Source organism: Asterias amurensis, chromosome 6, assembly GCF_032118995.1.
Source record: "Asterias amurensis chromosome 6, ASM3211899v1".
Lineage (NCBI taxonomy): Eukaryota > Metazoa > Echinodermata > Asteroidea > Forcipulatida > Asteriidae > Asterias > Asterias amurensis.
In genome coordinates this window covers 1,769,739-1,821,912 of record NC_092653.1, presented here as the reverse complement: position 1 = coordinate 1,821,912, position 52,174 = coordinate 1,769,739, and the positions used below count along the sequence as shown (strand labels likewise).

General features: G+C 39.4%; 2 protein-coding genes and 1 long non-coding RNA gene across 4 annotated transcripts; 2 read left to right on the top strand and 1 right to left on the bottom strand.

Annotated features, from left to right (window-relative positions):
• Positions 1 to 4,691: 4,691 nt before the first annotated feature.
• LOC139939111 (patched domain-containing protein 3-like) lies at positions 4,692 to 10,473 on the bottom strand. Its single transcript, XM_071934849.1, has 2 exons — positions 9,238 to 10,473; positions 4,692 to 7,756 (listed from the first exon to the last, which is right to left on the bottom strand). Exons 1-2 carry the CDS (start codon positions 10,241 to 10,243, stop codon positions 5,916 to 5,918), a joined length of 2,847 nt encoding a protein of 948 aa, XP_071790950.1. The 5' UTR covers positions 10,244 to 10,473; the 3' UTR covers positions 4,692 to 5,915.
• Positions 10,474 to 12,776: 2,303 nt separating this feature from the next.
• LOC139939155 (uncharacterized) lies at positions 12,777 to 47,714 on the top strand. 2 transcript variants are annotated; one of them, XM_071934918.1, is made up of 5 exons: positions 12,777 to 12,979; positions 32,937 to 33,247; positions 33,365 to 34,839; positions 34,935 to 35,028; positions 35,276 to 47,714. In XM_071934918.1, exons 2-5 carry the CDS (start codon positions 32,971 to 32,973, stop codon positions 40,846 to 40,848), a joined length of 7,419 nt encoding a protein of 2,472 aa, XP_071791019.1. In that variant the 5' UTR covers positions 12,777 to 12,979; positions 32,937 to 32,970; the 3' UTR covers positions 40,849 to 47,714. The 2 variants fall into 2 exon arrangements, with proteins under 2 accessions (XP_071791019.1, XP_071791020.1); XM_071934919.1 differs by lacking the exon at positions 12,777 to 12,979 and having other exon boundaries at positions 31,651 to 33,247.
• On the top strand, positions 20,603 to 25,449 carry LOC139939015 (uncharacterized). The gene is made up of 4 exons (XR_011786252.1): positions 20,603 to 21,702; positions 22,785 to 22,845; positions 23,424 to 23,589; positions 25,105 to 25,449. It is a non-coding gene; the product is annotated as an uncharacterized lncRNA (long non-coding RNA).
• Positions 47,715 to 52,174: the final 4,460 nt, after the last annotated feature.

The window sequence follows — 52,174 nt, the reverse complement described above, 5'->3', positions numbered from 1 at the left end:
ATTGTTACCGCCCCCTACCATCGACATCACGTCGGGAATTCAAACATATCGTCGGCAAAAAGAGTCTGGTTCCTAACTACACGCGCCTAGGTAACAGGCCACACAATGCACACGTCTCTATATGCACACAGCCAGGGGACCCGACGGCTCGGGTTCCCGACATGACGTCACATGAAGGCTCCCTTTTAGAGGCGGGGTGGGTTCCCCTAATCTCTTAAAAACCACTTTAAAAATACTTGCGCATTAAATTAAAAAAATATTTTAGGTTTAAAAAATCATGTTTAATCGTTAAAAGTTTTTTAAAAAACACTGCAGCCACCCTTTAATGTCAGTCTGTGCTTTGACATTCCTCTTTTCGCTTAGCACAAAGTTGCATGCTTGTAAATACTGTTTTTGGACTTTTTCGGAGTAGTTCTACTAGGCTTTCGTGCTGTGTGTTATACGGGCCTTTGTTAATTAACGTTCTGCGTATACGGTTCTTGAATAACCTATGTGACATTTTTGGTGTGGAATACAATTAATATCAACTCCCCACTCCAAAAATCGGTTTACAGGCCTGTGAACATGTAAACTCATTTTCCTAACAAAAACCTTAAAAATATCCCGCACAATAAAAGGTCACATTGTATTTGAGATGACGCCAAAATGACAGGTTAATAAAAGCATGATCACACAACACGGAAGTCTGGTGAGAACTATAGGCTTACTGTGAACAAAATAATAACGCCTCCACTGCCAAGCTTGTCTATTCTTTTCTTTCCTTCCCTTTTCCACAATGGGGCCCAGACGAGGGAAACTTTGATAAGCATATCACATATCCAAATGGGTAAATAACTACTCTCTAAATGTAAAAAAGTGGAAAACACCACTCTTTACAATTCGAGTTGTCCCTCATTATGGCTCTTTAAAAAAGAGTGGTGGTAATTTCACTCCAGGACAGAATGCAAAATCACAAAAAAAAAGATGCAAACTTCAATCTAAAAGAGTGGAGGACCACTTGAAAAAGAGTTGTCCCTCATATGGCTCTTTAAAGAGTGCCTTTTCACTCTTTTGCATTTAGAAAGAGATTTACCCGAGTGGAATTTAAAATGAGATATAAAATAGTTAAACTTGGTTAACTTGCACAATATTATTATATATAAAAACAAAACAATTGGCATACAAGATGGTAAAGGGACATAGTTCTGGTGTATTGTATTTAATAAAAAAATGATCACATATCAGATTTAACAATGGAAAGGTTTAAACAAAGAAATGTGTACTTTCCCTTGAAGTTTGATTGCTTAATGTTGCCATGATTAAAATCCTCTAAAAAGATTTTTTTTTTTTCAAAGTTTTTGTAGGTAACTTCTCTACTCTCTTAATGTAAAAGAGTGAAAATTTCACTCTATTGTTCGAGTGGTGTCAATTTCGCTCTTTTGAGAGTGAAAGTCAATCTGTGTCACTCTTACTGAATGAAATTGGAGCGAACTTCACTCTAAATGGAGTTGAAAGTACCCGTCTTTCACTCTAAAAAGTTTTTATGTTCAAAGATAAAGATTTGAACTAATCTAACTTTTCGAAAACAATGATGTGTTTTCCTTGGCTCAACTTATTGGATCAATTAAAAATTAAAAAAGCAAAATATTGATTAAAATTGCAAGCCATTTCGTTGGCTAAATAATCGACATTTTAGCCTCTATGTTAAAATAGCATGATGCTCTGAGTAATATTAGCCATAAAATTATGCAAAATTACCTAAAATTGATATTTTGTAACGCAAGCCTGATGTATGTCGTGTAATCCCCCAAATCGCCAATTCACCATCCTCAATTAAAATTCAAACTTTAGTATAGAAACATTATTTATTTAAATTCTAAATCTGAGGTCTCGAAATCAAATTCGTTGAAAATTACTTCTTTCTCGAAAACTACGTGACTTCAGAGGGAGTCGTTTCTTTACAACCTCTCCCCATTACTCGTTACCAAATGAGGTTTTATGCTAACCATTATTTTGAGTAATTAACAATAGTGTCCACTGCCTTTAAATCTATATACAGACACACAAAAAGGTTTTTAAATAAATGTGACTTATATGCATAAACTGTGAATAATTCTGGCTAATGAGGAAAGTACTTTTCTGTAACGCTCAGTACAACATTTTGGAATGTGAAAAACAGATGCCAAAGCTGCTCTGAGTTGCATATTACATATTAATTAAGTTCTGCACAGCGGTAATGAGTGACAACATTTTTGTTGAACAACGAAGATTATTACCAAACTTAAAGGAACCGATTATGGCGTCTGGATTCTAAAGTGGGTACATGGTTGTACCCGCAAGTTATTATTACTAGGTGTTTCTAGTTTACTAGGTATTTCAAATAATACTTATCGTTATTCTTACACTATACAAGTTGATAAGGTGAGTTTGTAGTTTTCCATATTGCCCATGCTGGACAATTTCCCCCAAAGTCAGATCATCAACGTATTTCCATCGCCTACAGCAGTCTATTGAATCATCGTTGACAAGAACAAGAATGTATTAGGACCAATTGAGCTCCTTGAGGAACGCCACAAGAAATTTGGTCGACGAACAATGACCCATTAGTTAAAGGCAGTGGACAATATTGGTAATTACTCAAAATAATTATTGGCATAAAACCTTTCTTGGTAACGAGTATTGGGGAGAGGTTAATGGTATAAACCATTGTGAGAAACGACTCCCTCTGAAGTGCCATAGTTTTCGAGAAAGAAGCAATTTTCCACGAATTTGATTTCGAGACCTCAGATTTAGAACTTGAGGTCTCGAAATCAACCATCTTAGTGCACGCAACTTTGTGTGACAAGGGATATTTTTCTTTTATTATTATCTCGCAACTTCGATGACCGATTGAGCTCAATTTTTCACAGGTTTGTTATTTTATGTATATGTTGAGATACACCAACTGTGAAGGCTAGTTTTTGACAATTACCAATAGTGTCCACTGCCTTTAAGTGATGTGTGTGCAACCACTGAGAAAGCTGCAGATGATGGGAACTATAATGGATTGTCTGACTCTGGGATTCAATAGTTTCTAAATAACAACTGTGTGGTTATTACGGTCAAAGGCCTTAGTAAAATAAATTGTGCAAAGTTGGGCATGATGGCCGGGTTTATCCAGTCCTTCAATAATAAAATGTAACTTTTCAACAAGATAGTGTGTAGTGGAACAGTCCTTAATGTCTCCATGTGTTTTAGCATCAAATGTTTTAAACTAAAAGTGTCTTCCATTTAGCTTTATAGGTTGTTCTAAAAAAATAATCATGCTACCGCCTGGGCCCAATTTCATAGAGCTGCTAAGCACAATTTGCTAAGCATGAAATGTCTTCCTTTGTAAAAACAGGATTACCGAATTAGTTGCACATTGCTTGTTACTGTTATTCAGCTGTTGTTTGCTTATCCTGAAAATCACGTGGGAATTTGGTTGGTATCCTGTTTTTACCAAGGCAAAAAGTTCATGCTAAGCAAATTTGGGGCTTAGCAGCTCTATAAAATTGGGCCCAGGTAAGTTCAGAGCGGGGTGCTAGCGTAAAAGAGCCTTGGGCAATGCTAATGTCAGGTAAGACTGCTATTGTCATTGCGGACCGCAGGATTTGACAAGAAAAAACTGTAAGCACATTCCATTTGATTCAAAGAAAGAAGTTCAATAACTGCAAACATTAATAAATTCATTTTTCCAAAGCAACTTATGCTATGACCTCATTAAACGCACTGGTTTTATGTACAAAAAATGTATAGATGCTTTTGAAAACCCATCGGCGCTTCCGATGAACCCTACCTTTCACATTCACTCGAAAAAAATAGTTATCCCTTTACTACCTTGAAAACTATCAGTTTAAAGATATAATAATAATAACAATATCGAAGTATGTATGTGATTAGCCTTGCTCAAGGCAGTCGAATTATTCACTCCGAAAAAAGACCGCCGCTGTATAAAAACCCACCCGTATTCACTGTGCGTAAAACCCACCCGTATTCACTGTGCGTAACATCGCACGACACGATTGCCCCCGTACACTATCTGCATGCGGAGGCCGTCAGGCCGACAGCCTTGTAGGATCTGTGTTGAAGCACTGACCTCATTACTATAATAAGCGAAGAGTTCCCACGGTCAGCTCATTACCATAATGCCCGCGAAAGACGAGACATGTTTACCTCACACACCACCATCACGGACGCATGATAGGGTCCCAAAGGTCGTGATAAGGGAAGTGCGTGATTGGACGTCAAAATGAATAATTCATTTGCCTCACATCCTGTGTTGTCTGATAGGTCTGACGAACGATATACATATTCATGAGCTGCATACTAGCATATCCTAGAGCCCCCCCAATTTCGTCCACTATTGGAATTTTTTCAATACAACACATTAAAACGGGAAGATACAGATCCGACAAGGCTGTCGGCCTGACGGCCTCCGCATGCGGTTAGTGGTGTACGAGTGCGATGACTTGTGTGAACAGTATTCGTGCGATGTGACAGTGTGTATACGGGTGGGTCATTCGGTGTGATCGCACACACCATGCACAGAGTATACGGCGGGTGGGTTTACAGCTGCGTCTGTTCGGAGCGAATAATGCGACTGCCTTGAGCAAGGCTAGTATGTGATGAATAAATATATATATATATATATATATATATATATATATTTTTTTTTTTTGGGGGGGGGGGGGGTGGCTAATCATCCTTACTCACAGCTAGCTAAGAGCTGAATTGCGAAGGACGCGGCTACAACGTGTTCGAGAAGCTGGCATGCAAGGGCGCCTTTGGCTGCCAGCCAAATCAACCCATTATAACCACGGAGCACGGCCAGAGATCGAAAGTTTTTGATTTGTTTCTCCCGAGGGAGAGCAACCGGATGGTTTGGGAAACCCTCATGGCACATCAGAGAACCAACGCACAACTCAACTCACATATGGCCCTGGCCGGGAATCGAACCGGGGTCACCTGTGTGAGAGGCGAGTGCTTTGCGCAAAAGCCAACCATGCCACATTATAAGGGTTTACAAGGTGCTACGGTGCATTAAAGTCACCTGGGGTATAATTTGCTTTTCTTCAAACATTAGAGTATGTTAATGAACAATCAAATTGAATTTTTTGAGTAATTGTTTGTAACGATTTATATGTCTAAAAAATAGATAAAGTTGTTTGGGGGTGACTCCGCCTACCCCTTTTGTGACGTCAATCGAGGCAGACTTTGCCTCGATCGAACATTGAACACACGTACGTGCAAGTACATACAAGTCGTAGTCGTGAGTTTGTACGTTTCGAAAAAATGTTTATTTCTTGCAGTTTTTCCTGCAATGTCGACCACGTGTATTGCTGCTGATGTATTGCTGCTTGAGGCAGCAAATTTGTTAATAAAATGGAAACTAAATTTGTAGAACCTTAGTTAACTGTTTATTCATATTCTACTCATCAAAACACATATTTTAGTGACACAAATTTTATCTTGACAAAATACCACTTCCAGGTGACTTTAAGCAGCCACAGACAGAAACACCGGGCTAACCCCTTCTCTTTTCGATAAATGCACTGGGTTCTGTTCTTTTTCATGGCTTACACAACACAACGGCTTCACGTCCCATCCGAAAGACGAAGCAATGGTTAGAAGTCTTGCTTAAGGACACAATGTGTCATGGCTGTGGATTCGAAACCCACACTCTGCTGATCAGAAACACCAGAGTTTGAATACGGTGTTCTTAACCGCTCGGCCACGACACTTCCACGGTTTAAGTTTGAGTTGTTAAGGCATCAGTTTGCATCCTCTGCTATTTTAAAGAGTTCATTACAGAAATATTTTTTCGAACAAAATAACGTTTACAGTAATTTCGGGTGTTCCTTTTTTTGGTGGTGGGGGGGGGCTGGGCGTTGGAAGTCTATGAGAAACCGCCTTACTCAATACGCTGACATGGGCCTAGCTCTAGAGATGTGCAATGATCCGACAGACGCCAAACCTCGTAAGTAGTCTTGATATGATGGAGGCCTTGGGGACAACGGGGTGGTGGGCATCGTCTTGTGGTTGCTGATGGAAAAGGGTGCAGAGAGCGGTCTGGGTGCGACGTGGAAGGACACGGTGGCCAGCCTCGGTTGACGGTCGACTGGAACCACAACCATTGCAGTACCTTTCGCGTCGTTCGTTGGGGGACTCATCTTCATGTTGATTTCGGACGTAGACACTTTCCTGCAAACTTTCACGGGAATTGTGAGCCGGAGGAAAACGGGGAGGAAAACAAGTCCATGCAAGGCACCGATGAAGATAACAAGAAACATCGTCTTGAAGAAGGTTCTGAAGATGTACGAATCTGTGAAGGCGAGGACTACGACGCCGAGTATGGTAGAGAGGGAACCCTGTACGATGGGCATGCCGACGGAGTACAGAGCATGGATGATGTTGTCCTCACGTGAACCTTTGTCCGCTGTGACGTAGGCGTAGCTGATGTGTGCTGAGAAATCCACACTGAACCCTATGCAGATAATGAGGTTCGTCATGGCGATGGAATCGAGGTTGACTTGCCAAAAGGTCATGTACCCAACCACTCCTGTAACGATAGAGGCTACAGCCAGAGTAACGATGAAAGGACAGATTGGGTTCGGGATCATGAGTAAAGCTATAATAAACATAGCTCCGACCGCGATGCCTAAGTTTTGAAGCGTGTTTGGCAAGATTGATATGTATTGATCATAGAAGATGAAGGCTGGATGGTAGACTATTGCAGGTAGCTCTGAATCCTTTGCAATTTGTCTCAGCTCAGTCGTCATGAATCTTTCTTTTTCGGTGGTGTTCAGGGCTTTCGTTGTGACAAAGAATCTCGAGGCCTTAATGTTGGTGCCGTTATCGCAGAAAACAATATCAAGGGAGTACTGTTTATAGGCTGGATGTTTGAGGAAATCGTCTCGGAGTATGTTGATGAACTGGGCCTGGTTTGGTTCTTTGAAGTTGGTAGAGTTCAGGAAATCAAGATAGTCCCGTAGCCATGAAGCAGACAGATTGTGGTCTCTACTGAACGTATACTCGTTGTCTTCCATCTTTGTTAAAGTCTGTTCCATGATGTCTTGTACTTTTGGATTCCAGACGTCTCTTCTCTCGGTGAACACCAATGCAACCTGCGGACCATACTGCTTAAAGTAGGCACTTTCCATATCTAGGAAGTCAGCTGCGTATGAGTTATCTCGGGCGAGGTTGCGCAGACTCAGACCTTCTTGTACCTGAGTACATCCATAGATGGCAGCAGCCAAGTAGCCAACGTACACCACTGAAATGAGTAATGTCATCCACCATCTTGTGGTGAAGGGACCGTAATGCTTCTTGAAGAATATCATCAATGCATGATCGTTGAATTCCCCATCTTGGCCGGCTGGAGGTTGCGACCCACCTGCGCAGAATATCTTGTACGCTGTAGATTCGGTCTCCTCCTTAGGTTTGACTTTAAGACATGACATGCAGTGTCTGTTCGCCGCCTCACGTCTACCAAATAGAGCCATGCAGGCACCGAAGAAAGTAATCTGGTATACGTAGTCAAAGATGACAGCCACGCCGGTATACATGCAGAATATACGCACCGATCTGAAGTACGTTATAGCGCCAATACCTAAAGCCAAGGCATCAGTGATGGATGTGATGGTTATCGACATGGCAGCCTCGGAGAAGGCATAGCGCATGCGCTCTTCCACGGGCAGTCTGACGTCAGTCTGTCGCCAGGCAGCAACCATGATGAACATGTCGTCGACTCCAATACCTGTAGATATTGAGAGAAAAAAATCACGATGTTGCGTATATATTTTGTCTTAGCCTGCAGCGAAGGGCCCGTTTGGTCACAACACTCCCGTAGTACATTGTCAGCTAGTGTTTTTCCCCACAAAGTTTAGACCTCGTATTAAAGTTACTGAGGTTTGAGCGAGCTCACGCGCCGTGGATTTTGCGTTGTGCGCGGCGTGAAGTTGGGCTGTGAAGGGGGAGATCGCGAAGTTGTCCGATTCATAACCACACTTTTCTTGCACAAACACATGACATCGTGTGAACATTCTCTTGTAATTCCCTACAAGTGGAACTGTTACTGGCATTGTTCAGCCACCGGTAAGGTCTCATGTTACAAACTCCGGAATATTCTTAAATGATTTCGAAAGTTAGTCTTTTTTGAGCCAAAAATTACAACAGTTATCATGTCTTTTTAAAGCACGTTTATATGCAGTACGCCGTGTTTGTTTACCTCTAATACCCACTAAAGGTCATACGTGACGCACGGAGCGCAATCGGTCTAAGCTGTATCTCGTTTGTAGCCCCATAGCAAAAAAGAAAGAAAAGGTTTTTGTCACGCACTTTACCCTGCCAGCAATGATTTTTCATTGTGTGCACATTCTTTGTATTGTTGATTTGTCTTGCTACTTTATATTCTACCGTTGATTTGAGGAACTTAGGGAACTTCTTTACTGACGCCCAGTAGATATTTTCCTAGTTCGGGATGGGAGACTTTTCATGTCCAAAAACAACTGGGAGTAAATCGACAGCGACCATTTTGTTTGCTTAGCGAATGGACGGTAGTTCTCGTATTGGTAAGAAACGAAATTGTGAAGATCAAAGATTTACACCAAACTTAAACGGCCTAATGATGATGATAGTATAAAACATCCCTTGAAATATTTCTCTAGTTTCGCGGTTGGAGTTTATCGCTCAGTGAGCGTTTTATTCATTTGTTTTGCACCGATGTCATGCAAAATGTGTAATCGTTTTTTCACTATTTTCTCGTGACCGAGTTGGCTGATCGCTCTCAAACTTCTCCAGGTTTGTCAGTTTATGTATGTGATGGATTACATGAAGTGCTTACACTGCCAGCAAATGCTTTGAAGCAAAAACAATTCTGTGGTGTTCCTTTAACTTCACTGCCGTGGAGTGAGTTCTTCATTTATTGGTCTAAACATTTCGACATTGCGACTCGCCATCGTCAGGAGACTTCTTATTTTAGGTTGTATTATTGTTTACAAGGGTCAAACTTCTGGCAATCCCGGCCCTTTCTCCACCCCCCCCCCCCCTTCCTGGCCCGTTCAAATTTCGGTCCTCGTTGCGCAGTCTGCACTCCAGCTGTGGTATACGACATTAAGCGCGGGAACGAGAGGAAGGGTGGGTATGTTTAGTTTCACATGGCCCAAACATTTTGGCCGGCCTTTAATTGGGTTTTTAAAACAAGATCAATTTAAGATTGAATAAATATTGTTTGCTTACCAATAATAAGAAAAGGTGCCGATCCCACCACATTGATGTAAGGTACTCCGATGTAACCCATCAGACCGAACGATGAGAGCACAGCTAGGCCGGCAGATATCACCCCACACCCGGCCAACCAAGGCTTGCTCCGTACCCAGTCCAACATCACACAGGAACAAATGCTGAAGGTAATCAACAGCGTAAAAGTGATACTAAAGTCTTTGATGACATTGGAGCTGGCTTTATCTAACTCTGTCTCAAGAGTACTGGATACCTGGCGAGTGACTCTTATCTCGGTTGAATTGAAGGCTTCAACAACTTGAAGAAACTCGTCCTCCCATAGAGCACTTCGTTGGTCGTCCATGATGTCTTGATGCCGTAAGATGTAAGACAACTGCATGACCTCTGCTGAAAGAACTTCATCCGATAAATTAGATTTGAACTTCACTCCTCCCAGCTCTCCACCAGAAAATACAGTTTTTTTGTTTGAATTGTAGACAGGATAAGTCAGATTGATCGCCTGTAACATGCTTGAGTTGTAATCGTATACAGACAGTATTGCATTTTCATTACAAGTATTGTTCCATTTGACACAGAGATCAACAAAACAAAATGTATCCACCGAATCGTTGTGTAGCATCGTCCCATGAAGATTAAGAATTTCTTCATGAAGATTAAGAATTTCTTCAAAGACAGTCTCCGTCAGAACGTTTCCACCATCTTGTCCTTGTATGATTACTTTCCCCGATCGACCAAGCCTTGTCAGACGAGTCACTAAGGTGTCGTTGTCGCCATGTTGTGTAAAAAGCTCTTCCACTGTTTTCCGGTCTGTTTTCGCCTGCCCATTCTCCGGTGTGTATAAATTCTCTACGCTCTGCTCACTTGTAATGAACGAAATTCCATTACCGAGTACTCCAGCCAGCAACATCGGTGATAATAGGAACCACAACGGGTGCCTGGCGATGAAACCGCCATAGTTGAAGAAGAATTTCTTAATATTCTTCTCGATGCAATCGAATCTCATGTTGTTGTTGCTGTTGTTGTTGTTTTGGTTGTGCTTGTTTTTTTTTTTTTTTTTTTTTTTTTTTGGGGGGGGGGGGGGTCGAAAACTTGAATTTGATAGCCAAGACCTTGCTGGATCTTTCCTCGTTCACAACACACAAATGTAGTTTTATTGTTTTGACAGTTATGATGAGATATGCAACAACGATTGTTTTTTTCTCTAGTTAGCAACAACGATCACTTCATCGTTTTGGAAACCGCTGTTTGTCTGGGAAAACCAATCCAATGTTCATGCATAATATATTAACGATACACTCCTGTATTGGTTAATAATTGATGAATAAAATGTTCACTCAGGTACGCCTGCCAATGAAACTGATCCAAGCCGTACCAAGCCCTGGTTAATGTATGTGAAGGGTGGGAGTTCAACGCTTAGACGTTAGATTAATGTCTGGTGATTATTTTGTCAGTCAAATTTTGAGTCATGTGCTAACAACGAAGTGCTTGTTATTTTCGAAACACATTATGTAAAGGAAATCACAAGCACTTTTTAACGGTTTTGTGGTTGTTTCCTTAACACATTAATACAACAAACTAAAAACCACAACACAAAACAAGCAAACAAAACCGAAAACCGAAAACAAACAAGCATTCAACACACAAACAAAATACCCAATTCAAAAACACAAACAAACAAATAAATAAATACCACAACAAACAAAAAGTCAAGAACAACATTATTGGTTGATGTTTGGTCGTGTTTTTTTAAATGGCCCCATGAACCAGCACGGTATCGAGTGCACTACAGAAAAACGCAAGTGAAAACAATCTTTGAGAAAAAAAAACAGTAACGAACACAGTGCCATTAGGTATTTCAACTGAGCAAAAAACGTGTGTATGGAAACTTAAATAAATCCAGAGAGGTTATATAAGGATAACACGGCAATTTTGTTTTTTAACCGACTTGAGATTTTTAAAGAAACATGAACCAGTTCTTGAACCTAGCGGAAGGATAATGTACAAATAACGATCGTCACAACTATAGAGATGCTGCTTTACATATGTAGGGCGATTAAACATGGAGACTAATATAACATTTTTGAGCGGAAAAAACATCGTTTGGTAAACTACATGATATTAAAACACCGAAGAAATGCAAACCTTGAATTCCGAAAAAAATCTTATATTTCAAACAAACTCTTGAACCGAACGAACGAACGAACGAACGAACGAACGTCAGTGCCCCAGGTGGGCACAAAAAGTTGCCAATATTTCAATAGCGCAGCGCGATCGGTTGATTGCGCAGATTGACCGATCGCGCCCAACAAATCCACACGTGACGCGTTTATAAGCAACTGTTTGAATGTCTTGTTATTTGCTTCTCTTGTGCGCAAAATGTCGGACTTTCCCTTTGTTATTCCCGATTTTGTTTATTCAAGCACTATAGCCAATCATTGTCAATCTAGGTAAAACATTAACTGAACTTGGCGCACATCCAACATTGATCGCGCACAATGGTGGACATGGCTCCTTAAAAAATATAGGAATTAATTTCAGAAGCAGCGGGAAATGTACTGACAGGTTTGGAAACTTGTACTGCATGGCTTAGAAATCCATGGCTCTGTTTGTTGGAGTTCCATTTCATCATTAAGTAAAACATGATCAATTGTTGTGTACATTTTGACTTATTTTGTAGAATCTTGTGTTTGTTTCAAACTATCATTGCGCATGTATCTTGCTTTAAGACTGCTCCCAGTACACTGTGAAATAAATATTATAACTACGATTGAATCAAAATGGCGCAGTTGACTGTCATATTGGCTAGGAAATAGTAGTAGAAATTTTGAAAAGTTATGCTAATTTAAAATGACTATCATCACTAGAAAGACGTATAAACATAAGTGAAACCTATGAGGTAATCGGAAAATGTTAGCCTAAACCTTTGTTTCGTACATGCCACGGTCAAATCACATACTATGAAATGACTATAGGCTGTTGGATGTGCTAGACAGACACAAATTTTGCTGCACTGGGCCCGGCAGACACCAGTTCTCCCCTCACGGCCCCACCTGAAACCAAATTGAAATGACCAATAACAATATTCTTAAACCCAGGGGGTGGGTGTGTCTGGCGTGCCCAATGCAGCCATTTTGATTAATACTGGTATTAAGAATATTGTTAGTGGTCATTTCAACTTGGTTTCAGGTGGTTCCTTTGATGTTTAACCCGGGGGAGGGGAGTTGTCTGCCGGCCAAATGCAGCAAAACTTTCATCTGCGCAGTTGATACTTCACATTGTATTAGGAATATTGTTATTGGTAATTTCAACTTGGTTTCATGCCAGGTTGTTCCTCTGATGTTTAACCCGGGGGAGGGTAAGTGTCTGCCGAGGCCCAATGCAGCAAAACCTTTGTCTGGCGGCGGTATGTTGACTAAAATATACGAACTCTGCCCTGACAAACAACAAGTACATGTTCGTACTGCAAGCCAGTTATTGGAAATACCCAAGTTTTTTTTGTTTTTTTTGTTTTTTTTTTTTTCGGGGGGGGGGGGGGATTCCACACTGTCAGACTGAGATTAAACGATATGTAAATGAGACAGATGTGTGTGTCCAATACCAAAATGCCGGTTTGGTCACGTGATTCATTTGATGTTAGCTGGGAAAAGCTGAAGTTTCGATGACGAAGCCAGAAAGGTTTCAGACAACCATGGCCTCAGAGGTATGTCCAAACATTGAGCAATAAACTTCTGAACTTGAGGTAAGATTTTCATTTCTTTTTTTAGGACTGTTTATCAAGGCTACTACGGGTACCAAAAATGAAATGTTAAAATACAAATGTTTATATCTCCAGACCTACAGTGTTATTGACTGCCGTTTTTTCCTTTCAATTAAAGTTTGAGTAATTATGTGATACAATCAATGCTTAGCAAAACTTTTGCAGGATAGCAATGGACGACACGATGTAATTGTGGTGCTTTTAAATTACACTCATTTGTTCCTCAATTTGTCGAGCTTTGTCTCCCTGAGAGAAGGTTGCAAAGTTAATGTTTTTTCTTTATTATTTCCAGGAATTTAGGGAATGTGCTAATGTTTTTTATTGTAAATGAGGAATGTTAGAGTGATTGCGGGCGAAATCAGTACAATTTTATTCAGAACAAACATTGATCTTCCGAGAGAAGGCAGCAATTTTAAGAGAGATAGAGCTGAGGCCCGCGATGTGAGTCTGTAGCAGACAGACCAGTAGCAGAAGGCTATCTTTGGGTGAATTGGGTGAAAACTATCCGTATATTTTCTAAGTTTGGCAAAATTCAGTACCAAATACCAGCCTACAATCAATGTCCAACGGTCTTTGAAGACCCATTCGTTTGCAACGGTTATTATTTGATATGTTTAGATGGCCGTAAAGACCGAGTGAAATAACCACCACTGTTTTTAAAGAGCCATATGAGGGTCAACTCTTTTTCAAGTGGTCTTCCACTCTTTTAGATTGAAGTTTGCATATTTTTTTAGTGATTTTTCACTCTGTCTTGGAGTGAAACTCCTTTAAAAGAGTGAAATAACCACCACTGTTTTTAAAGAGCCTTATGAGGGACAACCACTGTTTTTAAAGAGCCTTATGAGGGACAACTTCTCGAAATGTAAAGAGTGGTGCTTTTCACTCTATTACATTAAGAGAGTAAACGTACTGAATAAGTACATTGGATTACCGTTCACTTGGGATTACCATTCAAAATAATCTCAAATGGGACCAATCAGTTCAACAGATTGTCAGTATGGCTTCTCGACGACTTTACATACTAAGTAAATTAGAGAAAAATCAAGTTCAAGCCAATGACCTCATTGTTATTTATAAACTATACATTCGTCCATTACTCGAATTCCGTGTTGCTGTTTGGTCATCGGGAATCACTGAAATACAAGCTCATAATATTGAAAAAGTTCAAAAAAGGGCTTTGCGTATTATTGCTTATCCGAATATTTTGTCTTATCTAGATCACTTGAATTTTTTTTAGACTTGTATCATTGAACGAAAGGCGTAAACACCTAGTTCTGAAATTTGCCAAGTCACTGCTCACTTCTGATAATCATCGCGCCCACCTCCTCCCCCAGAACGTAAATCTAATTATTTGTCAGAGCATACTTTAAGAAACACCAGGCAGTTGGAACACCTTCAGACAAAAACTCAGAGATACAAAAACTCGCCAGTCCCCTCAATGCTCCAGATGCTTAAAGTCACCTGGAAGTGGTATTTTTTCAAAATAAAACTTTTGTCACTAATATATGTGTTTTGATGAGTGGAATGTGAATAAACAGTTAACTAAGGTTTTAAAAAATCAGTTCTTATGTTATTTACAAATTTAAGAGTAGACCCCGACCCGAGAGGGCGCTGTTCGTGACGTCAATCGAGGCAGACTTTGCCTGTAATGCGTAGAGTAAACACAATTACAAAGTACATGTACGGACCAGGTCGTGAGTTTGTACGTTTAAAAAAAAAATGTTTTTTTTTTCTTTTTCCGGCAATGCCGACCAGGTGTATTGCTGCTGAATGCAGAAAAACACTTTTTGAAATGTACCAACTCACGACTTGGACGTACATGTACTTTGCACGTGTGTTTACTATACGCATTGCAGTAAAAGTCTGCCACAATTGACGTCACAAAAGGGGTAGGCGGAGTCAGCCCCCAAACAACTTTATATATTTTTTAAACATATAAATCGTGACAAACAATTACTAAAAAAAAATTGTTTTAATGTTCGTAAGCATATAGTCTTATGTTTGAAAGAAAAAAATTCTATTTCCAAGTGACTTTAACTCAATCAGTTCATAACAGCTCCATATATTTTTTTTTTTTTTTTTTTGCTCCTGTTGTGTCCAAATCCCCTTGCCTACAGAATGTTGCTGTTTTGTTTAAAATTCCCTTTTGTTTTGTTTTAATTTTGTGTCCACAAATCGCCACCCCTCCTGTCTATGGCTGTTTTCCCAATTCCTGTTTGTCTGTTTTACCCTAGTAATATTTTTTAATATTATTGTATTAACATATCTACATGTACATATATGTTTGATGTAATTTTATGGTTAACGAAGTCTGTGAATTTTTTATTTGGTGTTGTATTTTTACATGAAAATAAACCAATTTTGATCTGAAAAAATTGAATTGAATTGTGCACATACACGATAAAAGCGGGATTCTTATGTCGTGGTGGCACTACGCTTCCGCATGTGGCACAGATAATATGTACGCTGTGTGAAAAAAATCCCCAGCCCATAACCACAAGCCCGGTAAGGGGCCTTGTCGAAATTCCCCAGCCGTTCTTCTGCCGAAAGTATGCAGCCATTCCGGCAAGTCTGTGTTGTCAAGGAGTGCAGACAGTCTGCAGACAGAACGGTCATGTGCGGCCAAGCGCAGCACAGTTAATAAGGTGCACTGGGTTGGCACTATTGTTGGAGTGTCAATAGGCTAATGAATAAACATGAGGCACTGAATATCTGTGACCAGTCTATTCAACAAAAAGTAATCTTCAGTTGTTCTGAATCTGTTGATCTTTCCTTTAGAACCTTTGTGCAATGGTGCAGTTGATACATTTCCTTTTAGAACACGATAAAGGATCTAGGGATGTCAATAAACTTTTCAGAAATGCCGGCAAATACACAGAGATGGATGTACTACGAGGCCAATGATTAAGTTTCCCCTTCTACCTAGGGTTCTAGCCAGGCATTAAATAGCGTGTCGGGTCGACAAGTTATAACCAAATTCCGACACGCTTTTGATCATGCATGTTTTTTCTTTGCTTTTATAAATTTAAAAGAAAAACTTCTGTTGTGTTTTTCTGTAATCTATTTTTTATTTTTTTTTTTCAAATCCAAAACATTTTCGCGACGCACTAGCTTACCATCTCGCTCTCATAACATGCAGCGTCGAAAAAGCATTCAAAAAATTACGGGATAGTTATCATCAGCAGGCAGCATGAACTTCACGCACGCGTGGTATGATAGCGGAGAATTCACACGCGTTTTCAATCATATCATTTAGGTATCAATCTTATCTCTACTATCACATAAACCGTCGCACTCAAGATTTGCCTATAATGACGTCAGTGTAGGCAACCTTACCGCATGCATTTATACAGGTGCTTTCCCGCAGATTTTATAAGGCTTTATGACTTTCACGTGTGTTGGGGCATGCAGCGGCAAACATTTGCTGGTGTGCTACTTTTTCACCCCGGAATTCAGTGCTTGCATCCCTATGGTATTTTAATAAACTGCAGTTTATAAAATGATGCTTTTTCCTCGAAAGTTGGAGAATAGTCTCATCTGTAAAATAGCATACATGTAGCTAGCTAAGCAAATATCGACGTCGTTCGTCTAGGTCCAATAACTGGTTCATGTTGTTTCTTTTGAAATATCAAGTCGGTTTAAAACAAAATGTTGTTCTCTCCTTTATTAAAACCACCGGAATTTATTTTTTCATACACACGTTTTGCCCAGTGGAAATAGTTAATGGCACTGTCTTTCGTTTATATACATGTATATATATATATTGTTTATTTTTGTTTTCTCTTCAAATATCATTTAAAACTTGCCTTTGACCTGTGTCCTAATTTATAAGTTGTAATGTTATTGTTATCAATTCAGCCATATTTACAAACATTAAAAAAAAATGATAACAGCGTTATGCAAACATACAATACTAGTAGGGTCATATCTTTGGATTCTGTGACCATTTTTTTGCTACCTTTTTTTCTCGATGGATTTGACTTCAGGAACCATTTAAAGGGAAAATTAGCTCCTATGAACGTCTGAAATGTGATGGGAACTTTTTTTACAGCACTATATTCAAAATGGCCGCCGACGCCATCTTGAAAAACATAAAATGTAATAGCTCTGGCACCAGATGACCTAAACGGACAAATGAGATGTCCTTTTCCACTATATATGGCATGACAAATACACTGGAATGGTAATTGTAAGGTTTGAGGACCATCTTGACCTCTAAATCCAATATGGCCGCCGACGCCATCTTGAAAAACATAAATTGTAACAGCTCTGGCACCAGATAACCTAGACGGACAAATGAGATGTCCTTTTCCACTATATCTGGCATGACAAATACACTGGAGTGGTAATTGTAAGGTTTGGGGACCATCTTGACCTCTAAATCCAATATGGCCGCCGAACGCCATCTTGAAAAGAGAAATTGTAATAGCTCTGGCACCAGATGACTTAGACGGACAAATGAGATGTCCTTTTCCACTATATCTGACATGACAAATACACTGGAGTGGTAATTTCATTGTTTGGGGCCATCTTGACTTCTTAATCCAATATGGCCGCCGTAGCCGTCTTGAAAATTATGAGTTGCAATAGCTTTAGCCATAAAAAGAATTACAATGAAATGTAGGATGTCGATTTCCACTATTCATGGCATTTCAATTCCACTGGAATGGTAATTGTAGAGTTTGGGATCATCTGACCTCCAAATTTAAGATGGCCGTCGTCGCCATCTTGAAAATATGAAATTTGAAAGCTCTGTCGCAAGAAGAGCTTTAAGAACAAATAGGGTGTCATTTTCCACTAATTCTTGCCTTACAAACTAATTTTAAATGTTTTTCATAGTTCTGGAACCATCCTTACCTCTTAAATCAAGATTCACATATCAGCTTCACTATCACCAGCTGAATCACTGTATGAACTGTGGCTTACAGACTCACTTTCAGAACGGAGCACAATGTAGATGGACATGGCCATGTCTGCCTCTGCATAGGCACAATTAAGCTGTGGCATCAGACTGCATGTAGACAGATTCTTGGTTTATGATAGTCCTGCCTACTACAGTAGATGATCCCAGTAATGGTTTACTATGCTGTTCCCAGGAATGCTTCTTGAAGGAAAACTTGTCTCAGATTTGCTCAGGAGAGCATGGAAGTCTTTACATGAAGGACATTTATCTTCTGATTTCTTGATCGTATGAATCATTGACGCAAATAATTCGCTGAGCATGCTTGTGTCTTGCTAGAACAGAGTGCACCAGCTTTTCTGCCTAATCACCCCAAGTGAACTTGGTACAGTCTCCATTCTCTCTGTCTTCAGTGGTAGGAGTGGTCAAGCGCCATATGAGGCCCATATCGATAAAACAAAATGTAGATGTGTATGCATCAGGCTCTGGATAGTCAAAAGTAAGATTTTGCTGGAGCTTGCTTTTCTGTGTGTTACACATGGTTCCATTGACGTGGAAGATTGCAAGGCACTCAGTAACACGGTGATGCAGGGTGTCTTCTAGGTTTAAGGCACCACTCCTTTCGACCAGCCAAAGAACTTAGTCCAAAGCGTTACACTCCATTTCCTCCATCCTCTCTTCAATTCTTGATTTGAAAAGTTCTGATGCTTGCTATGAGGAATTCGGTCACTTTAAAGACTTGTTTTTTAGTACAATCTCTCATCCAAGAACTTATTCACTTTGCTTTTGCCATCCTCCTCTGCCGATAACAAGCCGGCAACAAGAACTTCAGAGGCTGGAATTCTTGACTGTAGGAATCAAAGTGCTCCCACACGATTCGTGATTCACATTCTGAAAGGAGTTGCTTTTCAGTGTTCGGAGTTGCCAGCCATCCAGACGTTAGCTTAGAGCTCTTTTTCACTGCACTGTTGGCTCTATCAAAATGTTAAAGGCGACACATGAATATGGCTTTCCAATCATTGAGTGCGCCCACATACCGCTTTCCTTGATTGCAGCCTGGTCTGAGGAAGGGTATCAAGTTCTGCCGTAAAATCGGGAGGATGCCAACCATACATGTCGTTGTCATAGATTCACATCCATGGAAGCTCGAGGTTGAGTTAGACCTGAACTCTGTCCAGTTGCTCGTTCTGATGGCATGGATATTTTGAGTCAGAGTCTCCACCATTCCATGAAGGAAATCCAGTATTGTGCTTGTTTGGGAACCCTCAAAGTCCTTGAAGAGAGTATTGTCAACTAGGTCATTTAGATCATCAATGTACTCCGTCGTTCATCATGTGAATCTGAAAGTTCTCAAGCACATCTATGATGCCAGATCCCTTAAATCTGTAGAATAATATAGTGTAGATGAACGTGGCGTTGGCAGAGGTATTGGTGTGAAGATCCTTAATGCGGGTGAGGAAAGGAGACGGTCGGGAACCCATATGCATAGGAGAGCTTTCCAGAGGGCGGTTCTATCTACAGAGTCGAAAGCAGCCTTCAGGTCGACGCAGGCCACGGACACCAACAATAATTGCGAAAGGTATATTTTTCTCTTCGATTGACTTTACAAGTTTGCACATCATATCAAAGAAATCATCTTACTTGGAGGGTTTGAGTATGTCATATATGATATATTGCTCGACTCTCCTCGTATGCTTTTGACAAGTTGGCGTAAAACCCTGGACACACTGGCGCAGTCTGTTCTTCTGGTTTTAGTCTCACTTGGTCATCTTTGGCCTGGCCAATCCGTGGATTACACCGCGAGTTCTTTGAGCGTATGTATTGAGACTACTTGAATCAGTTGTAATGCCAGAAATAGTGGAAAATGACACAGCTCTTTTGTGCCTAAGCTATTACAATACAAAATTTATAGATGTGGCGGCGGCCATCTTGGCTTTTGGGTTTAAAATTATCCCCACACCCCACACTCTACAATAACTATTCCAGTAGATCTGTAATGCCAAATTTATTGAAAAATAATATCTCTTTTGTCTGTCTTGGTCATCTGGTGCCAGAGCTAATGAAAGTTATGTCTTTCAAGATGGCAAAGGTGGCCATATTGGATTTAGAGGTCAAGATGGCCCCCAAACATTACAATTACCACTCCAGTGTATTTGTCATGCCAGACATAGTGGAAAAGGACATCTCATTTGTCCGTCTAAGTCATCTGGTGCCAGAGCTATTACAAGTTATGTTTTTCAAGATGGCGTTCGGCGGCCATATTGGATATAGAGGTCAAGATGGTCCCCAAACCTTACAATTACCACTCCAGTGTATTTGTCATGCCAGATATAGTGGAAAAGGACATCTCATTTGTCCGTCTAGGTCATCTGATGCCAGAGCTATTACAATTCATGTTTTTCAAGATGGCGTCCGGCGGCCATATTGGATTTAGAGGTCAAGATGGTCCCCAAACTTTACAATTACCACTCCAGTGTATTTGTCATGCCAGATATAGTGGAAAAGGACATCTCATTTGTCAGTCTAGGTCATCTGGTGCCAGAGCTGTTACAATTTATGTTTTTCAAGAAGGCGTCGGCGGCCATTTTGAATATAGCGCTATAAAAAAAAAGTTCCTATCACATTTCAGAGGTTCATACACTGTAAAACATTTGTGTGAATTCACAGTAGCTTTTTTGTTGGAAAGAATAAAAAATGAACAGCAGAAGTTGCCGTTTTCCTATTTCTCTGTGAATATACAAAATATATGCAGTCTCTAAACAGTGTGCTCCTATTCTCTGTAAATTTAAAGTAAGTCTGCTGTTGTAGGAACATTTTGTGACGGTACAGTGAACCGTTGAGGATTTGACACATTCTGCTGTTTCTGAACAGCCGGGTTGTCTTCTAACATTGACAGTTGTCAACATTAAATCATCGGTGATAGCCCCTCCCCCCCCCCCCTTCCCACCAGCTACTGAGGGCCTACCGCACGTCCCGTGGCGGATCTAGCTCAAGGGAAATTCAATGTTATAAATTATATGATACAAGAACACTTTTTGTAATAGGCCTACACTATCATTTTATACGTTGAAGTTTACTGTGGCACCTGCCTAAGTATGAGGCTAGTATTTGGGCATGAAACGAACCTTTAACAAAAAATCAAATTCAGTAAGTCACTTGAACTAACTGCACTCTGATATAGCAGCTTATTGCCTTCCATTCTTAGCCACTATAATAAACTACGGATTTAGGCTTGAATATCAGTGCTGGAAAGGGAAAACTACGGCCCTCATCATCGGTGTGGCGCGGGCGGGCATGTGTGGTGTAGGCTACTCAGTAAAGTAAAAATTGGAATGAAGACTCGTAGGCCCTAGTAGCCTAGAGCTAATTTTCGTCCGAAGATTACAGGACGATATGCCCCTACTCATGTAAAAAAGCATTGCATTTACTATCATAGAAACATTGTGGTGTCGGACTAGAAAGTTCTGAACTTTCCTTGGTTCATTGATAAAAAATTCATAACAGAGATCGTCCCCCCTAGCGTATCTCACTACAGTGATTTTTCCCTGGTGGCCCTCAAATTTTTGCATTAAACAAAGAGAAGACGGGTACCATTACGAAGTTCTTGTCGTCTTCTGTGTGTGTGCGCGGCAAAAAGGGGAAAAAGTGATCAGCAGGAACTGGTTCAGACCGGCTGGATCTTCCGCCGTCGTTTGTGCGCGTGCGCTCTCTCCACCATCACGTCACATTTGTGCGCTCACTTAACTTTTGGAAAATTTTGTACTTGACCTTTGCTGATCAGTTTCCACGACAAAAAAAATTACAGGTAAGATTAAGAACACTATTCTGTGTTATTAATATGATTATTATTACTATTATTGTAAGTCACATGGTTAACATAAGCCTAACGCTCGTTAGGCTTAAACATAAAATATGACACTTGGAAAATTTATCATGTTTAGCGACAGACGATCGTCAGATCGTTGATAGACGTGATAGATGACAGATTGGGTGTGTTTGTGTGTGTGCATGCATAACGTCAACACAATACACAGACAGGCTGCATGTGGATTTGGGATGATTTGTTGTTTGCCATGGTCCATGGACATGAAAATATAAAGTTGTTTTTTCTGGTTCTGGAAATGTCTTGTCTTTTGCTTTACTAGCTTTCCAATTTCAGTTAATTAAAATTAGCCTACCCTCTGGCTCTAGTTTACTAGTATTTTACATGTCTAGTCGATCATCTGACTGACAATACATGTCTTACTCTTAGTAACATTACAACTAAAAATCAGCAAATTAATTCAGTAAAATGAAAATGAATGTGATTATTTCAGTCACAATTTTTTTTACTAAAAATTCCTACACTAGGCCTAGGCCTACCTATTAACCTTACTACTGTTTTTTTACTTGGTTGGCAAGCTGATTTATACTAAACTCACTGTGAACATATGAGCAGATGAGGATGCATTAAAACACATTTTTTAGCCTGGCATGCCCGGTCTGGTAATGGTACAGTAAGTGACGATCCATTTTGTTTGTACAGATGCCAAGTACAATTATTTATTAACTAATGGATCAGTTGAAAGTTTTCTTTAAATACTTTTCAAGTGGGAACATCTTCCAGTTCTGACTTAACCAGATATATTCGGCATTTGTTTATAGACAAAAGGTACAAGTACAACATCAATATTAAACCCTTACTTTTCAATATCATGAAATAACCAGTGAAAAATTCATCGCGTTTTTATATGCTCTTGTTATGAGAAATGCTGACAACAGCTTAAAGGGACACAAAGTATAGCAGTGTCATGGTAATTACCAATGTTGTAAATGGCCTCTGGTATTTATATATTTTGAATGTTATACATGTTTGTGATTTGTTTTCTTTTTTCTTTCTGTACAAAGGAAACTGCAAGAAGCTCTGACTTTGACTGTGACACGGATAGCCCTGTACTGGCCTATGCAGGTAAAAAATACCTTCGAAAATAACTGACATTTTAGTTCCCCAATTTAATTTCACCATTAATAATAACTTGAACATTGAATGATAATTTTCTCACCTGAAGTACATTTGAGTTGAAAATCAATCATACTTAAATTTTTGTGCATATGCTTACAAGGCTAAGTATAGTATTACTGATGGAACTATGGTGTTTCCCATACTTAATAAAATCAATCTTAAATCAGATGGTTTATTGTTTCCAATAAGACATTTTGTCTACAGCTTTGTGCTCATATTTGAAATTGTAAAGTGAACTTGCCAACATTTTTCTCAAAAACTGAAAATCCCACACCCTGGATCATCTGAAAAATACTGCAATATTTTGTGGTCAACAAAAAATGTCACCGATTCAACATTTTAAGCCCACAGATTTCCTATGCTCATTAGACTTACCCTGTGTGTCTTAAAAATATTAACTGTGGGTAGATGTAAATAAAGATTTGGTAAAAAAGAATACCTAATTTTATAACCTAAACTGGTCCTTTTGTTATTTGCATTTGCAAATAAATTGATGTTTGTTTAAATGCTTGTTTCTGCTGCAGGTGACAACCCCTTCCTGAGCACAAAATGTGCAGTCTGCATCGAAAGGAATCCACTACTCCATTGCAGTGATCTTCTCAAGGGTCTTCAGATGTGGTTCGTGGTGTTCTATGTTTTCAATCTACAATACCCACCTAATATTGCAGCTACTCTTGAGTTCATGCAAAGGTAATTATTTTGAAGCACTTGTATTATTCTTCATTTTGGCCAAGTGGAAACAACTGCAGTTCAACTGCACTTAAAGAGCGGCTTTAATGTGATGTACTCATTTTTCAATAGATATAGTCCTCATGTGAGTGGTGAAAAAATTACAAGTCTCTAACCTCACGTTAAAGTGGTGTAATTGCCATTCTATTCGATACCCTCCAGTGCAAAATTTGTCAACGTTCAAAACATCCTACATGACATCATTCAAGAGAAAAATGGGTTCATTTTTGTACGGGTTGTTTTGGTTCATTCGTGACTTCAATTTGAAACATGGCGTCATTGGATTATCAACAACTAATGAGTCTTTTCCATCCAAGGAGGCATTTTTTGGAAAATAAGTATATCACAAAATTGAATTTGACATTAAAGACCCTCTTTAACTGTGTGATTAAGTCTACAGTGCACAATCCAATGAATTCAGTAAAACTGTTGGAATAAATCAACCACAATTATTTTGTTCATAAATGCCAACAAAGATACGACCGCTTTTGTTCCAGTTAGTTTACCTGCCAAACTTGTGTGACTTAAGACATGCAAGTGTTAACCGAAATGAATACTTATGTTCCAACTACTGGCAGATGAATTGATTAACTTGGATTAAAACAAATAATAAAATGGAACTTGCACAAATTTTAGGGCAGATTTAGTTACAGAAGATGTAATTGACCAATTTCGTTTATATGTATTAACTCTGCGCTGCACTCTCGTACAGTCATCGACTGTACCGTTGTAAACAAAGTTTGTTTACTCATTAACGGTACAGTAAAAAATTACGTTTTTTTTTTGTTTCTGAGTGTGCTTACCCCCCCCCCCCCATGAACATTTTGTTTGCATTTTTTTTCTTTTTTCTGTGGATTCAGTGAACGTTTCTGAGTCTAATGATACCCAGTTAGAAGAGTTTGTGAGCAGCCAAATTAGTTTTACATGCAATTTCACACGGTACTGCAACGGACTGTGCGATACTGTAATGGTGTAACGGAAGCATGAACGTTGGAATTTGGTAGATTTTGGGGGATTTTGGTAAAAAATATACAAAAATTTATTGTGCACTTTTTTTGATTTTTTTTTTCTTCTTCTTGGTATTTAGTGAACGTTTCTGAGTCTAATGGTACGTTTCTGAGTCTAATAGAAGAGTTTGTGAGCAGCCAAATTAGTTTTACATGCAATTTCACACCATACTGCAGCTGACTGTACGATGGGGGGATAGACGCTTTTGACTGGCATGGTGCAGCGCAGGGTTAAGAGCAATAGTCAAAAAAGAAAACAAACATTTTTAACAAACATTTTCCCTCAAGAGTATTTACTACTGTTAACTTCCTTTAAGACTACAATCTGTTTAGAATAATGCCCATCAACGAGTATGACAAAACGAGTATGACAAATAATAATCATACAAATCAACTTTAAAGTGGATACTGGCATACAGAATTAGGTTGATGTGTATAATGTACAGTTTTGTATCTTTTTTATGTGCAGACTGCTGTTCAAGATTAGACGGAAAGAGGCAGCAAGAGGTCCTACAACACCAAAGGAGGGCCCAATAACAAAGTTGTACAACTTTGTACCAAGACTTTGAAGAAATGTGGGTGGTGTAGAAGTAAAACAGTTCAGATAGCACTAAAGTTGAATGTTTTTTTTTAAACAGCACTACATGGTGTATGTAACAAAATTCCTGAGTGTTTTAGCTAGTTTTCTTGTTAAAGTGAACGCTTGATGCTTTGAGCTTGATAACAATACTGTTTTTAACTGTTTCACTCTTGAATTAACAAGCAATAAAGTAGGATAGGTTTGTCTCAGTTCATGACCCCCCCCCAAAAAAAAAAAAAAAAAAATATAATAATAATAATAATAACAATAACAACAACAACAACAACAACAACAACAACAACAACAACAACAACAACAACAACAACAACAACAACAACAACAACAACAACAACAACAATAAAAAACATGTAAAAAAAAAAACACTAACTGGGGGATTTTTTTTTACACAGATGTTCGCTGTTACCCTGTTGGGCTTAATATCTGTGTTTTTCTCCATGCACTGATGTGTTCAGCACTGCATACTCAGTACTGGGTATACAGTGCTTATAATTTACATCAGTGTATGGATAAAAACACACAATTATAACTCTTTATCACCGATGCAAAATTAACATGAACATTTTCTCTTTGAACCAGTTCAAGTATGTACTGTATTTAATGTTTTTATCAGTATTATTGCTGCAATGCTTATAATAGACAGATTGAAATTGTATAATCATTAAAGACTGAAAAAATCTTCCCTTTTAAGTAATTTTAAACAATGTGAAAAACACAATTTTATTCAAAAACATCACCTTCAGTATACATTTGCACACTGGCAGAAATTTAGACAAAATGCCTATACTTATGAAGATGGAAATACTGAGCCAGTGTTTCCATTGTGGGATCATTTGAAACTGTATGTAAGTTGCCTCAAGCCGACCTTTGGGGGTTCAAATTTTTGGCAAACTTTGATTGATTTTCGATAAAGGGGCACTTCAGACCAAAACATTTCGCAGGATGCTTACTACCATGATCATCTTTGTAACAGTAGTCTTTAGGTTGAAAATGTTACACCATTTGTTTTATCAAGGTCATTACCAGTGTATGAACCTACCCCTAATTAATAGTTTCTCTTGAAACAATTTCCATTATGAATTGAACACAAACGTAGTACGAATCGTGTTGTTGTTATTGATGCAATATTTATGGACAATAGAGACTGGTTGAAGTTGGTAATGTGTAATAGTTAAAACATGCAGAGTTGTTCACTTATTTAAAGAGGAAGGGAAATGAGCAATTCATTTTTGTGATGTACTCCTTCTTTTCCAATAGATAGAGTCCTTATGTGATCAGTGGGGAAAAATATCTATAACCTCACTTTAAAATGATGTAAATGGCCCTTGTATTCGATAACTTTCCGGGGCAATGGTTTTCGAATACAATGGCAATTTACACCATTTTACAAGAGTAGAGACTTGTAATTTCCCCCCAATCACACGGGGACTCTACCAAAATTGAATTGGTCATTTCCCTTCCTTTAAGTCATTTTAAACAATAAATTATAATGTAAAAAAAAACATGCTGCTATCAATTTTTTTTAAAGTATTATTCTTTGTGTACATTATGACGACAGTTGCATTATTTTGAGTGAATTTCAATTAAAGTTGAAAAAACTGTTAAGAGTCAGTTCAGGTAAATAGTTGACATACTTGCTCACGGTCAAAAAATGAATTTTTTTTATACTTTGTGGGTGGAAGGGCCTTGGGGTGCAGGTAAACAAAATTGCATTTTCAATTCTATATATAGCCCGTTGCCATGGTTACGGCTCATTTTATTTTTTGGCCATTTTAGGCCGATTTTGGGGTCTGAAAAACTGGTTTTTAGCTCATATTTACAACTCCACCCAACCAAAATGCAACATTATTTCAAAAAACCTTTTATATCACTACAAAGTATCATCCTTGGCCTTCCTTGAGAAAAAAATGTATTGCTTTAAATAACACCCTTGTGCTATTTTTGCATTATGCATTACAGTATGTTTTTAGAACTTGCAAAATCAACATTTTTACCCTATTTTTGGACCCCAAAATGTCAACTTGCCAGGGGTCTCAGAAAATTTCCCTTTCGGCTGTGATTAGGGCCAACAGTGGTCTTTCAATATCTGGTGTCAAAAACTTGGGCAATTGTATCCTGTTGTGACAGTACTGCCTCAAAACTAGACTTCTTTCCCCAAAACATGAAAAATGCCTTTTTAAGGGTCTTTTCACATAATATAGAAATACGTGTCCACGGTAAAAAAAAAAAAGAATATTTTTCATTTTTGTGTGGATGGTAGGATGGTAGGGACTTGGGGTCCAAATAAACAACATTTACATTTCAAATCATAATATAACACGTTGCCATGGTAACAGTTCATGTGTGTTTAGGCCACTTTAGGCTGATCTTGGGGTATGAAAAACTGTTTATTGCTATAAACAAATATTGCTATAAATTTCACCCTTGTGCTATTTTTAGAACGTGCATTAGAGTATGTTTTTAGAACTTGCATACAGGGCCTACTCTCCTTGGTCCCTGCCTGCTACCAAATGTAAAACTTTTCTTAGAGATAGAGATCATAAACAATGTAGTTTCTGTGCTTGCGGCAGATGGTTTGGAGCATCCAATCATGTCCAACACAAACGTGGGAAATTAAAAAGCCCGCTTAAAAGTGTTGGAAAAGTTTGCCAAGATCTTATTAAAAACAATGATACTAACGATTTGCAAGATGAGCGTAAGAGATTATTTAAAAGAAACACGTTGCCTGGGATCGGTTAAGTTGGTCTTTGAAATGCGTTTGTAACGGTTTGTTTTAAAATGCATGGTTAGAAAGATGTTTTTGAGTGATACTTGTGTGGATCATTATATTCTACTTTTAAAATATCTTTCTAATCATATGCATTTTTTAATAAACGTTTACAAACGCTTTTCAAATACCAACTCGACCGATCCAAGGCAACGTGTTCCTTTAATGAAACAACATTGAAAGAAGTTGTAAAAACTTGCACATGCTGAACATAAATAAGTAAGATGCATTTGCAGTGACAAAAGTCTATTCAAGCTAGTTTGATATTTTTTCCATTCACTATCTTACTAATTCATAATTATTATATATGTCTCTGAGAACGATCAACAAAAAACATTGAATTGTTTATCACGTTAAATAAACCAACTCTTTCATTGTTTGCAACAGTACAATTGAAAGGAACCCCACCATAGATGGGGGAACTGCTTACAGAAGGCCAAAGCAGGTGAATGGCCATTTAGCCCTTTAGTCCCTGCACCGCCCGAGTTTGCTGAAATCCAATTTCTCAAGAGTCTTGCAGTAAATTACTGGAATCATAGTTCAAATTTTAAAAGATAGCCATGGCTTAATGTGTATGCACAATTGTTTACCCTTTCGGTAATATTTGTATAAAAGTTCTCATGGGAACAATAAATGCCTCTCGTTAAACGGCTACGGTAATTTTTATGGCGAATATTTTTGTGCACGGATAAAATGAACACAATAGCTTTTCAAGGCTTTTTTCTGGCTCAATGCTCATACTGATTAAATGCGAAGGCGTTAATTTTTGACAATATCATAAATGATGGCCAGTTTCCTGTTTACTAATGAGCGTTTTATTTTTCGTAAGAGCTAAATTATTTCATCATCATTAGCTTCGACAAGTCAACTGTGAAGGGAGAATTAATAACGATCTATAACAACTAGATATATTAACAAATGCGTAGACCTACTAATGACTATCGAGTTTTCTTTTGATGTTCCTTTTTTTCTACAAACACAAGCTAGCGAGGTTTCCTCGTACCGCATACAGTGTATCGCTATAATGCGGCTGGGCGGTACAGCGGCTAAATGGTTAGATACTTTGGATACAGAACTTGCTCACTTTTAGAGCCTCTTTGTTCTGATTGGGATGAAAATGTTTAGTTTGGTAGCGGGCAGGGGACCAAGAAGACTGTTATAAGGCCATGTAAAGACAAGAACAGTAAAGCTTGCTCATCGCACTACTTCTCTTCTTGCAATGTGAATCATACCTGTACAACTAGGTAAAGTAGTTATGACAAAACAAGAACTCAGTGGCTTAAAGAGCATGGAAACAGTGCCATATTCTTTTAACAAGCATGCTCGTTTTTGTTTTTTATCAATTCAAACTAAGGGATAACTTCAAAATGCATTTTTATTGTTTTTGGAAAAATTACCATTTTTGAGGCAGAAGTGTCACAACAGGATACAATAAACCAAAGTGTTTCGCCCCAGTAGACATGCAAACCATAATGATTGATAGCCCAATCAAAACAAAAAGGGAAATATTCCGAGAACCAATAAAACATTAAAGACAGTACAAACTTTCTTGATGTGCAAGGGGAATTAAAAAATGTGACTTTCAAAAAAAAGGCGCTGTTCACAAAACTGTTATTTTATTTTATGCAATGTCAAGAAATATGATTGGGCCAGGGTCGGGGTGGGGCAAATTATAAGATTTAGGTCATCAACAAGTCCTGATCAATGTTTGGTAATGCACTAAACCTACAAAGTGCTTATAAAAAGCTGCCAGATTGATGGAATTATAGCTAACTTCTTCATGTTATAAATTCAAAATGAAGCAAATATTTCAAAATGCATTTCTCTATGTTTTCGGGGAAAAGGGTCTATTTTTGAGACAGTTCTGTTACATCAGGATACAATTGCCCGAGTTTTTCTTACCGGAAATAAAAAGACAAATTATGGCCCTGATCAAAACCGAAAGGAAAATATTCTGAGACCCCTGAAAAAAATGAAATTTTTAGGGCAAAAAATATGGTAAAAATGTTGATTTTGCAAGCTCTAAAAACATACTGTAATGCACGTTCTTTTAATAGCACAAGGGTGAAATTTATAGCAATATTTTTTTGTCTCAAGTAAAGCCAAGGATGATACTTTGTAGTGATGTAAAAGGTTTTGTGAAATAATTTTGTTTTTTGGTGGGATGGAGTTGTAATTATTAACTTAAAAAAAACAGTTTTTCACTCCCCAATATCGGCCCAAAGTGGCCCAAACACAAATGAACTGTTACCATGGCAACGTGTTATATTATGATTTGAAATGTTAATGTTGTTTATTTGCACCCCAAGTCCCTACCATCCACAAAGTATAAAAAAAATATTCCTTTTCTTTTACCATGGACACGTATGTCGATATTATGTAAAAAGACCCTTAAAAAGGCATTTTTCATGTTTTGGGGAAAAAAGTCTAGTTTTGAGGCAGTACTGGCCCAACAGGATACAATTGCCCAAGTTTTTGACACCAGATATGGAAAGACCACTGTTGGCCCTAATCACAGACGAAAGGAAAATTTTCTGAGACCCCTGGCAAGTTGACATTTTGGGGTCCAAAAATAGGGTAAAAATGTCGATTTTGCCAGTTCTAAAAACATACTGTAATGCATGATGCAAAAATAGCACAAGGGTGATATTTAAAGCAATAATTTTTTTCTAAAGGAAGGCCAAGGATGCTACTTTGTAGTGATATAAAAGGTTTTTTGAATTAATATTGCATTTTGGTGGGGTGGAGTTGTAAATATGAGCTAAAAACCAGTTTTTCAGACCCCAAAATCGACCTAAAATGGCAAAAAAATAAAATGAGCCGTAATCATGGCAACGGGCTGTATATAGAATTGAAAATGCATTTTTGTTTACTTGCACCCCAAGGCCCTTCCACCCACAAAGTATAAAACAAATTCATTTTTTGACCGTGAGCAACTATGTCAACTATTTACCTGAACTGACTCTTAATGTTTTGTGAAACTGAGATAAAACGTGTGTGATATGTCTTTTATTTTCTTGTTGTTTGAATTATATTAATGAGAGGGTGGTCAAGTTAGCAAAACAAAGCATTGTGTATACACAGAAGATTGGTCATCCTATGTGACATAACAGAGATTCAACGTAAACGTGCAGAAAGCAGTGTATGTTCTGTCACAGAGAGTTGTTCGTGTACAAAACACTATGTTGATGAACAAAATCTTTCAAATAAATCTACTGTTGTGCCACAGAGCTTCTACATTTTAGCCAACATCAATTACAGTGGATTGTGCTGTAAAGGTACAGTACACACCACAGGAGATTCTGATGTTGATGCACAGTGGAAAATCACAGTTGAATCTTCTGTAGACAAAAGTAGCCTCCGTAATGCCAATTGACAAAACAAACTACTGTAAATTAACAACATTTTTTTTTAACAGTGTAGGAGCTAATTTTCCCTTTAAATGGTTCCTGAAGTCAAATCTATCGAGAAAAAAAGGTAGCACAAAAATGGTCACGGAATCCAAAGATATGACCCTACTATACAGTTACTAAGAAGCAGGTAAATTACCATGATTAGTCAGTTTAAATTAAGTAAAAAAATAATTATTTTGGTAAATAACCCTTGATGTTTTGATCGGTTGCACACAGTATGAATTATGATTTTACATTAATTAATTAAAGTGTTTAAAATAAAGTGTTTAACTCAGAGACTGTAAATTAAATCCAGTTCCACACTAACACGGAGCAGCGCAAGATGTGTTCACACTACACATTTTTATAACTCGGAGATGTTTTTTCAGACATCGTGATGAAAAATAGACCATCGAAAAATCGTAAGTGCCGAGAGAGCAGCGGGAGCGGGGCCGTGTATGTTGACTTTGATGATGGAGTTGCACGTATACAAATTGATCTCCTCATTTGCCGTCGCCGCCGAAATTCTTTAAGTTTTACGGTTAAGTTGACATCATCTATATTCCTTATGACAGTTAAATCTACTCTCATAACAAAGAAAGAGAATAACGAAGAAAGGATCGGCCACTTTTAGTTCCCATTTTTGGACATAATCAAAACGCAATTGAATTGAGTTATATGCATGGCTGGAAAGAACACACCACCAACATTTATTTGGTATAATGTTGTCTAAGCTTTGGGGTGTATCGCGTTGCTGAGTTACTCCCGTTTGAATTTAGCCACTATATCAATTTTTGTTAAAAACGACTAAAGTATGATCACAAAATGGTTGTATTCATGCTTTATTGCCTAAAAATAAATGTTCTAAAGTGTTTAAACTTGTCTATATTTTCCACATTAAAACGCCCTTTACACAATAATGCATTTGGGCGACATCTGACTTATTTTCACAGAGTGGGTCACAAATATGTGGAATGGTCCAGTCTAAGGCATCAATGAGATTATAAACTCATTATGGCCTTTGCAAGTTAAAAAAAAAACAGAAATAATAGTACGTCAAATGTGAATCCTTTTGGACGTGACACTTGGCTCATTGCACTGGCTGAAAAGCAGTGGACACTATTGGTAATTACTCAAAATAAGTATTAGCATAAAACCTTACTTGGTAACGAGTAATGGGGAGAGGTTGATAGTATAGAACATTGTGAGAAACAGCTCCCTCTGAAGTAATGTAGTTTTCGAGAAAGAGGTCAGTTTCATCGAACTTGATTTCAAGACCTCAGATTTAAAGCTTGAGGTCTCAAAGTCAAGCATCTGAAAGCGCAAAACTTCGTGTGACAAGGGTGTTTTTTCTTTCATTATTATTTCGCAACTTCGACGACCGATTGAGCTCAAATTTTCACAGGTTTGTTTTTTTATGTAATGTTGAGATACACCAAGTGCAAAGACTGGTCTTTGACAAGTACCAATAGTGTCCAATGTCTTTAAGACAGGTTATACTTCCGTCACTATGTATAAATAACATGTTTTACATGTCCCTTCAGACCAAAAGGCCTGGAACCACAGAGTGATGCAAATATGGAAGCACAATGTCAAATCACAAACGCAAATCAAAAAGTGGCCATAGTGGGCATCGGATGTCGCTATGGCAATGGAGTCGACAGCGTCAAACATTTCTGGAGGATGTTGGTGGAAGGCCTGGATTGCACAACACCGACACCACCTGAACGTTTCGAAACCAGCTACTTCCTGAGTCCGGGAGAGAAAACAGCAGGAAAAATGTACATTCAAAATGGTGGATATATCTCGCAGGATCCATACATGTTTGACAGACAGTTCTTTAAGATGCCACCAGGTAAGTTTAGAAATATACATTTTGCCAAATTCAGTTTCACCAAAACAACTACGGTACTTTTAAAAGCCATTATGTTAATTAGATCATTACGTTGTTGCTTATTATTTGATGCATTAGATGAAGCAGCCCATCTCGACCCTCAGGTCAGATTGCTTCTTGAAGTCACGTGGGAGGCTTTGGAGAATGCTGGGATACCCGCTTCAGCCTTACGAGGATCTCAGACCGGTGTGTACATGGGCGTCACTGCACAGGAGTACACCTCATTAACAAGTACACCGTACCACAACATGAACCAGTACAGCAACTCAGGCACTAACTCATGCATGGTGTCCAACCGTATCTCCTATGAGTTCGATCTGCGTGGACCAAGTTTCTCAGTGGACACTGCTTGTTCGTCCTCTCTCTACTCGATCTACTTAGCATGCGATGCGTTGAAGCAAAAGTCGATTCCTATTGCATTAGCTGGTGGGGTCAATTTGATACTGATGCCTACGGCTACAATTGGCTTTTGTCAGGCGGGAATGCTCTCAGGGGATGGGAAATGCAAAAGTTTTGATCAATCAGCTGACGGTTATTCTCGAAGCGAAGGGGCTGGTGTCGTTGTCCTGAAACTCTTGAGTGACGCCTTGAGGGACGGAGATCGTGTTTACGCAGTCATACGAGGAGGTACACTCAGTAACGATGGACGTACTCCGGGAATTGCGAACCCCAGCTACGAAGCACAAGTTCACCTGGTAAAGAGTGCTTGCCGCAACGCCAGAGTGCACCCCTCAGAGATAGTGTATGCAGAGGCCCACGGTACTGGAACAAGAGTTGGTGATAAGACAGAGGCTGGTGCGTTGGGTGAGGTCATGGGACGCCATCGTGGTCCTCAACATCCTCCACTCTACATCGGTTCTGTTAAATCCAATCTGGGTCATACAGAGGGTGCAGCAGGAGTGGCTGGAATAATCAAAGTAGCACTGAGTCTACATCAGAGACAGATCCCGCGTGTTGTCCATTTTCAAACCCCAAACGAAAACTTGGACCTCGAAACTCTTCAGATTCACATTCCAAAGACGTTGACCTGTTGGCCGAAAGAAGGGAAACGAACCCTTGCCTGCTGCAGCTCCTTTGGTTTCGGTGGAGCAAACGCAAACATTGTTCTGGAGAGGTCACAATCTGCACCAAATGACTTCAAGAGCTTGACAGATCACGATGACATGATGAGCTGTCTTCTTCTATCTGCAGCTAACCAAGAAGCTGTTCACCAGAAAATACGAGACTGGACTAAGTACTTGTTGGAAGACACAGATATCAACGAAAACGAGAACGTTTTCAAAGCTGCACTTTACACAGCAGCTGTTCGATCCCATCACCACACCAACCGTATCGGATTCATTGTTCGATCGAGGGAGGATGCTCTTGAACAACTACAGCACAAACTGGACAACGTTCCTCAAGACAAAGCTCGATATGTGGAAGGCATAGCTTCAACAACTTCAGACACCAAGCAGCAGATTGTCTTCGTGTTCTCTGGTATGGGAACACAGTGGTGGGGCGTGGCCAGGGAACTCATGCACACGCAGCCTGTCTTCGCATCAAAGATTCAGGTAACTTTGAGAAAACGTTATTGAAACCGTTTTTGGAACTGATAATGCTTTTCTCCAAATAAACAATTCGATCTTTGCATTTGTTTTCATTGTAGAGTATCGATGACATACTTCGAAAGTGTGGAACTAAGTGGTCGTTGGTTGCCATGCTCACAACGGAAACGAGCAAAGAACAGATTAACAAAACAGGTGGATATATATTTCGTTTATTTTATCGCCAATTTGACTCCATGCTGAACAATTTCGTCTGATTGTTCTTGTTTCGATCTCTGAAATGGAAAACAATTACAACAATCTATACTTCTTGCAGAGTGTTGCATTCGGTTTTCTCCGACAAGAATCATGAATTGCAGAAATCTTCGTTGATTCAATAATTCACTGTAATAACCCTGCATGCTTTATATAAAAGAGTTTTTACGATGTTTTACCCAAACAGAAATCAGCCAGCCATGTCTTTGCGCAGTAGCCATCGGACTTGTGGATCTTTGGAGGCAGCGTGGTCTGGTACCCAACGTAGTGGTTGGACACAGTGTTGGAGAGGTTGCAGCTGCCTATGCAGCAGGATTACTCAGCTTGGAGCAGGCAGTAAAGCTCATCTACCGTAGAGGGAGGGAACTACAGAAGACCAGCGGTTCAGGCAAGATGGTAGCCGTCTTGCACCGTGTTGAAGACACCCTACAGCTAGCTAAGAACAACAAGTATGGAAAGCTGCTGGATGTAGCAGCTGTTAATAGCCCAACTCAGGTTGTATTTTCTGGCGACGGCTCGTCTGTCGAGGGTTTTGTTAATGATCTTCAGTCTGATAATGTAAAATGTGTTGTACTTAAAGTCAATAATGCATTCCACAGCAGACAGCAAGATGTGGTCAAGAAGCCATTCATCCATAAAGTTGGTAAATTGCTCATCACTAAAAAGGTAGTGGGTGAGAGTAAAACATTGCCCATGATGTCGACCGTTACTGGTCGCTACCTAACGGTCGAAGAAGCCAACTCACCAGAGTACTGGTTTCAAAATGTACGTCAACAAGTCTCGTTCATGGAAGCCACTCAGAAACTCGCAAGAGATGGCTACCGTGTTTTCGTCGAAGTCGGTCCCCACCCATCGCTGCTTCCTGCTCTTCGAGAGACATTCACAGAGATGCAGAATGCAGATGGCAAGTTTATCTCTACCGGGTCATTAGTGAGACCACGAGATACCAGTAAGATAGCGGCAGATTCAGAGAACCTTCTAATGTCTCAGATGAAGCTTCATGTTAACGGTATAAAGGTTGACTTTCGACATTTGTTCAAACCACCCTATCGCCGCGTTATATCGATTCCACACTACCCCTGGCAACGAGAGAAATGCTCAGGTATGACGCAAGAGGCAATAAAGAGCTATTTGTTTCCGATAGAAGCAGGTGAACATGTTCTACTTGGTGAGCAAAGCAAGACATTCTACTTGAAGGACTCCCTGGTGAAGATATGGCGGGCTAACCTGAATGCGTCTAGAGTTCCTTGGGTGAAAGACCATGTACTGCAAGGTGCAGTAGTTGTCCCAGCAGCTGCCTACACAGAGACGGCCCTTGCAGCAGCTAGATCGTTGTTTAACAACTGTTATCCAATGGTACTCTCTGGTTTGTCGTTTGACCGTTTCATGTTTGCACCTGATTGCGAAGGCTGTTTGGAGACAACTGTAGAGGAGAAGACATCAGATGAGTATTTGTTCACACTCAGAAGTCACGAAGAATCAACCAAGAAGTGGACACAGCATTGCCATCTCACCATTACTCGGCATGTAGATGATAATAGTGCACAACTAGCCTCTGCAGATAGCATAGATGTTGATAGTCTCTCCAAAAAGTGTATTCATACTCTTCCACTTCAAGATTTCTATAGTTTGGCTCTGAAGTGTGGCTTTCAGCTTGGACCGACATTCAGAGGAATGGTAGCCTTTTCCCATTCAGAGGATTGCCAAGAGGCTTTAGTAATTGCTGAAGCTCCTTCCAGTGTGCAAAGAGAGTTTCATCGTTACGTATACCATCCAGCCTTTATGGACAGCATTTTACAGTCTTTCGCTGTTCTTCTCTTGAAAATAGCTCAATTGAAACAAGATTTGTCCGGCGAAACATGGCAATCCATATACCGCGTTCCCAAAAGTATAACTCGGTTCGTTCTCCATTCAGAAACGCCACCACGTGTCATCATCCACATGAGTGTGAATCACACTAACCAACAGTCTTTTTGTGACATTGATGTGGCAGACAGCGAAACGAGGAAGGTCTTTTGCTCAGTGAAGGAGCTTGTGTTTGAAACAATTCAAGCCAAAAAGACACAGCATCAGGTGTGGAGTACATCCTGTAAAAACCTCAGGTTTCTAAAATGCACTTCAACGGAATCAACGGCTGCTCTCAACAAGAAGATAGTCATATTTTCTGACGGCACGAATACAAGTTTATCCTTGATACGCCTGTTGGAAGAAGACGGCATCGATCTTACCGTCATTGCAGGTAAAACGGAAATAACAAAGAAGGTACTGGAAGCCCTCTCTAAATATCAAGACTCTGACACAATCTTCATTCTTATGAGAACCTCATCAGAAGCTCTTGGCATCGACTTGAATACAAAGTATGTAATGACGCAGAACCAATTTGAGAAGTTGCAAGAGGTTCCGTTGACTTGGTGTGATGTTTTTAATGGCATCAGGCAGACGAATGAAAGAATGCAATTGCAATTACTGCTGGTGACAAGGGGAGCATACTACAATGAAGGAGATGATGTTTATCCTATTGCTTCAGTTACTACAGCTCTTTTGGTGACCTTGGCACACGAGGAACCCTCTCTATGTGGAAGTGTAATCGACTTACCGATCACAGGAGATAGTGAAGACTGTGCTAATATTTTAAGGGAAATAATCCAGCGTGCTGATTCTCTTCTTTGTGACGAAAACTTCCTAGTTGTTCGAAGTATTACATCTCGAGAGACAGAAACAGGAAGTGCAAGGGAAACGTCATGTCAAATTCTAACCCCCCGGATTCATATGGAAAACATCTCAGATAGTCCAAGCATTGTCTCGACACCTGACTGGTCCTTAGAGGCCAAAACATTCTCTGGTAACAACCACATCTTCGTCAAAAATTCTCCATCGAAGGCTAATAAAATTTACGAAGAATCACTCACCGTTAAAGTTGAAGCCTTTACTGTTTACTCTTCTCAAGAGTCGGACGTCACAAGTGGTTCTCCGTCGTTTGTGTGCGTATATGCAGGAAAAGCGGTGAACACGTCAGATATTGCCCAAAATGGTACCATCTTCGTAAGGCTGACCACTTGTCAAAAGATTTCGTCAAAAATTACATCAAAGTTCTCTGATGTGACAGAAGTTCCAAGTTTCCTGACCAGCAGTGAAGCTGTCAGTGTTGTTAAAGATTTTCTACCGTATGCTCTCTTGTTCAATCAGCTTATACCAGTGTCTTCTAGCTTGCGAATGGGTTTCAAGATAGATGTAATTGACGGTAGTTTTTTAGCTGCAGAGCGTTTAGCACGTGCATTAGGAGGTGACACGGTTATTCTAAGTGATGACCATGACACAAAACACTCAAGTGCCATAGCGAGAGTCTCCAACAGCGTAAACGAGTCGTCGATCGATGTACTGTTTCTGTGTACTAGTTCATCAAGACTGGAAAGATCCCTGAAGTCGTTGTTACCGAAGCTCAAACGAAACGCCACTGTTGTGATAATAGAAGGCACTCATCAGAGAAACCATACACATCTTCCAACTCTCCCTCCACAAATGAAAATGATGATGTTTGATCCCAAGGTCCAGGCGGTAGTTGAGGGTTTATCAGCTGATGAGATGTCACATGCTTTGTCTGATCTCTGGAAGATGTTTGATCCAACCACCGTGGGTCATTTGTCATGTAATCTTGAAAACGTCAAAGACTTTTCGTCTCTTGCTGCATCAAACACACCCATTCCAGAGGAAGAAATATTTGAAGTAAGAGAAAAAGAAGTTCTTCTTCCACTGTCTCTTGAGCAAGATGGTTTCATTGCTGATGAAGGATCTGCATACTTCATTACTGGAGGTACCAGTGGGTTTGGTCTCAAGTTGTTGGAGTGGTTGGTGGCCAGAGGAGCTCGATATATCTACATTGGTTCCAGGCGACCAATGAATGATGAGATCCAGGAAAGTATTCAGCAAGCTGCTTCAGCAGGTGCTAATGTTCAGCACATCCAAATGGATATTTCCAACGCCACCGATGTCGAGAGGGAATTAAAGAAAATGCAAAAAGGGTCTGATACCTGGCCAACCTTAAAATGCATATTTCACTGTGCTGCTGCATTTAGTGACAGTTTTCTTTTTAATCTCACCACTGAATCGTGGAACAGTGTGATGGCGCCAAAAGCCTATGGAGCTTTGCTTTTACACCAGGTGACTGAAAAGTTAGGCATAAAGCTTGATAGATTTCTAATGATCTCCTCGATTGTATCTCTCGTCGGAAATGCCGGTCAAGCGAGCTACTGCACTGCCAATGCCTTCCTGAACGCCTTGTCACAATATCGGCACACACGAGGTTTACCAGCAACTGCACTGCAAGCAGGAGTCATCAGCAATGTTGGCTTTGCAGTCCGTAATGATCTACTCCGTATGTGGCAAACGAACGGTGTCGACAGCATGACTCCGAATGATGTTCTAGGTGCCATTGGTTGTGCGTTAAAAGCCCACGTACCACAACTCGGTATTTCCGGCTACTTCAACCGCGCTTTGTACGCCAAGAGACATCGTGGTCTCATGCTGAAGCACTTCAAGGAAACACAAGGAACAGTGTCTATGATGAAAGATATCTTTCATGATCGAGATGTTTATCTGACAGTGGCCGAAAGCACACTACGACAAGCTGTTCTGAAGCTCCCGGTTCCTAAAGCTCGCGAGAAGGTTACGAATAAGTTGGCCGAGCTCTTGAGCCAACATCTTGGGCTAACAGATACTGTACCATATGACGCGTCGCCCATCTCTTTAGGTCTGGACTCACTTCAGGCTTCAGAGTTCAGCCAACTGGTCAACCAACAGTTTGAGGTCAACGTGGGAGTGGTCGACTTCCTGAATGATAAGAACACAATCGAAAAACTTGCTAAGAACATAACACAATGTATTTTCACACAGGCCGCAGATGGAATTGATGAAAGTGTGAAAAGTGACGTCAGAGAACCAGCATCTACCCCGAGGATTGTAGTCGTTGAGGGCAAAGCACCCTCATCTGTTGCAGTAAAGCTTGTCTGTTTCCCGTCAAATGGTGCAGGACCATCGCTGTACGCTTCCTGGGTTGGACACTTGATTCGATATGGCATTCAGGTATTAATGATTCAGCTACCAGGTTGGGAAGGTCGAGAAGACGAGCAACCTTTAAACAACCTGAGTGAGATCACACGACTGATACGTGACAACTTAGTGACTAAACTACGTGGTACGCCTTTTGTATTTTTCGGTCATAGTATGGGTAGCTTGATCGCCTTCGAAGTTGCACATCTTCTTGTGGCCGAAGACAGATTGAGCCCCAAACATTTGTTCATCAGTTCATGGTACGCACCAACAGTGCCATACCCTCACCCAGAAGAGCTGCAAATATCTCCCGGAACATTTGAAAGAATCAAGAAGACGTTGCAGTCGAGTCCACTAATTGTTCTGAAAGTGCTGAAGGAAGAGAATGTGAAATTTAGTTTTCTGGACAGCACTACTCTCTCCAACCTACCTCTTATGCGTAGGTTGATACCCTGCATAGAAGCTGCAGTTGGCATGTGTAAGGCATACCCAACCAAGCTGCGGAAACCATTGGAGTGCAGCATTACAGTTTTTGGCGGGAAAGAGGACACGTTTGTATCTCCAGGATTGCTTGATGGTTGGGAAATGCTGAGAACGAGAGATTTTCGATTCAAGAAGGTTGTGCTTCAAGGTAACCACATGTACATTCTGACCAGATCTGTAGAGGTCTTAAAGGAGATCTGTATCGTATGTACATCTATCGCGAAGAGATGAGGGGCCGATTTCACAAAGAGTTAGGACTAGTCCTAACTTAGAACTAGTCCTATGAGTTATACAAATTGCATGGATAGTCCTTAGTTTAGGACGAGTAATGGTCGACGCGGCGTTAATACACGTAAATCTAACTTACCCAACATGGTGAGCGTTGCATCAGTCGCCGCGTGTGACGCGCGTGCAAATGTAAAAATGCCCGGATGGAGCAATATTGAAGCAATGTTGCTCCATCCGGGAATTTTTACTGACACAATATTGCTGTCATCCGGGTACTTTTTACAAAAGCGTTCAATACGCTAAAATATTTTTTTCTCTGGAAGCCTGATATAAATAATAATATACAAATATAACATGGTTTGAGGGTGCCTAGTCGATATAAGCTCCCTGAGGTATTGGAAGTTGACAAACTAGTTCCCGAGGCGAAGCCGAGGAAAACTAGTTTGTCACCTTAAACGCGCACTTTCATTGCCTAACGCACAGCATAGAGTTATATATAAAAACGCACAGTGAAATTGCCCACAGTATGGCGCATTCAAGATTTTCAATACCATTGAAATAGAAAAAAAAACATAATGAAATTGAATTTGAAAATGTGGAATCAGGTGAGCTAAAATAGTGTTGCTTTGATTTTTCGGGGGATACAAGAATATATTGCACTCGCTATGACAATATTGCACTCGTCTTCGACTCGTGCAATATTGTAATAGCTCGTGCAATATATTTTTGTATCCCCCTCAAAGCCATCCAATATCATATAAATATCTATGAGGGTGGCCGAGCTCATCGTTCTCCGGGTTCTATTCTCCGTGTTTCTGATCAGCAGAGTGTGGGTTCGAATCCCCAGCCGTGACACTTGTGTCCTTAAGCAAGACACTTAACCATTGCTTCGTCCTTCGGATGGGACGTAAAGCCGTTGGTCCCATGTGTTGTGTAACTCATGTAAAAGAACCCAGTGCACTTATCGAAAAGAGAAGGGGTCGCATTGTGTTCCTGACTGTGGCTGCTGTGTACGCCGTAGTACCTTGTAAACCCTTAGAAGTTGCTAAATAATTGGGTCTCAGAATCCATCACTGCAATAACATATCTATCTTTCTGAAAGTTTGTATATACTCAGCGCCTTGAGTACCTCGTTTGGTAGATACGTGCGCTATATAAGACGTCGATATTATTATTATTATTATTATTATATAGGTTTTCTCGGCCAATTTCGGAAAAAGAGCAGCCAATTTAACCGTCAAGCTATTCTATTTCGCGCGAAATCGAATGCTACTGAAAAGGGTCATTCGATTTCGTTTTATGATTAGTCAAATGTAATGTTGCGTCATTAGATTTAACAAAATAATCGTTCAATTTAACAATTCATCAAAGCAGCATTCAAATTCGCAGTCGCTTCTTGAGGCGTGTGTGTCTCGAAAAAGAATGACGATACACTAAATTGAACATAGTGCTACAGGCCGAATGGCCGATTTCTGAATTTGAAACGCAGTAACAACTAGAGAGGCAAAACAGCTTTAATTCGAACGCATAAAAATGAAAGTGGCTGCTTATTTGCCGAATTTGACCGAGAAAACCTATATTATTATTTCTATGGGTTTGCCTAATTGAAGCACAGACGATGCGTTCATAATCACTCAGACATCGACTCTTGCAACCATCAATTCTTCAAAAAGTTCTGTTGAATAGATTGACACAATGTGTGAAAACCAGTAAAATCAAAAATTCTTTGCAATAATGAAGTTGATAAAAGGTCGTGAAAATTTGGTTTTCTTTGTGTTTGCAATATTCTATTTTTGAAGCTTAAATTAACACACCCATTAGCCTAACTCAAGGACATTTTGTAAAAATGAAAAATGCTTTTGTCACCTTTATGTACAGTTTTAGTTGTTTAAAGTTATCTGTAGTTGTTGGGGTACTGTAGTTGTTGGCGCAATTTTTACTCCAATTTGCTTCTTTCTTAACGAGTAAGTATTTTTAAACCATATTAAAGTTAAGTATAATAAAGCGTAAGGTAACTTTAAATCAGAATTTCTTAAATATTTGGTTTCTTGTGGAAAACTAAACTTCATTATTTGTTTTCAATTGATGGCAGTTCAGCCGTTTGGAATGTTTGCTAATTACCCCACAAAGTAACACCCCGAAAATGGTGGGTTTTTTTCCCAAACTGACTTGCTGCCAGTTTTTATGAGGCATCACTGCACTTCTTAATCCAATAGGACCAACTTAAACAGCCTTAACTTATTATACAGTTTTCTTAAAATAATGTTTAGCACAGACCTCCAAATTTGTGGTCGCTCTTCACAATTATGAAACTTATTAACTGCATAACCCAGACATTTTTATAATCAGTTTGCGCACAAATTTCACAAACACATGACTTTGTGGATTTCACATGGAATGAGGGTAACGCAACCAATCATGTATTAACCATAATCTTATAATAGTTTGACAATAATAGACCGATCCATTACGCCCCGCCTCCTTACCAGTTGACCAATCACAGCCGCGAAACCCGACCACCAATAGTGCAAAGATCACCAAACGGTTCAAATGGTGATCAGGTTTCGCGGTTGTGATTGGTCGATGATAATTGGGCCTGGCTTAATGGATCGGTGTATTAACTATGAAGTGCTTGAAAAAACATATCTGGGAATATAACGGGGAAATCCCGATTTGATCTCAAGATCATCCAAAAGGTTACATAAAAAGTGTTTTTTGTAAATATGACCATCATGAGTGGTGTGATCTGTGGGAATGTACATAGAAACTGCATTTAGTTGTTTTTTATTTTGTTGCAGTTTCTATGTACATTCTCACACCAGTCATGATGGTCATATTTACCAAAAGCACTTGATTTTTTTATGTAAGCTTTTGGGGAATCTTGAGTGGCAAATCGGAATTTCCCCGTTATATTCCCAGATATGTTTTTCAAGCATTTTAGTTGCAGTTTCTATGTACATTCTCATAGATCACATCACTCTTGTTAATTCAATATCTGAGAGGGTCTATTGGTGTCTCATTGTGGAAACACACTGCTGGTTTTCAAGACAAAGAATGGTTCCCCAATTGTTTTCATTAAATACTTGATATCTAGAGAACATAGCTTGAGAATTGTTCTCTCCATCACCAGGGCCCAATTTCATAGAGCTACTTAAGCAGAAAGTTGCATAACAATATTAATTGTCTGCTAAGCAGAAAAGACCAGGGTACCAGTCACAAATTGTACATTTGATATGGTGGTTTAGCTGATAACCTTATTCATAAGGTAATGGTGAAAGACTTCCCCTGAAATCTTATTCCATGAAAAGCTTTACTTTTTGAGAAAACATTAAAACAATTATCAATTCTCGATAACGAGAATAACGGATTTATTTTAAAGCCATGTCATGACACGGCGAAAAGTGCGGAAACAAGGGTGGGTTTTCCGTTATCTTCTCCCGACTCCGAAGATGACCGATGGAGGCCTACATTTTCACAGGTTGTTATTTTATAGATATAAGTTGTGATACACGAAGTGTGGGCCTTTGGACAATACCGATAAGTTGTGCGATTGCTTTAAGACATAATGCATAAAGCGTTTATATAGAGCTAAGTTAAATTAATAAATTACAAACACATTATGTGTATTTTTTTTTTAAATGCTGTAAATATTTGCGCAAAAGTATATTTTGATGGATTAAATGTTTAAGGCAGTGGACACTATTGGTAATTACTCAAAATAATTATTGGCATAAAACCTTTCTTGGTGAGGAGTAATGGAGAGAGGTTGATGGTATAAAACATTGTGAGAAACGGCTCCCTCTGAAGTTCCATAGTTTTTGAGAAAGAAGTTATTTTCCACGAATTTGATTTCGAGACCTCAGATTTAGAACTTGAGGTCTCGAAATCAACCATCTAAACGCACACAACTTCGTGTGACAAGGGTTATTTTTCTTTCTATATTATCTCGCAACTTCGATGACCGATTGAGCTCAAATTTTCACAGGTTTGTCATTTTATGTATATGTTGAGATACACCAACTGTGAAGGCCAGTCTTTGACAATTACCGATAGTGTCCACTGCCTTTAATACAGTATTGTCAAAGGTGGGCAAAAGAAAACTTAACTTGTTTTATTGTAGATTCGGTGTTAGTTGAACAAACTTTGTATGGGGGTGTATAGGCCTACTTGTAGAGTAGATTTATTGAATTTCGAACCTCCTTTCCAAAACTCATTACAATGCAGGTTTTCTCAGCCAATTTCAGTTAATGAGCAGCCAATTTAACCACCAAGCTATTCTATTTCGCGCGAAATCGAATGCCACTGAAAAGGGTCATTCGATTTCGTTTTATGATTAGTCAAATGTAATGTTACGTCATTCGATTTATCAAAGTAGTATTTCAATTTAACAATTTATCAAAGCAGCATTCAAATTCGCGGACGCTTCTTGGGTTGTGTGTGTCTCGAAAAAGAATGACGATACACTAAATTGAACATAGTGCTAAAGGAATTTGACTCGACTCAAAACGAAATTGAAGGGCCGAATTCTGAATTTGAAATGCAGTAACAACTAGAGAGGCTAAACAGCTTTAATTCGTGCATGAAAATGAAACTGGCTGCTTACCGAGAAAACCTATATATAATAGCTCGATAGAGTCCAAAGACAAACTGTTTGCTCAAGTTTCTTTGGTAAACATTCATCTTTGTAGCGATCATGTAAACGATAAGAGTGTATAGAAACTGAAACACAAAATAAATACATTCAGTTATACCAATGTGTACTAGAAGAATCTTTGACTGTTCCGTTATAACTTGGTTATTCAGCCACTGGTTAATCATTACCAATCTAGGTGAAATTTTAACTGAGCATGACACACATCCAACATTAATCACGCACAATGATGGACTGGCTCCTTATGGGAATTAATTTGAGAAGCTGCGCGGGAAATTCTCTTTAAAGGGTCTATGTACTTTTTCCTAACAAAAACCACAATGTCCACAGATTTACATTAAAACTTACACAGTTTGAAGTTTATGATATAGGTTTTCTCGGTCAATTTCGGAAAATGAGCAGCCAATTTAACCACCAAGCTATTCTATTTCGCGCGAAATCGAATGCTACTCAAAAGGGTCATTCGATTTCGTTTTGGGATTAGTCAAATGTAATGTTGCGTCATTCGAATTTACAAAATAATCATTCAATTTAACAATTCATCAAAGCAGCATTCAAATTCGCAGACGCTTCTTGAGGCGTGTGTGTCTCGAAAAAGAAAGACGCTACGCTAAATTTAACAGAGTGCTAAAGGAATTTGACTCGACTCAAAACGAAATTGAATGGCCGAACTCTGAATTTGATACGCAGTAACAACTGGAGATGCAAAACAGCTTTAATTCGAACGCATGAAAATGAAATTGACTGCTCATTTGCCGAATTTGACCGAGAAAATCTATAGTAGAAAGCTTCCCTTGAAATTTTGCTTACTGAGGTGCTGTAGTTTTTGAGAAATGAGTAAAACAAATAGTTTTCGTCTGCGTTTTAGCATGTAAAAACAGTTATGCTATGGTTTTGGTATAATATCAAAACTGGTTAATGGGATTTTACATGCTAAAATAAAACCTAGTCACCAATCGGGTGCCATTTGGCCCGCTTTGGCGGGCTATCCGCCTCTGTTGGAATTATTTGGCGCGTAGTGGCGCAAACAAGGTGCTACTTGGCGCCAAGTGGCGCCATGTGGCGCGAAATCTCATTGGCGCAATATTCCAGTGGATTCCAATAGGCGGATTGTTTGCGCCAAAGGGCGATATGTTCGCGACATTTGGTGCCACTTGGCGGACACTTGGCGCTGATTGCTCGATGCAAGTGGCGCGACGAAAATTTCAAACATTTTGAAATTTTCTTGCCGCCACATTCAAATTTGGTGCCGTTACGGGCCATCATGAGCCAGTTGGGAGGCAGTTTGAGCCACTACACGCCACTAGGCACCTTATTGGCGACACTAGGCGCCACAGTAAATTGCATTGGCGCAAACTGGCACCAACTGGCGCTGGCCCAGTGGACTCCTAGCATAAAGAGGCGCTTATAGCTCCATTGTACACACTAAATGTCGGCACACATAGGCATACCTTTCATAAGATACGAAAGTGCAACACATCAGCTTAGAAGCCTGACATGTTAAACAGCAGGTCGTTGGTTCAACCCGCAAAATTGAATTGAGTGTAGTGTGGAATCTCATGAATTTAAAACCCTTTTCACACTATAGTTATTCCCGGGAAGTTCCCGGCAACTTTTGGTCGATCTTTTCAAACTACTAAAGCCCTTTTCAGACAATAAATATTTCCTGGGGTTTGATCGTACGTGTGAAACGACCGTGCATATTCCTGGGAAATAAATTCAGTACTCCCGGGATTTACCTATACTTGGGATAGTGAAAACGGTTGCTGTGGTGGCGGTGGGGTTAAAAACTCCAGGGATTTTCCCGGTAGTTCATGAAAAATCAGTGCCGCCCATCGCCTGCAATGCGGAAGGGGGGCAATTTTAAGCCATTTGGTCCATTTCGCGTTTATTTTTATTTTTTTGGTGAGCACATTAGATTCTTAATTAAGGCATTGTACCTGTTTAGTAATGACCAAACTATAAACTAGCATAACAACTTACTTGGTAACGAGCAACGGAGAGCGGTTGATAGTATAAAACATTGTGAGAAGCGGCTCCCTCTGGAGAAACACAGTTTTTGAGAAAGAGGTAATTTCTCACTAAAATAATAATAATAGACATCTGGCCGGAAGCCTTTTATTACTATCCAAAGTACACTAATTTGTACAACGAGTGTTTTTTCTTTCAGCATTTTCTTGCAATTTAATGACCAATTGAGTCGAAATGTTCACAGGCTTGTTATTTTATGCATATGTTGGGATACACCAAGTGAGAATACTGGTCTTTGACTGTTACCAAAGGTGTCCAGTGCCTTTAACTGTTTAGGGTGGACTTCATAGACCCCCCCCCCATGTTTTATGCTTTGGGTGATTGTTTTTATTTTATTTTTATTTTTTTCTTGATGGCTTTAATTTCTTCATGCGTGTCACTCGAGTAAATGTATACCCCACATACACCCCACCCCGCTCAAGTTCTAAGGGGCTGAATGCATATTCCGATTTTCTCAGGGGAGTCAAGGGCTGTTTTAGAAGCAAAACAAAATTAAAGTCCCCCAGAAATTGACAATTTGAAGTCAGTTTAAACATCACTTCCCCGAGAAAACAAAGCGAGGGTTACTTATGTTTAATAGGTATGCACGAAACGGAGACGCATGGCTAAAGAGAAGCAAAAAAACATATTCCTTCGCCATTTGTAAATGCGTCTAACCATGGAACTATACCACCGGGATTAGGCTATTATTAGGAAAGAAAACCGCATATGGCAGCCCCCCCCCCCCTTTACCCAAATGGGCGGTATGTAGTTCTGCGAGTGAATTTTATTATCCAGTGCAAAGTTCATTGTTCATTATTCAGAACTGGGATACACCAAATGGAATAATTAGGTACCTATGTGACATGTACGGGCTTATCAGATGCGGCCTACTGCACACTCATGGACGATATTTTTGTTTCCGTACGTCCTTTCGTTTGTACGTTCTGGTACAGACCTACAGAGACGACAATTATTTTATGACTTGTTTTACTCATTTCTCAAAAACTACCAACCTCAGTTAGTAATGATATTTGAAGGGAAGCTTTCCACTATCATAATCTCCAAACCCTGTAAGTTTAATGTTAATCTGTGGACAATTTGAAAAAGTATCCGAATCCTTAAAGCAAAACAAAACTCCGATATAAAAATAAGACAAAACCAAGACTGTCGAACTAAGTTCGGTCATCATGTAGCCGCCAGAATATCTTTTTTGTTTTGTTAAACTTTTTTTTGTGTGCAGCGCCTCGCCTTTTTTAAAGTCAAGAGAGGGCGCGATTTTTCTACACACATTTATTTTGTCGTACAATTGTCACACCAGCTACTAGACTGTGCAAGTCTCGCACGTAGCGAAAACGAGAACTTAATTCGAAAAAGGTATATTTTTGTACAAAACCAAATTGTATTGAAATTGTTATTTGTTAAAAAATTCTTAAAGATTATTATTTTTAACGTACTTTTTGTATAATTATTATTTTAATTCGTGTACATAATAATTGTTTTGTTTAAATTAACGTAAATATTATACATTTATCGGGACGAGGATCGCTGTTCGACATCGACCTGGATGGTTTTTCTAGCAAACCCCGTTTGTGAATCACGTCCAATTGGTGCGATCATCACATAGGTTCAGCGATAATGGGAACGTCAATTGGGTAATATTCTTAATTGTTTAGAGTAAACCGGAAACTGGAGGTCAAGTTTTTTTCTTTAGTTTTCTTCGTTAATTTGTTGAATTGATTTTACTTTTCTTTTTTTAATCACTTATTTTTACATTCCCAAGAACATATTCACTTTTATAGTCATAACTTATGTTAAACTAAAATTATTGACACAACAAAATCTCCCCAACGTAAAACTCCATTAGGTTGGGACCACAATGGTTCCGGAAGTTCAATTTCTCGCGAGACTTGCACAGTCTATTGCAAGATATAAGACAAAACCCATTATTTTGAGACATCAATTGCCACAAGTACCTAGGCAGCTCAGCAAATTGAGTGTTCTATTTTATTTAGCATTGTTTTTGAGTATATTGAGTAACTTGAAAGTATTTTGTTGTGCAAAATTAAGGTTTTTTGTCAAGTGAAAATTACACTTGTGTACATACATGTACATGACATGTAGGCACGTTGCTCTGTACGTTCATGTATGCGTTATTGATGCCATTGATTATAGTCCTAACTGATTATATAGTTTAAGTCAAAGTATGGCCTTGGTTCATGTATTTGGTGCAATTTGTTATTTTCTCTTTATATATTTTAGTTGAACCACCACTACCGCTAATTCACCACCACCACCAATTCACCACCAATCCACCACCAATTCGCCACCTAATCAAAGTAATTATCGTCAACCCACCAGTATAAACTACCGCCATCCAGTAAGTTAATTGCCACCTCTATTTCACCAGTCAACCGTCAACACTAATTATTTTGAATGAACAAAACAAAATCAGTCTCCTGACGATGAGTACAGCAAGCTAGTCCAAACGTTGAGACCAATTTAGGAACTGACTCTGCGGTATATGTATGCTACTGTGCAAACTCCATCTGGTGGATATCCAGCACAGGGTTATTAATTACGATAAAGCTAAAGTGGTAGTCCCCGCCAATGTCTATACCTTCCGCTCGGATAGTAGTTAAAAGCAGGACAGTTCTTTTCAGAACTGAGAAGTCTCCCGAATATCCGATAAATCTACTCCGCGGTAGTAGAAAGTCAGTTCTTTAAGAACAAACTCTACCTGGCAAGTAGAAACACACATGGTGTTACCGCAAACCAAATATATACCTCAACATGCAATGCCTCAAATCCTATGAACAAAAATAGGGTGAGCATGAAATGATTTCAAATGCACGGAGGAATGGAAAACTCAACTTATTTCTGTATAGGTGTTTCAACATGCGTGCCTTGGGAGGATCCATAGTACCCCCTCTATGATATTGCCAATTCCCCAAGGCCAGCCAGACGGCCACTTCAAGGCGAGGGCTACCGACCAAATCGACTGTCACCTGGGTCAAATTTCACTGAGCTGCTAAGCACACAAATTTGCTTAGCATGAAATGTCTGCCTCGATAAAAACAGAATTACCAACCAAATTTCAGTTACAAGTAATATGCAACAAAAAGGAATTTTGTTGGGTAGTCTAATCCTGTTTGTATCAAGGAAGAAGTTTTCATGCTACGCAAATGTCTTGGCAGCTTTATGAAATTTGGCCCAGGTAATTCAATGCAACAGGTACACAAAAGTGCAACTTATACTCCTCCCTGTGACCGAAACAATTAAAAACCCACTTCAAGCCCGTAAGGCTTACCGGGTTGTAGGCATGGGTATCATCCGTGCACAATGCAAATTTCCGGGCCCTTAAGCGGGCCCGGACCCATGCCCCAAAGGCTTCACACTCGCATGCTCACCCTTTGACATATTTACCCCCTAACTTGTGTCATAGATCCGCACCTGTAGATGCTGTTAACTCAAAAGGTTCTACTGCTGCTCACATTTTAAAGACACTGGACACTATTGGTAATTGTCAAAGACTAGTGTTCACAGTTGGTGTATCTCAACATGCATAAAATAACAAACTGGTGAAAAATTTGAGCTCAATCGGTCGTTGGAGTTGCCAGATAATAGTGAAAGAAAAAGCATCCTTTTCACACGAAGTTGTGTGCTTTCAGATGGTTGATTTCGAGACCTCAAATTCTTAATCTGAGGTCTCGAATTTAAATTCGTGAGTACTTATTTCAATTCTCGAAAATTACGTCACGTTAGAGGGAGCCGTTTCTCACAATGTTTTATACTATCAACCTCTCCCCATTACTCATCACCAAGTAAGGTTTTATGGTAATAGTTATTTTGAGGAATTGCCAATAGCGTCTACTGCCTTTAAAGTCATCTGGAAGTTTTATTTTGTCCAAATAAAGCCTTAGTCACTAAAATATGTGTTTGATGAGTAGATTATGAATAAACAGTTAACTAAGGTTCTAAAAACTTAGTTTCCATTTTATTATATAGGCCCAACCCGAGAGGGCGCTGTGCGTGATGACAATCGAGACGTGATATTTGAAGCACGACGGCTCGAAGTGTTTGCTGCACAGCGCTGGAAAAGACGTCGGAAGGGACCACTTTGCAAACTGACCCAATTTGTAGTTGTTTTGCTGCCTCCAGCAGCAATACATCATTAGCAATACACCTGGTCGCCATTGCCGGAAAAATGCAAGAAATAATTTTTTTTTGAAACGTTCAAACTCACGAATAGAACTTGCATGTACTTGCACGTACGTGTGTTCATTGTTCGATCGAGGCAAAGTCTGCCCGACTGACGTCACAAAAGGGGTAGGCGGAGTCACCCCCAAACAACTTTCTCTATTTTTTAAACATTATAAATCGTTACAAACAATAAAAAATTACTCAAAAAAATTATTTTATTGTTCATAAACATATACTGCAATGTTTGAAGAAAAAACATTCTATTTCCAGGTGACTTTAAAGGCAGTGAACACTATTGGTAATTACTCAAAATAATTATTAACATAAAACCTTTCTTAGTGACGAGTCATGGGGAGAGGTTGATGGTATAAAACATTGTGAGAAACGGCTCCCTCTGAAGTGCCATAGTTTTCGAGAAAGAAGTAATTTTCCACAAATTTGATTTAAAGACCTCACATTTAGAAC

What these genes read in the sequence shown, in the direction of transcription:
- LOC139939111 (XM_071934849.1), bottom strand. Translation starts at nt 10,243, where the DNA reads ATGAGATTCGATTGCATCGAGAAGAATATTAAGAAATTCTTCTTCAAC. An exon ending in GGCACCTTTTCTTATTATTG is followed by an intron (nt 7,757 to 9,237) that starts GTAAGCAAACAA and finishes CAATATCTACAG; the next exon opens with GTATTGGAGTCGACGACATG.
- LOC139939155 (XM_071934918.1), top strand. Translation starts at nt 32,971, where the DNA reads ATGGAAGCACAATGTCAAATCACAAACGCAAATCAAAAAGTGGCCATA. An exon ending in GTTCTTTAAGATGCCACCAG is followed by an intron (nt 33,248 to 33,364) that starts GTAAGTTTAGAA and finishes TTGATGCATTAG; the next exon opens with ATGAAGCAGCCCATCTCGAC. An exon ending in TCTTCGCATCAAAGATTCAG is followed by an intron (nt 34,840 to 34,934) that starts GTAACTTTGAGA and finishes TTTTCATTGTAG; the next exon opens with AGTATCGATGACATACTTCG.